A 72,089-nucleotide genomic window follows, 5' to 3' on the forward strand; every position below is an offset into this window, starting at 1 on the left:
GAGAAGTGTATTGGGTCCAATCTTTGTCCTGATCTATATTAATGATTTCCCATAGTGGGTAAAAAAAAAAGAAGAAGAAGAAGAAGAAGAAGAAGAAAAATAATACTGTTTGCCAATAACAGCAAATCATAGATAAAACACCAATACAGTTAACAAAAAGTCATGATGGTGATTATGTGTTTAAGGGACTAAACTACTGGGTCATCAGTCACTCCATTTCACGAGAGACACATGTAACAAGGTTAAAAATGAAAAAAAGTGGTGACTTAGGTGCTCCAACTATATAAGCAAGTAATATAGAGTTTTTAAAAAAGGTGTGACAGTAGTTGTAACATGATAGGTAAATTAAAACTGAGATAACCCAGGCACCATCATGCACGTGAGGGTCCAGAGGCACAAGATGAGGGAGGAAGCAAGTACCCTGCAGTCTCATGGGAGGGTACCTGCCGCAGGGGGAGGCTCTCTCTGCCGCAACCATCCCTAACACTGAAAATAGGGGAGTATTATAGAGTAAAAACAACTTTCCCTCAAGAAATTCAACACTTGTGTAATAGCTGCATCATCTGCAAGCACCTGAGGTAGTGAGGTAGGCAAGCTGAGAGTGCGTTGCAGATCGGCCAGCAGGGTGCACTCAACAAGAACACGTGCTATTGTCAGTAGACTTACTGCAGATTCCGTGAAGAGGATCCTCCCAATGCAGATGGAACTCATCGACGAGTCTCTTGTCGCTGATGTTTAGTCTGCACAACACAATGGCATCTTTCCGAGAGGCCTGGAAAGATGTATGCCACACCTTAGTGGACCCCTTAACTGCTCCTAACATGTTTTGGGTCATAGTAGCCTGCCATTCTAATTCCCCGAGCCTAAAAATATTGCATTGAAGTTGTAATTGTAAATCTGAGCCCTGTATTCTGAAGTTCCTAGTTGATATGCTGTAATGGTGTCTTTAAAGAGACAGTCAGCAAGTTCATTTCTGGGAATACCTGTGTGTCTTGGGGTCCAGATGAAGGTCACTGTGTTTCCAGAGCTGTAGAGGTCAACCAGTACGTCCCAGATATTGGCAACCACAAGATTTTTGGGATAGCACAGGGATATGCCTTTCAAGCAACTCATGGAGTCACTGCAGATCAGAAAGTTTGTCATGGCAAGCCTCAAGGCCTGAAATATGGCAACCAACTCTGCAGTTATACACTGCAGGCACTTGGCCGAGACTGCTTCTCGTATCCCCTTACGCGTGCAAAGGCATAACCAACCCTGTCAATTTCAATCTGTCCATCTAGATGTAGATGCATACCGAATTAGAACAATCGTGGAGGATCGAACAAAACGTCGGAGAAGAGTAGGATCAGCATCCTTCTTGGGGACGCAAAAGAGGTCCATCCATATCACAGGACATGGTACAGATCATGGTGGGCGTCAAGAGGGACGCTAGAAACACACAGTAAAGGAGGCTGTTGGAGGCCCTTCAATAGAATATCAAGTCAGATCCCAGCTGGTCTACCCAGTTTTGTGTGGTGCACTATCAGTCTGAACTGTTGGTTGTGGAAAAGAGTTGAGTGACATGAGTGAGTAGACATCTTACACATTGTGACTGTGTAATTAGCAAGAAGCAGCTGTTGTTTAACCTGCAGTGGGGGACACTGGCTTCCACCCAGAGGCTCTGGAAAGGGCTCATATGGAAGGACTCCATTGCCAATCACAAACAGGGTCCAGCAACATCAGTTTGGGTGGTTCTGCCAATTCATAGGCAACACATCCACCTGGCATAGTAGCTATTGCCCAGAGTCCCAGTACCTTGAAGTCGAAATGCACCTACTTCTTGGCTGACAGGAGGAGGTTACAGCTTGGGCATCGCATGCAATCCCTGCACTGTCAGGGGGCTACCACCAAGTGGGTACCTGAAAACCCAACTATGACAGCCTGGCTACTGCAGTGGATCAGGTGCAGAGGTAGATCCACTTGATTGATAGGTGCAAAGGATAACAGCACACAGTGGACAGTTAATGGTCCACAGTAAGGCGTCCTTACCCAAACAGCCCGCATTTCTGTACAATTTGGAAAGTGGGGGTCAAACCCATAATGGGGACCAGAATTTAAAAAGGCAATAAAATTGAGTGGAAAAACCATTAAAAAAAAGTGAAACGAGCAGAAATCTTCAGAAGCCAAAGCATAGTGAAAATATCAAAGTAAAAGCATGACCAAATAAACACACTCCTGAATGAGGTTTTCACTCTGCATCGAAGTGGAAGCTGATATGAAACTTCCTGGCAGATTAAAACTGTGTGCCAGACCGAGACTCAAACCATTTGCCTTCCCTACCATTATCCTCACATGCTTGTTCCATTTCATACTGCTTTGCCACATAACACTCAAATATTTAAATGATGTGACTGTGTCAAGCGGGACACTACAAACGCTGTATTCGAACACTACAGGCTTGTTTTCTCTAATCATCTGCATTAATTTACATTTTTCCACATTTAGAGTTAGCTGCCATTCACCACACCAACCAGAAATTTTACCTAAGTCATCCTGTGTCCTCCACGAGTCACTTAACTTTTGACACCTACCCGCACACCACAACATCACTGGAAAACAACCGCCGACTACTATCCACCCAGTCTGTCAGTTCATCTGTGTGTACAAAAAAGGCACAGCAGTCCAGTCTCCCTTTCGGGGGGCACTCCTGACCATATCATTGTCTCTGATAAACACTCGTCATCAAGGACAACATATTGGGTTCTATTACTTAAGAAGTCTTCAGGCCACTCACATATCTGGGAACCTATTCCATATGCCCGTACCTTCATTAAGTCTGCAGTGGGGCACTGTGTCAAATACTTTCCGGAAATATGTAAGCTGCCTGTTGCTCTTTGTCCATAGTTCACAGTATATCATGTGAGAAAAGTGCAAGCCGAGTTTCACAAGAGCAATTCTTTCTAAAGTCATACTAATATATCTAAAAACAAAGATGACGTGACTTACCAAATGAAAGTGCTGGCAGGTCGACAGACACACAAACAAACACAAACATACACACAAAATTCAAGCTTTCGCAACAAACTGTTGCCTCATCAGGAAAGAGGGAAGGAGAGGGAAAGACGAAAGGATGTGGGTTTTAAGGGAGAGGGTAAGGAGTCATTCCAATCCCGGGAGCGGAAAGACTTACCTTAGGGGGAAAAAAGGACGGGTATACACTCGCACACACACATATCCATCCACACATATACAGACACAAGCAGACATATCACATAAGCTCCTGTCTCAAGAAAATATATTATATCTGAACTGAGAATATGGTCAAGGATTCTGCAGCAAATGGAGTACCTGGTTCAGTACAACACATGAAGGTAAAAACAGTCACTGTTCAAGAAATTGAATACTGCTCCAGCCATGTAAGTAAAGTCCTTTGCCACATTTTTGATGCGTCACTTAAGCAAGGAATAGTTCCTGAGAGGCTTAAGTATGCAGTTGTAAAACTGCTGTATAAAAGGGGGATAAGACGAATACTGCTAACTATTGGCCAATATCACTACTGACAAGCTTTTCAAAGGTTTTAGAGAAACTAATGCATGCCAGGATAGTTAAGCATCTCAGTGAACACAATAGCTTCAGCAAAAGTCAGTTTGGATTTCAGAAAGGTTTGTCAACGGAAGATGCAATATTTGCATTTACTGGCAAACTCTTGGAATCTATCAACAAAAAACTGAAAGTGATTGGCATACTTTGTGACCTAACAAAAGCATTTTACTGTGTAAATCACCAAATTCTTTTACAAAAAGCTGCACATCTCGGTATAAGTGGTGCAGCAGGGAAATGGCTCGACTCATATCTGTCAAACAGGAAACAAAAAGTTGTAGTAGATAGTCAAGATGGTGTTCCAGTATCTTCAGAATGGGGTACCATCACATGTGGAGTGCCGCAGGGCTCAGTTCTGGGCCTCCTACTTTTTATTATATTTATAAATGATCTTCCTCTCTCTATGGAATATTGTAGATTCACCTTTTTCGCGGATGACACTACACTACTTATTGATAATTCAGTAGATAAACTTGAGGTAACGGCAAATAAAGTTTTAAATGAAACGGTGAACTGGTTCAACATTAATGGTCTTATTTTAAATCACTGTAAAACAAACTACATTCAGTTGTTCCATCATCTCTCGGACGTGCACTCGGGACAGCGACAATTCTTCTTGCAATATTTCGGCTAGAAACCTCCCATCCATCTTCAAGGCGAGTCGGAGATTGAGTTCATAGCGTTTGCGCATGCCTATTTATACGGAGAGTCACGTGATACAAAGCTACTCAGGATTGAAAGCGCATGCGTCAAAGATATCAAAGTCGCCACTACTGCGCTAGTCATAGATATGATGTATATAGCAAAGATAAACATATAAGCACAGAGTGCAAACAAAATAGTGCTGCTGCGAATCAACTGTGCTTGTAAACAAATAATTAATCTTTAAAAGTGGTAACATCTGTCGGAAGTGAAGATGCAGAAATTCTTTCCGAACGAAGGTGTGAAATAAGCGGTTTCCAAGCATTGTCAAGATGAAATCCTTCGTCACGGTTTAGCAGGTTGTCGGCTAGTTGTATTTCTACGCTTCCTTAACAACTGAGTCCCAGAAATATGAAGCAGTAGTTAAAATCTTAACATCTTTATAATCCATGGCATGGCCAGTAGAAATGCAATGTTCGGCAACTGCTGATTTGTTGGACTAAAGAAGACGTGTGTACCGCTGGTGTTCGACGCATCATTCCTGTAAAGTGCGCGTGGTTTGCCCTATGTAACGTTTGCCACACTCACAAGGGATTTCATAAACTCCCGCCTTTCGCAAAAGCAGATAATCCTTAACGGATCCCAACAAGGCTGCAGTCTTAGCTGGTGGGCGGGATATCACATCAACTTTATGTTTCTTCAAGATTCTAGCGATTTTAGAAGAAACATTACCCACGTATGGGAGAAAGGCTGTAGATTTCACTTCCCTTTCCACTTCCTCATCCTTTTCCTGTGATTTTTCTGCAGTTTTTATTTGCAGGGCTTTCTTAATCTGCTGTTGCGAATAGCCATTTCTCCTAAAAACTGCCTCCAGGTGTACAAGCTCATCCTGCAGGCTGTCAACATCAGACACTACATGAGCCCTGTGGACCAAAGTTTTCAGAACACTCATAATTTGCGACGGATGGTGGCAGCTAGATGCCTGCAAATACAGGTCTGTGTGTGTGGGCTTACGGTATACGCAATGACCTAATGATCCATCTTCTTTCCGGCGAACCAGCACATCCAGAAACGGTAAACAGCCATACTTCTCTCGCTCCATAGTGAACTTGATGTTTCCGTGAATGGAATTGAGATGTTCCAAAAACTCTAGTAGTTTATCCTCTCCGTGGGGCCACACTAGGAATGTGTCATCCACATATCTCCAGAAGACCGTCGATTTTAATACTGCTGAGTTTAGGGCTTTCTCTTCAAAATCCTCCATAAACAAATTAGCCACCAGGGGAGACAGAGGGCTCCCCATAGCGACACCATCAATTTGTTCGTAACATTGTTCATCAAATAAAAAATAAGTGGAGGTTAATGCATGCTTAAACAAAGCTGTTATATCATCCTCAAACTTGCTGCTAATGAGATACAAGGAGTCAGCCAGAGGTACTTTGGTGAACAATGAGACAACGTCAAAACGAACTAATAAATCTGTGCTATTGAGCTTCAGACCTTTCAACCTACTGATAAAATCCGATGAGTTGCATATATGATGTTCACATTTCCCCACAAACGGTCTCAACAGAGAGGCTAAATATTTTGCCAATAAGTACGTTGGTGCACCTATATTGCTAACTGCTCGTCGAAAAGTCAGCACTCTTAAAATCTGCTCAAGAATCACAAACTACATTCAGTTCCACAAAACATCCAAAGATGAGGAAATATTTGTAAAGATAGGTGAGCATACAATAACCAGGGTAGATTCCTCAAAATACCTAGGCTTGCATATTGATAGCAAACTGAATTGGTCAAACCACATCGTGGATTTGTGCAAAAGACTAAGTTCAGCAACACACGCATTGCGCATTGTTTCTTCTTATAGAAATATGGAAACCATGAAGCCAGCGTATTATGGTTACTTTCATGCAATTATGGAATTTGGAATTATATTTTGGGGAAATCAGCCACTGGCTAAAAAAGTACTGTGTGTACAAAAAAGAGCCATAAGGATCATGTGTGGAGTCCACCCTAGAGCCACTTGCAGGAATCTTTTTAAGAAGCTTGAAATACTTACATCCACTGCGCAATATATATTCTCGTTGATGTGCTTCATAAGGAAAGAAAAATCCATCTTTAAGCTGAATAGTGCATATCACAGTCACAATATAGAAGGAAACATGATATCCACTATGAACAGCCAAATCTAAGTATGGTGCAGAAAGGAGTCCATTTCAGTGGCTGTAAGATTTTTAATGCCCTCCCTTCAAGAATTAAGTGTTTGGTAGATGATGATCTCTTGTTTAAAAAAACCTTAAGGCAGTTCCTATTGCAAGGATCATTTTATACATTAGAAGAGTTCCTGAACTACAGTGTTTAGCATTTCTTGTATTGTAAATTGCAAATGTATGCCCAAATTTGTATTTATAATACCGAATATTTTTATTGTAAACATATATTTTGCAACATTTATTTCTTTGTAACACTTATTATTTGTAATCTTTATCTATCTCTAAAATGTATTTTTGTAGTGGGACCTAAGTTCCTGTTTACTGTTTTGTTTTGTAATCTCTATCTACCTCTAAAATGTATTTTTTTGTAAGTTACTGTTTTTGTTTTGTTTTATGTATTACCATAAATTCTGGCCAAAAGCTTGTAAAATTGACACGTTCCATATCCTGTGATAGTGTCACAGCATGGATCACCGGAACAAGAGATAAATAAATAAAAAAATAATAAATAAATAGATCCGTAATTTTATGGGACTGCCCTTTTACACTTCTTATATACTGGAGTCATCTGTGCTTTCTTCCAGTTGCTTGGGACTTTCCGTTGGGTGAGATATTTGCAATAAATGCATGATAAGTAAGGAGCCAATGCTGTAAGGTACTCTCTGTACAACTGAATTGGGATTCGATCCAGGCTGGCAACTTTTTCATTTTCAGCTCTTTCAGTTATTTCTCTATGCCAGGGATGCTTATTACTATTTTGTCCATACAGGCATCTGTTTGCAGGTCAACCGACAGTATGTTTATATGAGCCTCCTGCGCGTCCAATTTCTTAAATGCGAAATTTAGAACTTTGGCTTTCATTTTCCTATCTTCAAGTGCCACTTCAGACTGGTCTAGTGACTGGGTGGAAGCCTTAGACCCTCTTAACAATTTTAAATAGGACAAGAATTTTCTTGGGTTCTAGATCAGATCTTTTGCTATGACAGTAGTAGTAGTAGTGTGCTTCGCACATAGGTATTTTCCACAGACGCACAAATCTCTACTAACCTTTGCCTCTCGTCATTTGTGCATTCTCTTTTGGACCAAGATCTTTACTTCCTCAGCATTTTCTGAATTTCATTGTTTCCTTAATCCATTTGCTAGGAACATAGTTCTCCAGACCACAATTTACTATCTCTTCAAAATCTGCCCATAATTCCTTTACATCCATTTTACTGGAACTAAGTGATATCAATTCGCTAAGTGAGACGCTAACAACCAACTACTTATCTGCTCTTTCCAGCAGAAACACTCTCCTCCCCCTCTTGACTAATTTATTAACTTTCATAACTGTAAATGCTGCAACGATATTATGACTGTTAATCCCCGCCTCTATACCAATTTGTTTGATAATATCTGGCCTGTTTGTAGCTACAAGGTCTATGTTATTTCTATTGTGTGTGGGCTGTCAGACTATCCGATCAAGACAGGTTTCAAAAAACGTATTCAAATTTCATTTACATCACATGGATCCCCACTTGAAATCAATAGTTTATCATCATTACAACTACCTGCAGGCAGCTGCAAGCCTATAATCTTCTGACAAACACAACTGCTACTTAATGCTCAAGCCAACATATGAGCAACAATACTTTTGTATGGACATGCTGAACTTTCCACACTTCGATTTACAGTTACACATCACCTAAGTATCCCTGATACAATATATTTCTGCACACATTTGAAGAGTACATGGTATTTCCAATCCACCATGATAATTAGTGTTCGCTTAACATTTCAGTTAAACTGTGCCTGTAGTGCACGTCTTGCAGTTTGTGGGTGAGATTTCCTTTTTGTGGGGACAATAAGTCTGTCAAATAGTTTTTTCTTGGCAAATGACACCATAGCAAACAGTGATTTGTCTAGGCATTCACACTTTTTAAATAAATATATTTAATTGGGTGGTGCATTTGTTCTATATACATATATGTGTTATGTCACCATTTAATCTGTGGCACTAGGGCTTGCACTGTGCATTATGCAGGTAGTTATCCTGCAAGTAATAACTAAACTGCAATGTTCTGGATATCTCTGAAAGACAGCTAATAACATCATTTTAAATGCAGCCACATCCCCCTACTTCAATAAAGCTGTAATAGTTCATAAGCTTAGGCTTTTTTCTCTAGGCCCTTAATTTTTCAACTGATATTTCTTCTCCACAATTGGTAAATATGCCAAGTGCAAAATAGTTTTATCGCAGGTGGGCCCATTATTGCATTCCATGTATTACAGAAAGAAACAGCCAAGCCACACATGAACACCTCTGATGAAATTTTACCGACCTCCGATCTTATAAACTCAAGAAATATGGACATCACTAGGGTATTGGTCCAGTTCGATACAAGGAAGGCACAAGGGAAAACCTCTTTCATATCTTCTAGCACTAATAATGTTGCTAATTCAAAATGGTAGCTATTTAGCTCACATGTTGCAGACACACAAACGCAGCGTGTTCATATTTCTTCGAAAGTTCATCTTGGGCCTTATTCATTACGATCAACACAAAACCAGTGCTTTGCAGGCTTAAATGAGTTCTGGTAACTACTCCTTGGGCTTATAAAATAGCAAACAATGATTCTCACCTGAGATCAGTTCTTGCACATCAGTCTCTCACTAATTGCATTGTTCTGCAGTCTTCCTCATCAGCACAAATTGTTTGCAAAATGTTTGCAAGATCTTGCATCATTAGGAGATGAATTCTTTCCTGTTCAAAACAGACTGAATCTCTGATTTTCTCAACTACAGCCAGGAAAGGGATTTTGTTGGGTATGTCTGCTACTACTTACTCTTTAACTTACATCAATGTGACATAAGTCATTGTTGTGTGCACCGTGTGTTGAAACAAATGTTACCTGGCACGGGCCACCTGTGATCTGGGTAACTTTAATCTGTGCTAGGAACACTCCATTATTTTTCACGTATTTGGCACCCTTACTTAGTGAAATATGTTGATCTGAGCAATGGCAAATATAATAATGTCTCACACAACCATTAGCAACAACTTTAGAGCCACAGTTTTTAACAAAACTGTCTTTCTTGTCTTCTCAGTACCTTCTTCCCACTGTTATAAATCAGAAAATGATCACAACTACAAATTTTCTATACTAATCTGGACATCATGCATTGTCTACAATGTTTTACATAACAAATTCCTCATGATGTCTCAAAATTACAATCACACCACTTTGTCTTACCCCCACATTCTGTTGCTTGAGGTCCCACCATGATAATCACACTGATGATCCTTGAAGTTAAATTCATAATTGAACTTTTTATGACAGGCATTATATTGATAAATATAAGACTTCTGACTTTTTTGAAAAGCTGGAATTATACTCAATTTCTCAGGATGAACCTTTGATGCATGCTTGCTCAGATGTTTGTTAAATTTTTACTGCTTCCCACACGCTGAACACTTGAACTGCTTACAGTCATTCACATCAACAGAGAAATAAAAATTTAATTCTTTTAACACAAAACATGCAAAGAACAATTTCTCTTCTCGTGGCTTTGAGAGCACTTGTGATTGCGTGACCGAGGCCTGAGGTGCTGAGAATGATTCGCTGAATGTGACATCTGCTGGCAGAAGATACCAAGTGACCTAACAACATGAGCTGCCACCCCAGAAAGCTCAGGATCTGATGTACAGTCACCTTCTTCGACAATGGTCAATCCATGCATTTCCGCTGCTTGCTTTCCTCCTTTGTCTTGGGGTGACAGTGATATTCCCAGCACTCATTTAATGTGAATCACTGGCTGAAGACCTCCTCTAGATTGACCTGACACATGTGCAACATTTCTGCTACTGCCTCAGTTACGTAGCTTTTTGAATCAGTGCTAGTAGTAGCGAAACCCAGTAGTCGGTGACCTCTGCTATATTAAAAATTCAAGCTAGATGTTGAAAACTCATTTTCCACTTTTTCCACTATTGCCTCAATTGTGATATGCCAGTCTTCAAGCTGCAGAACCTCCAATTCTGCAATTCCTGTTTCTTCACAGAGACATGGTCTGGCGCTTTCTTCTTTGTCACTCACACTTGTTTTACCACAGTGGAAGTGTGTGTGTCATCTAACCTCAGTGTCATACGATGGTGCATTGTTGCTGTGCACTTCCAACCTCAGCATGGATTGTTGCAGCAGCATTGTGCTCCCTCCAAATTTGGGGAAAAGAGTACCACATGTTACCCCACTTCATCAATAGTCTGAGCCATTTTGTTTTGGTTTCTCTAACAGCATATTGTGTTACTGTGGTGTGGAGATTACAACACATGCCACAACTGCAGACATTTACCTGCAAACAAGCAAAAACATTAATCAGGCAACTTTATTTTTACAATGCGACTCCTCATTCACTCTGAACCTCAAACGTAAATTTAAGCAGGAAATCAAATTAAACTTGACAAGCTCAAAAATATAGTGTCTTTTTTCCACATTGTATACATGTGATTTTTTAAAATATATTTTCTTCATCTCAGTTCTCCGTTAAGTATTTTCCATTGGATGTACAAGAAGTTCAACAGAGTCCCACCAGGTCACAAAATAAAGTGAATACAACATGGAGCTGTTGATTGAGTGTTGTACTTCAGTAACAGACATGGATACATAGCTACTAATAAGACTTAGTATAAAAAACAAGGAAGTGACTGTATGCGAAGATTTCAATGAAGACTTCATTCAGTATAGTTACAATTGTGTGCATCAATTTACATACTGTGGACATTCCCAACAAGAATAGAAGGATATAGCACAACAGCAACTGATAATTTATTTTTAAACCTAACGTTTACGAAACACGCCCCATAATAAATTGTTTATCTGACCATTATGGTCAACAGGGAGTGATAAAGCATCCCCATCAAACCAGTTTAACAAAGAACATAAATGTAAAATTAGTAAAATTCATAAGGCAAATAATATTCAACTCTCTGATGTCACTAACAGTGAGACAGTTGATTAAACTGAAATCTTTAGCTGCTAAATCCAATGTGTAACACCACAGCAGATCTGTTAGACCTCCTTAAACAGGAACTGCATACTCCCCCACAAGACGTCATTTGCTGAATCATCTGCTAGACAGATCACAAAAATCATTAGGTCACTGTAAAACAATGTTATGAAGGTACTTCACCCAAAGTGTTAAAATCTTTTGCTGAATTGGTAGCACCTGCCTGTATTACCTACTTAACCAGTTGATAAGTCAAGGTGAATATTTTATGAAAAACTCCAGTATCTGCTAGTACAGTGTCTGTAAACTGAAGAGTGAGCACAGCTTGCAGTGGGGGAAGTGGTCGTTCCCAAAAGCATGCTCTAACTGTCATACAGGATGACTAAGACTCAATTTTCCATCTAGCAGCACAGTGTACCATGCAGTGATTATATCAACTCTGTACACGTTCCTTGCTTTATTTACTAATTTCATGTATCATATGCTTCTCCTGGCATTTCTACACACTGTGTTGACACAAGTTCAAAGGCTCGCTGCAGAAGGGCTGGATGTCTTGTGGTACATGGGTTGCTCTTCAGTTTGCAGACAGACTACCACCCCATTAATAAGCAACTTACCTCTAATTATAGACCCATCTCCTTTTGAAAAACATTTTTTAAATGTACGATCACTTTGGCTTTCATGAAGGCTTCTCTATTGAGTACGCAATATAACCCCAGATCTAGTATAATTTAACGAGAGAAATTTTCATGATGGCACTTTCCATTATGTTTCAAGGCCTTTGACTATGTAAATACAAGTTCTACTAAAGAAACTTAAATGCTATGATATCAGAGGCATTCTCCTTGCATGGATGAAATTATGGCTTAACAACAGAAAACAGAATGTCACATTAACAAATGACAGAAACACGAATACGACTAAATTTGGAACAAAGAGACATTAAACACGGTGTGCCTAGGTTCCTATACTTGGCCCAGTACTCATATTAACCACGTAAATGATTTAATTGGGATATTACAGCATTCTTCTACAGCTGCGATGTTCGCAGAAGGCACCAATTTCACGATGAAAATCCCAAATAAATCCATATCACAAAAAATCAAGAGAATAGTGAAAGAGGCTAACAAATGATTCATAGCAAGTAGTTTAATGCTTAATATTACAAAGACTCAAGTTATTCAATTCCAAACTAATCACAATGACTTACTGGGTACCAAAAGAAGAAATGACCTGACACATACTCCCCTGGCATTTTTGCACACTGTGTTGAAACCAATTTAAAGGCTCTCTGCTAATAGCTTGTCACATAATTGACTAAATAGAACCCTGACTCGTAAATGGGCCGGATCTTGAAAAGCCTGCTCCACTCCTAGACGTGGAGATAATAGAGTAAAATAAAAACAAAAAGAACTGAGAGGAATACTCAAATGAATACCATATAGGAGAAACGCCAAGTTGGTATACAATATAAGATTTTGTATCTTGTTATGTGTTTTAATGTTTTTTTAATTAATAATGAGAATGAATTTAATAAGAACTGTACAATTCACAACCAGAATACTAGAAGTAACAATAATTTTCACATGGGGTGTTACATCTGGCGCATAAGCCTATAACATTTTACCATTCAACAAATTGAAAAGCCCAAGATACTAAATAAACAAAGGTAAAGAAAACTGGTACCTCATTAAAGACGACGACGACCACAACCACCATCACCACAACCCTGCTATACTATATATTCTAATCTTACCCTTAAGATTCCTAAGTGAGTGATATGTAGGGGGCTTTAGTATATCCCTAGAGTAAATATTTTAGTGTACTTACAAAGTAGTTTTATTGTGTTTACACGTTATTTGGTATGTACCTAAATATTTCTTTCCTAGCTTAAAAATAAATTTTTGTGAACTATTATATAAGAACAAGTTATTCCTTTTTCCAGACCTTACTAGATAATAAAAATGGAATAATTTAATTTTCTGTGGTTCCTACTTCCCCGGCTCTGCACTCGAGTCCAACTGTTATTTCTGTGACAAATCGTAACTAGAAGTTGCAAGTAGCAACTAAAAAGCGCAGTTAACATTCTTTGCCTAGTGCCATCTGTTGACCGACGTTCGTACTTCTTTATAAGAACCTTGAGCCTCATGAGATTGATGTACTGTGTCTGCATATTATATGACGACATGCACATTCAGCACCAGTTATGGTTGGTCAAACACAGCTGTGTCCCTGAATGTATTACATCAATAAGACGCAATATTGCCTTTTTTTCCAGAAAATATCATTTAGAGACAAGTAACCTAAAAAGTGCATTTGATTCTGCTTTCAATATGACCGTTGTGGTTAATACTCCACATGCCTACAGGACTTGGCAATGTTAACACAGCAGAACTCAGACATCTGTATAAGTGTAATGAAATGAAAACAATATTATTGAGTCATATGAATGCCTCACTTTTGTTCTGACACAATTCAAGACCCCTGGAGAAAAATTTTACACCTGGTGTTACACATGGCAACTGCACACACAAGAACTTTTTGCAGACACTACAACCACCTACATAAGTAAGCTTTTCCTGGGTTACCTTCAAGTACTGTACTTAAACAATTCCTGATTTAACTGGAAGATCTGTAGTTCCCACTTTCATATCAACAGACTCAAAATGCATATTCTAGACCTCGGACTCTGTTACAGGTCAATGCCGCATCAATATTCTCCAACAAGTCTCTACCAATAATTAAATGGCGGAAATTTACGGGTATAGGACTGCTTAACATGTGGAAAATGAGATTTTCATTATTCACTCACTGTATTTAACATTTATCATTCCTTTAAAATAGCACAACAACATCAATTAAACACAGTTCAATCACTAATACTGCACACTTATTTCATAATTATAGCACTTTTAAACTGAAAATCCTCTAACAGACTTCTTGAATCTTCATGATTCTCTCTCAAGAGCCTTGATGTGGTTAAATACGTATAACAACCAGTAATCAGAGTCGGAACTTTGGTCAAAGAGCAAAACTTAAAATATCTACAAAGTTACAAGCAAAAGTGCTTAGCTACAGAAGTTTTTTTTCTAAATCAAAAAGGTGTGAATTTGCAACACAGATGACTGGCCAGACATTGTCAGAAGTATATTCAGGAACACATTTAATGAAAAATTCGACAAATTCATGAATATATTCAAGTTAAAATTTGAGGAAACATTTCCTAAAGTAGTACATTCTGTTGGGGGATCTAGCAGGAAGACTTGGGTAACAAAAGGTATCAGAAAATCCTCTGAAACACTCAAATATCGGAGACCTATCAAAAATTATAAGAGTGACCCAGCCTTCTTACAGTTTTTTCTCAGGTACAAGAGGACATACAGAAAACTGTTGAAGGAAGCAAAGAGAATCCAAAATGAAGAGACCATACAGAACTCAAACAATAAAAGCAGAGCCATATGGAATATAGTAAAACAAGAAATTGGTAACTCAAAATCAAAGCAGATGAACATAAAAATTAGAAATAAAGGTAGTTTAATAGATAATCCTAAGGGCCTGGCAAACTTTATAAACAACTACTAATAAAGTGCTTACCTTATTTGAACACTGCTTTCCCCCAAAACTTACCAAGGTTAGAGCAATGTCTACAAAGAAGCCATGGATTACTCGAGGAATCGGGGTATCTTGTAAAACAAAAAGAAAACTGTATCTGTCAATCCGAAACATTTCCAATGTTGATGCTATAGCACATTATGAGAAATACTGCAAAATATTAAAGACTGTAATACGGATGTCAAAGCAAATATATTACAAGGAAAAGATAGTCATATCAGATAACAAAATAAAGACAATATGGGATATAGTGAAGGAGGAGACCGGTAGAACCAGACATGAAGAGGAACAAATAGCATTAAGAGTAAATGATACATTGGTGACAGATGTGTATAGTGTTGCAGAACTTTTTAACAAACATTTTATAACTGTTACTGAAAAGATGGGGTTGTCGGGTTCGGTAGATGCTGCTATGGATTACCTTAGACCAGACATTTCAAGTAACTTCCATAATATGAATTTGACCCTCACTACCCCAACAGAAATAATGTCCATCATAAAATCTTCAAAATCAAAAACATCTAGTGGGTATGATGAAATATCAACAAAGTTAATTAAAGAATGTGATTCTGAGCTAAGTAACATATTAAGCTATCTGTGTAACCAGTCGTTTATTAGTGGAATATTTCCTGAATGGCTGAAATATGCTGAAGTTAAGCCACTGTTTAAGAAGGGAGATAAAGAAATAGCATCAAATTTCCGTCCAATTTCACTGTTGCCAGCATTCTCAAAAATTTTCGAAAAAATAATGTACAGTCGTCTTTATAACCATCTTATCTCAAATAACATACTTTCAAAGTCACAGTTTGGATTTCTAAAAGGTTCTGATATTGAGAAGGCTATCTACACTTACAGTGAAAATGTGCTTAATTCATTAGACAAAAAATTGCAGGCAACTGGTATATTTTGTGATCTGTCAAAGGCATTTGACTGTGTAAATCACAATATCCTTTTAAGTAAACTAGAATATTATAGTATAACAGGAAATGCTGCAAAATGGTTCAAATCTTATATCTCTGGCAGGAAACAAAGGGTGTTATTAGGAAAGAGACATGTATCAAGCTATCAGGCATCATCCAACTGGGAACTAATTACATGTGGGGTCCCACAAGGTTCCTTTTTGGGGTCCTTACTTTTTCTTGTGTATATCAATGACCTTTCATCAGTAACATTACCAGATGCCAAGTTTGTTTTGTTTGCCGATGATACAAACATTGCAATAAATAGCAAATCAAGTGTAGTCTTAGAAAGATCAGCCAATAAAATATTTGTGGACATTAATCACTGGTTCCTAGCCAATTCTTTGTCACTAAACTTTGAAAAAACACACTACATGCAGTTCAGAACTTGTAAGGGGTGTCCCAAGAGTATATGTCTAACATACGATGACAAGAAGATAGAAGAAGTGGACAGTGTTAAATTCTTGGGATTACAGCTTGATAATAAATTCAACTGGGAGGAGCACACCACAGAACTGCTGAAGCGTCTTAACAAATCTCTATTTGCAATGCGAATTTTGTCAGACATAGGGGATATAAAAATGAAAAAGCTGGCATACTATGCTTACTTTCATTCCACAATGTCATATGGGATTATTTTTTGGGGTAATTCATCAAGCCAAGCTAAAGTTTTCCGGGCACAAAAACGTGCAGTGAGAGTTATATGTGGTGTGAACTCAAGAACATCCTGCAGAAGCCTGTTTAGGGAACTAGGGATACTAACTACTGCTTCCCAATATATTTATTCCTTAATGAAATTTGTCATTAAAAATATATCACTTTTTCAAACCAACAGCTCAATTCATGGAATCAATACTAGAAATAAGAATAATCTTCACAAGGATTTAAAGTCACTTAGTCTTGTGCAAAAAGGTGTGCATTATTCAGGAACACACATTTTCAATAACTTGCCAGCAGCCATAAAAAGCTTAACAACCAATGAAATTCAGTTTAAGAGAAGCCTAAAGGATTTATTGGTGGCCAACTCCTTCTACTCCACTGATGAATTTCTTAGTAAAACCAACTGATTTGTATATAAGTACAACATAACTTCTGCACAATTTCAGTGCAGTAATGTGTTCATTGAAAATTTATTTGTGTGTGTGTGTGTGTGTGTGTGTTAGTATAATCTAACTTCTGCACCATTTCAGTGCAGTAATGTGTTCATTGTAAATAAGTATTACAGTAGTTGTATTACCTTATAAATACATAAAAAACTTTTTTATTTTAAATTCAATGCATTAGTATTTGTAAAATGACTCTTAGTGTTCATTAAAAAATGACGATCATTCCACTTGGGACCTGTGGAATGATACATTAGCTTATTTGTTTTAGTTGTAAATATTTGTCATGTATTGTTGTTTTTCTGACATGTTCCACATCCTGGAGGACCTCCTCACTACAGATCAATTGGAATGAAAGTAAATCTAAACTAATCCAATCTACTTTAGTAATATAGCAACAAAACTGCAAGAAAAGCTTCCTAAAACACAACACACAATGGCAAAGAACTATGTATCTCACACAATGCTACTGCTACCCACAAATGGAGAGGAAATCAGTAGCATTGTACATAAATTCAAGAGTAAATCATCCACAGGTTTAGACGAAGTTCCAATGTATATACTAAAAGACTGCATTAGCAGCATAAAAAAACCCTTAGCAGACATTATAAATGAGTCATTCTCATCAGGTTGCTTCCCTAATTATCTAAAGCACGCAAAAATTCTTCGCATACACCAAAAAGGTTGTACAGAAAATGTAGAGAATTACAGACCAGTTACATTGCTGTCGTCTTTTTCAAAAATAATGGAAACTATTATGAAAAACAGACTTATGGACTACTTAAACAAATACCAACTTCTATGCAAAGAACAGTTTGGTTTCAGGACTGGAAAGGGAACAGAAGCAGCTATAGAAAAATTTACAAGAGTAGTTCTAGAAGCCCTACATAAAGGAGAACAAGTAACAGGGATTTTTCTAGATCTCAGTAACGCATTTGATACAGTTGACCACGAAATACTACTAAGTAAACTTTAAGCACTAGGAAGAGGGTGGAGATATCTCAAATTTCAAGTAGCTCAAATTGTTTAGTGAAACATCTTTCAGATGAAGAATATTTGAACATTGGAGTACCTCAAGGGAGTGTGCTAGGCCCAGTACTATTTCTCATTTATATTAATGACTTCCCACAGTGGGTAACGCAAGATGAAACAGTGTTATTTGCTGATGACAGCAATATAATAATTACAGACAGGACACCAGAAATGTTAAATGTAAAAGCTGAAAAGGCACTTATGGCAGTTCACAACTGGTCAAATAACAACAAAGTAGCCCTTAATGTGAAAAAGACTAATAACATTAACTTCTATATAAGGAAAAAACCGAATATGACAAAATGAAATCATAGAGTGTGTAGTCAGCACAAAATTTTTGGGTATGTATGTTGATTATACAATTAAAATGGGATGAACATATTAGGATGCTTGGGAAAAAAATTAGCACAGCATGTTATGCCTTACGAATATTAGACACCGTGTGCAATAGTTCATGCCAGAGAATGACATACTTTGGACACATACATTCTATAACAAGTTACGGCATAACATTCTGTGGTGCAAATGCCCAAAATGTGAAATATGTGTTCAAACAGCAAAAACGAGCTATCAGAATAATGAGCAAGAGTCACAAAAGAGTGCACTGCAATGAGCTATTTAAAAATGGGGTAATCTGACAATCCAAGTGAATATATATCTTGCAAACTACAGTTTGTATTCACAAAAATATTGAGCAATATTTAACAAACAGGTGCATACATGATCACCAATCCAGAAACAGTAATTGCTTGTACCTAGACAGAATGAATAAAACTAAAACCCAAACCACTATGTTTTACCAAGGTGTCAAGATATACAAAAAAATTGCCAAAAGAAATAAAAAACATAAAGAAACTCTGTAAATTTAAAGCATTCCTTAAAGAATATTTATTTAAAAATAGTTTTTACTAGATTAGAGAAGTCTTGTGATTTATTTCTTTTGATTGAAGCAGGTTCTTCTGCATTATGTAATTCAATGATAAATTGTATGTGTAATATACATATACATGTATTATGAATTTATTATTTATAGCTTGTATTTCATTATCTTACGTGACAAAATAATGTACATATGTATGTATAATTCCGACATCCATACAAAGAAATTTGTTTACGGATGAATAAATATATAAATAAATAAAACTACGTCTGCAAAATCACAATGATTATTAAACATTTTTGCTGTCACTAATTACAAGCAATCTAACTGACGGAGTAGTATTACTAATATTTACTGTAATGAAAGCCACTCAATGGAGGATGTTTTACACTTGCAACAGCGATCCCATTTAAGAAATTAAGTTCATCGAAACACTTAGAAACTAACCTCTCGTCTGACAAAGACAGTCTAAAGACGCATTGGCAATTTCTCCAGATCTGTAGACAATGATATTTTGAATTATCGCTTTACTGAGTGACTGAAATGTAGTTCGGGTACCTGTGAACATACCAATCCGTTAGAATTCGTTTTCTAAACACGAACTATTACAGTACTGTATGGCTTCTTACATATTAAGTACACTATTAATATTTTCACAATTTTTGCCTTAAAACAAAAGTAAAGCCAACGGAAGAAAAAAAATGTAAAACATACTTACCAACGACAGTTTTGTTGGGGTGCAATTTTCTGTGTGAACAAGTGTAACTTTATCATACGGTTATAAGTCGCGGAAATAACAGTAGCCGAGTGCGAACCACTGCGAAGTGATACAAGGACCCGGACTCCTTCACTGCGACAAATCACAGGTAAGAAAAACAGATACTGAAAAGTAGCGATACTGAAAATTTGCAGCTTAGCACACCAGTGCTATCTGGAGTTTTTACAATCCTGTCACCCACTCTCAAATAATTTTGAATTGAATTTGTGGCTCAGCGTAAGCCGAGCACTTCGAAAAATTAGTTATAGACTCATTTAGTGTTCCCCTCCACGGAAATCTTTAGTAAAAGGCGAAAGATTTATTCGTCTTGAAGGGAAACAAGAGTAACGTGAACAGGCGCTTCTGCGGTACTTATGCCTTTCCATCGTATGCCCTTTGAACAAGAACAGATCACGTAAGCAGAATTTCTGGACATATTTCGCCTGAAATTAAGTGTTAGTTGTTGCTGACTTGGAAAATGCATTCTGATTTAGAGATATTAACACATGTAACTATCACCAAAAGCTGTTTCACGAACAAAGAACCATTACTTGGCCTGTCTGGTTGGTGACTTCCCATCCGCTATTTTCACTGCGAGGCAAGAGATGGCAGCACAGACCATGGCGCCTCTCGTACTTACTGTTGGCAGCACCGATTGCCTTCGTGAGGCTTGGTGATGAGCAGGGAAGCAGTCCTCCTCGCTTCCCTTATGTTTCAAGAAGTAATGAATCTTGTACATGTCCTTGCATTCAACCACATGCAGTAACAAACTGCAATAAATGATTATTTCGTTCTCTGTAAAGTGACCTGGACAGATCTGGAAGTGCTGTGACTAATGTTTTCACAGTATTTCACTGTCCTTCTGAAGTATACGGAAAAAATTATGACTGGTTAAATATTACATTAAAACATATTAGTTGAAATGAATGAGTTATGCTCCAGTCATACTGTGCCTTGTGTTCTTTTAATCGTCGCAGTGTGTGGCTTTTTGTGTGTGCTACTTTTAAGCAGTTTTTTATCTCCTTTTTAGTCAGCCCGTTTTTTTGTCTATTGCCTTCCACGATGTTACCCCTTTTTTATATCTATGTTCACCATATTCTCTCCTTTGCTATTTTTAAATGTTTTCTATTGTTTGTTCTATGTCTTTCGGCTGAAGAGCAGCGCATATGCTGCTGCCACCCCGCCCCGATTGGGAATTGAAATACAATAAAAAAAAAAAAAAAAAGAATGAGTCAAGAATTTCGTGGTTTATTTCAGATGCCTACTGCCAAATTAAACTGTCACTGATGCTTATACCACTGTGGAAATTAGTGCCTTGCAACTATAACAGTCTTACGATTTGGAAACGAGAGTTTTCTCTACATGTATTAATTCATGATTCAGCTCTTTAGCGAAATGTCACATGCAAATGAACTAGATTCCGAAAAACTGCATATAGGAGAGCGAGTCTGGCACATGACATTGGCAAATCGCCTGTTTTTTTTTCACAGTAACCACTGAAATTTAAGACCAACACACCTCTGCGCAGGAGTGCGACGGGCGCATCTGTGCCGATTAGTTTCTTACCTGAGGCACTTATTTACATTTCACATCACATACTGACTTCATTTTAGAATTGTTACTAAAAGCTTTCTGTAAATAACTTGTCACACATGTCAATTGTATTTATTTCTGTTCTTAAAGGATTTCGATTATGTGAAATATTGACCAGCTATTCACAATTGCATTTTTCTGTACATGTATTGTTGCAATATTATGTTAGTAAATAAATACAAAAAAAATGCGCGTAACTTGGGCGCATTATTTTTGGTAATCGGGATTGCGTTCGCGCTGTCCCGGAATAATAATAAAAAAAATAAAAAAGCCAACATATGTGAATGCTCCTATTACCTTCCGTGAAGAGTGTCAACTTTCAAGAATGAGATTTTCACTCTGCAGCGGATTGTGCGCTGATATGAAACGTCCTGGCAGATTAAAACTGTGTGCCCGACCGGGCAAAGGTCCCGAGTTCGAGTCTCGGCCGGGCACACAGTTTTAATATGCCAGGAAGTTTCAGTGTCAACTTTGTTTACGCGTTTGGTATACGATACTAGATTCAATGGTGGAAAAACAGTGCAACATTTTCAATAAGTTTCTCTTATCCAAAGCCCGGTTCACATAAAAGCAGAACTTTACACTTTTAAAAACGTTGTAACTTCGTTGTTTAACCCGTAACTGGTGAGGTGATATTTTTGTAACACAAATGGGTTATAGATACCCAATAATTTCCATGGCCCTCATACTTCAATAGTGAAGGTGAAATGAAAAGTTTCTACATACATTGCAAAAGTAACTTTTATTGACATCTCTGAACAACTTTTGGCAGCAGAAAATTATTTACAGTGAACAGAATAGACAATTTTTGAAATATATGTAAGTCCATAACAAATTTTACAACATGTCACGAAATACATATATCTGCAAATTTTTTATAAACGAATTTGAATATTACTGTATAAAGCAACAATGAACCTTTTTAAAAGCACATTATTTTTTGACAAGTTATTACACACGAATTGGCAAGCCATTACTCTACGCAATCTCGGCTTACAGGATTCGTGCAGGCTCCGCAAATCGGAACGTTGAAGCTGTTACAGATCTTTTTCGTTTATCTGTCAGAGCCTGGTGGGCACTTCTTACACCTCACTTGTTTGCACAAGTCTCGTCTGGCTTTACATGGAGCTGGTATCTTGAGAATTCTGCTGATGTTTAGCCGCAATTCACGGGGCAAATGGTCGTTTTGAAGTCGACGATTGAGATGAGGGTCTAAGAGTTCCTCGGCAAGATTTTTGATGTATTCCAATCTGGTTAGCTCTGGATTCCCTGGGAATCCACGGTAGATAACATAGGCATTCACTAGGCTAATGTTCATTAGAGTGAAAAATATGGCTAATGGCCATCGCCTTGTGCGTCTACTTGTTGAGTATACTGTGCATTTCTCATCTAAGGCGTCAACGCCACCTTTTGTGTTGTTATAAAAGGCAATGATTTCTGGATCATTTGACTGGGTATGGTGCATTGAGGATACAAGTAGGATGGCCTTGCCTTTCTTTGGTACATAAGAGAGTAGTGTTGTCTCCTTTGTGAAACCATAGAGCTTCTCCTACTTCTCTTTCCTTGGCAGGTAAAAATTCTTTCGGTATACCTTGTTTATTTTTTCGCAGTGTTCCTACGTATGTCAAGCCCCTTTTACGTAGTTCCTGTACGAGGGCAATGGACGAAAACCAATTATCTGCTGTGCTTTGCGGTTACTTCCGATAATGGGTTTGGTCAATTGCAACACTGCTTGAGTTGGCTTGGAAAATTTCTTCTCTTCATCAGTGAGAGTTCTGCCATCACTATCCTTTCAAGAGTAAATGTAGGCGTTTAGCAAGTAGTGGGTTTTTGCATCTGCCAAAGCCATTATTTGGAGTCCATATTTTATAGGTTTGCTGGGGATATACATTTTAAAGCGGCATCGACCACGAAAGCCCACCAACATTTCGTCAATGCAAGCGTACATTACAATTGAGTAACTAGCCATACAGTTTTTCATAAACTCTTGGAAAACCCATTTTATAGGAGCTGTTGCAATACATTTTTTCCTCACATCTCTGTCTGAGGCGTCATCAAAACGTATACTGAGCAGTAACACTAAGACCCTCTTCAGTGACATTGTACAACGAAATATATCACGACCAGTACCGTCGGTTGCAAACATAGCTTGAAGATCTTCATTATTAGATTTGAATATGGCTGTGAACGCGAGAATCCCCAAAAAAAGCCTTGAATTCGATCAGATCCAAGTCTTTGTAGTCAGTTCTTGTATCATCAGACAACTTTTCTCTCATGAGGGCCAATTTTTTATTGGTTTGCAGAATTATTTCATTCAGTATTCTCTCACTAAAAATAGCGTCCAAGCAGTCGGGGGTCTACAAATCTGACTAAGGGCTTTAGCAGGACCAATTACTCCCGGTAAATGTGGAACGATATTATGTTTCCTTGTGCGAACATTTGAAGCTGGAGGTTTTTTGGACCATATGAAACGGTTTCTCCCATAATACTTCTTTCGCTCGTATTGACGATTCTGCCTTTTTGAAAGGGGTTCGTTTTCATCTGATGACGATGTGTCTGTTTCAAAGGAATGTGGTGGTTGCAGTGAACTTGGTAATGATCCAGGAACTGAAGCATTGGGTATACCATGCACTTCATTCTCAGCTTCATTTACTTCTTGCTCTGATTCAGTTTCATGGGCACTCTAGAAACCTTGTTCTAGTCCGCAGCTCGTGGTCGTGCGGTAGCGGTCTCGCTTCCCACGCCCGGGTTCGATTCCCGGCGGGGTCAGGGATTTTCTCTGCCTCGTGATGACTGGGTGTTGTGTGATGTCCTTAGGTTAGTTAGGTTTAAGTAGTTCTAAGTTCTGGGGGACTGATGACCATAGATGTTAAGTCCCGTAGTGCTCAGAGCCATTTGAACCAAACCTTGTTCTATAACATTTTCAACCCCACTACATTCACTCTCAGACTCGTCCAGTATAGATCTCGCCCAGTCACCAAATCCAGGATCACTAGGCTTCAGAGACAACCTTCTTGATGGCATGTCAGCTGAAAATCGGAAAACGAGAAAATTTCGGGGTAACTAACGCGGTTATCGATAAGCAGAGTTTCTAGTAATAACGAATCAAATAAATTCACTGCTTTGATGAGAACTGCATCCAGGGTTATTAGTTATCACAAGAAACCTGCTAGATGCCATACTACCTATAAAATAGAATACGAGAATATTCCAAAAAAAAGTTCTGCAACTGGTGAGGTTGGGTTAAAAATACCCAGTAACTTTAAAAAATCGCGTATAAAATCAAACAACTCACCGCTCTGTTGAGTATCGCGCTTCAGGCCGACTTGCAACAAACTGACTTGAAGGTATAGGAACTAACAATGATGTACTCGCGACAATCTGGTAATAATGGGGTTTCAAAGATTTAGCTGGGTGTCTGACACCTAACATCACCAGTTAAGGGCTAAAGTAACCAGCAGTAAAGAAAGTTTGAGTGAATGTTGTTTTGAAAGTCATACTCGTCTCGCGCGTTGTGAAACAAACGATCGCAAAGTCAATAATGGCGACAAAATTATGTCGAGTTTGCAAGACCTCTTGTGAACTGTAGTTACCCGGCCACGGCCCGACCACTTGTACTATGCTTATACACTGAAGTGCCAAAGGAACTGGTATAGGCATGCGTATTCAAATACATAGGTATATAAACGGGCAGAATACGCCGCTGCGGTCGGCAACGCCTCTATAAAAGAAGTGTCTGGCATAGTTGTTAGACAGGTTACTGCTGCTGCAATGGCAGGTTGTCGATGTTTAAGTGAGATAGAAAGTCGTGTTGTAGTCGGCGCACGTGCAATGGGATACAGCATCTCCGAAGTAGCGATGAAGTGGAGATTTTGCCGTATGACCATTTCACGAGTGTACAGTGAATATGTGGGTCCCGATAAAACATCAAACATCTCACATCGCTCCGGCCGGAAAAAGATCCTGCAAGAACGGGACAAACGACGACTGACGAGAGTCGTTCAACGTGACTGAAGTGCAACCGTTCCGCAAATTGCTGCAGATTTCAATGCTAGACCATCAACAAGTCTCAGCGTGCTAACCGTTCAACGAAACATCATCGTATATCCTTGATGACTGCATGACACAAAAGCTTTATGCCTCGCCTTGGCCCGTCAACACTGACATTAGTCTGTTGATGACTAGAAACGTTTTGCCTGATCGGACGAGTCTCGTTTCAATTTGTATCGAGCGGATGGACGTGTACGGGCATGGAGACAACCTCTTGAGTCCAAGGACTCTGCATGTCAGCAGGGGACTGTTCAAGCTGGTGAAGGCTCTGTAATGGTCTGGGGCTTGTAAAGTTGGAGCGATATGGGACCCGTGATACGTCTAGACACGTCTCTGACAGGTGACACATATGTAAGCATCATCTCTGATCACCTGCATCCATTCATGCTCATTGTGCATTCCGACGGACTTGAGCAGTTCCAGCAGGACACTACGATACCCACACGTCCAGGATTGCTACAGAGTGGCTCCAGGAACACGCTTCTGAGTTTAAACAATTCCGCTGGCCACTTGACTCTCTCGACATGAACGTTATTGAGCATTTCTGGGATGCCTTGTAACGTGCTGTTGAGAAGAGCTCTCCACCCCCTCATACTCTTACGGATTTATGGACAGCCTTGCAGGATACAAGGTATCAGTTCCGTTCAGCACTACTTCAGACATTAGTCGAGTCTTGCCCGCGGGAGCCCTACACGATATTAGGTAGGTGTACCACTTTCTTTGGCTCTTCAGTGTATAAACTTGTAACACAACATGGACGAAAGATACTGTTAACAAAGCTCGCTTAATCCTCAGCTAACATGTCTAATATTTCTGACGTAACTAAATGCTGCGGTCTGTCACACCTCGTAAGTTTATTTCAAACAAATATGAGCCATATTTACTGGAAACAATTATAATGCCAAAAGTAGGTATTATCAACAGAAAATAATACATATTGAGAAAAAAACGGGCACTTCAGCTTCAAAGTCTGTGGCTGTCTGAGTAAAAATTCTCTTATTTTTTCGCTTCAAAGCACATTTTTCGTGCACGTTCATGACGTACTGCACGTCCACACTGTTGGACAAGGATATTTAGTCTTTTTCTTCAGTTTCAGAGGGCAAAAGTTACAGGTTTTTCTTTTTCAAAACAGTTCTCAAGAGCCTGAGGCTGGGGATGTTCTTCATCTGGTATCTGCAGTATGTGTCTGATTGAAACAGTAAGTTCCCTTGTAAGACTTCGTATCAGCAGTCGGCGTGTCATAAGGGGATATGTTGGCGCCTTTGCTAACGATTTCATGACTTCAAGGCGTGTTATGTCTGGAGTCTTATTGAAAGATTGGTATAGGCGATAATCGTTTACGTCGTTGACAATATCTACCAGTGGGGGGAAAAAAAACTGCTACAGGCCATCTTCATGTCCTGCGGCTTGCTGTATAAGCTGCACGTTTTTGATCCATATCGCCTTTTGTTACGTTATAGAAGACGTAATTTCTGGTTTACGATTCCTTTGGATCGAAACTCTCAGAATGATGCATACTGGAGACCAGGATTACAGCTTTCCCACCTTTGGAACATAAAGAGCGGTGACATCTCTTCCATGAAGCCGTAAAAGGCAGTGTTCCGCTTTCAGAAAGAAAGTTACTAGGGTTTTCTGGTTTATTCTTCTTTAGTGTGCCCACAAGTGTCATCCCCTTCTGACGAAGTTACTGAACCAGTTCTATGAATCCAAACCAATTATCTGCCGCCACATTTCTATGAGCTTCTTCTATTGGTTTGACGAGCCTCATCACAGCCTGAGTTGGTACTTTCAGTCTCTTATCTTCATTTGATGAAGTCAAACTGTCACTCCCTCTTCCACAATAGATTTATGCATTATAAAGATAATGAGCTCTAACATCAGCCTGATACATTACTTTTATGCCATATTTTGCCTGTTTCTTTAGGATGTACCTAACGAAGCAGCAACACCCTCTGCAAGGTGCCAACAATTCATCCACAGCTGCAGCTCCCAAGGTAATACATTGTTGACTGTTTTCACTAAAGATTAAAACTAACCTAACCTAAATCTTTGCATTGCTGCAGCAGGATCTTCTTTCTTTCCTCCCTATCTTCTGGCTTATCACACCTAAGATTTTTTGTCATGGTGCATCGCAAAATATCACGTCCTGTCCCGTCAGTTGCAAAGAGACAGTCTAGGGACTCGTTGCCCGATTTGAATATCGCTGAATACTTAAGAAGGCCAATGAATGCTTTTAGTTCGATCATGTCAAGGTCATGAAGATAAGTCAATCTCTCATGGTTCTCATAATCTGTTCTCATTTTTGATATTTTTGCATTTGGCCATGTGATATATTCCTGACAGAATATTTCCGGAAAACAAAAGTTCCTATATGGGTTCTGTTTCTGGATTTTCTCCCAAACTTCTAGCCAGTGGTCAAATTCCAGAGACTTGAACGATTATGTTACGGCGCCTTGTCCTTACACTGACGGAAGCTGTTCCTCCCTCCACTTTAAACACTTATTTTTTTTTGTAAAACTACGCGTAAGAGCCATCATTCCTATTATAACTCTCAGTATTTTCATCATCGCTGCCGTTATCGCTACCATCAGCATGCCTATATTCCATCTCTGGCACGTTATCTAACTCCTCCTCAGAATCTCAGGTATGGCTGCTTTCAATTTCGTACGATTCTGCCATGTCACTATTATTGTCTAGACACTCAGCAAAGTCAAGCCTGAAAACGAACCTCAAAATTAGGGTCATTTACCGTTAGAATGCTCGACGTAATGGCCTTTCTACCGTCATCTCTGTAATGAAGAAGCCTGGATATAAGTTTACTTATTACGTGATATTTGAAGCTAAAATAAAAATAGATTTAAATACACAGAAAACAAATTACCAGAGAAAAGTTACGCAACTGCTATGCCACGGTCTCGCAGACGTTCAACACAAGAGGAAACTAACAGTAGTAGAAACACAAGCTCGTCACTGCACGGCCTCCCCACTCCAACTGAAAGGTAGCAGTTGTAGCTCGAATACTTCAGCAAAGGGAAGCGATAAGAAAATGTTGCTGGTCTACGAGACTGCTGCATGTCAGTTAAGGGTTAAACATAGTTTGTTGATATCCTCGCGCACAGATAATGAAATAGTCGTAAGAACAGAATACTCTGCCTCTTGGTTATTTGTTTCAATGAAGGATACAGAGAACACTCAGTGTTTTATTCCGGGGTCCTTATTGACGTTCCTCACCAGACACTATTTAACAATTCATTTTAATGAATAAGAAAGCTTAAAACAACTCCGCCGTGTAGCGACTACTAGCCGCAATTTTGAGAATTCCACCGCCTATATATAAAGACATGGTAATTGTAAAAACGATGAACTCTCTCAACTCTGAAATTTCAACAACTTTGTTTCATTGTATTATAAAAACACCACTCGGAAAGCACTAATCCCTTCCCATGCCCCGAAAGGTATGGTGAACGATCATCGATTGCAGATGAGATCCTACGAATCCCATTCTGCATGCCTCACGCTCAGGGAAAGTGCTACCACTCATCATCGTGGTTGCGTCTACTCCAGTATTGAACTAGAGAGAGTTGAAGACATACTACAGAAATGATCCTGTGAAGTATGATCTTAGTCATGCGATCGCTTACTCAGATACTTATCTCCACGCCGGGACAGCATCGTTTTCGAGAACAATCAACACCACTGATACAAGGGTCACGTTGGAGCAAAAACAGCTCCATTAATTCATTTTACCGTGATAAATATGCGCGATCACTGCTTTTTAGCAGTATCCTTATCCTGTATTCTATATCACACGCTGAAAACGTTCTCATGGATGGAGACACAACTGCAGCGGGACATCCGTAGTTCAGCGCCTTACGGCAGATGGCTTGCGTGAGAGTGACTTCCCGAACACCCGTTACTTGTCAGTAGGACAAGGGTCAACACACACTTCGCAGGCATGTTGGTTGCTGGCAATGGCATAGTAATCTGCGTGTGCTTGGTGTGGGGGTTATGTTCCTGAAACCTCAGATTAAGGGCGGAACTAACTTTAAACTGGTTACTGGGTTATGTTTGCGCGTCGAAAAATTTTATAAAGGCTCGTTACTAAGTCATACTGGATATTATACGTGACATAATTTTCGCTACTTACATCTCGAAAATTTCAAAATCCCTATAAAAAATATATTTGCAATTTGTTTAAAGGCGTCTAACCACACTTGGCATGTACATCAATTACTTATTTTACTGCACCGAAGCTTCATCGATCGGAGATTTGTTTCGCGTCACATTATTACCGTGCTAATATTTGACTGGCTGCATTAATTGCTGTAGCCATTCCCGCTCTGTACATGTTTGGGGTGTCTTCTGCATCCAATGGGATTTCTGTTAATTTTGGGGTTATGTTGATGCTCACCAATACGAACGTGTGGTAAGCTACACTTTTATGAAACAATGAATAATCAGTTCATTTCACTGAACAAAACAACACACCTACTTTGTAATGAACAACAAACATTTGTCTTAGAAGAGCCAACTAATAATTTATATGTTCGTATCAACTTTTCAAATTAGTTAGTTTCGTCTTTCATGGATCAGTAGCACGATAGATCGTAATGATGTGTTTCGTGATGCTTGGTTACTTTGTCTACAAATTGGACAGGTGTTTCCATGTAGTATTTCTTTTATATCAGTTGCACTATTGTAGATACATTATTGTTGTTAGTTGTTTATTTCATTTATTTGACCTCATTGGAGAAACAGACCTACTACACACGATGTTGGACAATACAGTCAGCTACAAACAAGATTAAAACTGTATATTGAAAATGTATTTTTAATCTTGATTGAGTCTTACTGTATTCTCCAATATCGTGCGCAGCACGTCCGTGTTTCTGATGTGATTAAATAGATTGTACTACATAGAACTGATGCAATGTTTGCACACAATGTACAGATCAACATTTTGAAGTCTGTGGGATTGAAATTACTGCACAGGGCATATCTGTTAAGAGTACTTACAATTCACAGAGCTCTGGCATGGAAGTTTTGTATTTTTATGTTTAAGTTACGATGTCTTTTGGCTAAATTCTTTCCAAAACCAGAAATTTAATAGTTGCACGGGATTTAAGTGTTATCTTCTTAACTGATGACAGCTGTCAGACTGACATTTAATGAAATCTTACCATGTGTCTGCCATGGTTAACTTCCCCACTAAACTTACAGAAAATTGCAAAAGTCTTCTAGACAATATTTTTACAAATATATGCCAAATCATAAATAGCTTTTCTGACCATCATGGCAAACTGTTTAAGGTCAACATCAATTTTACAAAGTTTCCCACACATATAATTACTTTAGATGTATAAACACTGCCTTTTATTACTATTTGTCAAACACTGGTTGGATTAAGTGTATAAGATAACTAATGTATATTACAAATTTAATATAAAAAAAATATATATCTCTGGACTTACATTTCCAAAAAGAGTTGTGAGGAAGAACACTGAAAACCATGGATTACTGAAGGAAATAAAATTTCTTGCAGCTGACTAAGACGGAATTATAGGGAATTATATGCCTCATTAAGAACATCAAATGATCCCCTTCAAAGATCTTAATACAAACTGTCCTGTAGGGTTTTAAAACTGGTTAAAATTGAGACACTTGTATATTCAATCTGAAATTGATAACTCTAGGATTAAAATAAAATCAATTTGGAAGATCACAGAGAGGCTGTGGCAAGTGCAATAAGAATGATAATGCCATAGAGATAAGCTATAATGACAAGGTGGCAACAATTTCTAACATTTAACAATCACTTCTTAACTGCAGCAGAAAATGTGGGTTATAAGTGCATGGCTTAAGAATCTAGGTGGCCCGAAATTTACATCATTGCAAACAAAAAATGAGATTGTAATTTTGAATGCAGTTTTACTCCGGGTTTACATTTGGCTGAAATGGTTTCACTGAGAATTCCAACTTCGCAGCTAAAATACAACGTATTTTAATTTGCAACAGTCCGTCTCTGGTAGCTGAGTGGTCAGCGTGACAGAATGTCATACCTAACAGTCCGGGTTCGATTCCCAGCTGGGTGGGAGACTTTCTCCGCTCAGGGACTGGGTGTTGTGTTGTCCTTATCATCGTCATTTCATCCCCATCAACACGCAAGTCACTGATGTGGCGTCAACTCGAAAGACTTGCACCAGGCGAATGGTCTACCCAATAGGAGGCCCTAGCCTCACGGCATTTCCATTTGCAATATATGAGCAGTTGTCTTTGACGAGATAGTAGTAAATTTTGGACAAAAACATAGGTCATTATTTTATGAGCCCGTTGTTATTATCTATGTAGATGAAAATCGCTTTGAACATTTCAAACATCCCAAAAGATATGTGCCTCCTCACGTGCAAGCAAATACTTCATACAATTAAGGAGTTGTGCAACAGCTGGACACAGGTTAATACAAATTATTATATTTTATTACTCATTCCAAATCTTGGAAAATTGACATTGATGATAATATCTACAAAACATGATTGATTGTAATAGCTTGTTATTAGGACCAAATGAAAACAAAAATATTATTTACTACACTTGGCTGTTGAATTTTTGAATTACTTCATATGTAAATGAATCACATTAACAGTACTGAAGCACAATTCTGACCTTGTGGGCAAAAAAATGTTCCGATGACATAGCTTGCAATGTGCCACTTAGTATATATTGTAATGAGGTTGACATTCAAAACTTGTCCAGTATGGAAGACTGCCCCTTCAAGCAACCAATTTGTTACCAGTTATATTTTTAGTGTTAACAATATAATAATTGCCTGCAGCAACCCCTCAGGTTCTACTGAGGTTCAGGTCAAGATCCCTATAGAACCACACTACTAACAATGGCTTGCATACATTGTAGGTGTTACACGGCTGTTCTCTGAAAATAAAAGATACATTCTATTTTTAATACTTGCATTGTGTATCATAACATAGTTAATCATCATATAATTGAGCATATAGTTTCCTTTGTCTCTAGGTACTACCATCCTATTTCCTCACATTATCTACTGATGTCATTATACCAATGTAAGTAAATATAAGGCAGGAGTGGGCGGACTGCACTTACCTTGGTGCAGTTTGTTGTCTGGTCTGTTTACATAGTAGACAGATCATAGACACCTGTGTGTCTAAGAAATCCCACAATTTGTCATCCCTAACTGTTGCACCTTCACTCATCAATTTTGATGTATATAAATGATAGCAGCTCATGAACATCCAGCAAGTGTCATCTTTCCTTCTGCAATTGCTTCTTAAATCTCGGCCATCATAATCTGACCTCTTTAAATCAGTGGCCTAATCTATTCTGTACACACCAAGTTTGGCGATTTCTTACTACATGCACCATATTTTATGTATCTTGTGGAATACACCATCTGAGCCAGAACTTTTTTAATATGTTATGGTAGTTTAATTGCTGATAAGTTACAACTGTAAAATTTTCTTTAAAGTTTTTCATAAAAGAATGGTTGGTATGTTTACTTATATAATAACATCCATTGTTTTACTTCCAAAGAACAACTATTTCACATCGGAATGGAAAAGTGAAGACAATGGGCATCTAGGCTTCATAGGTGACAGGTAACGTAACTTTTTCATGTCACCTGACACACTGCATGTTAGCATATGAAAATAAATAACTGTCAATTCATGAAATAACAGATTCCTGGCACAAACAGGATATAAAACCAACCACATAGCCATGGGATATGCTAAGAACAAACAGAAGAAAATGTAACAAGCAAAAAGCTGATACTGAATCTTGACTAATTATTACAGTACCAGTCATTTTACAAAATAATCTGCTGCACATTTTTAAAAATAAGTCACATCGTCTTGAATGTCTAAAATCAACTTCATATGGTACTTCAGGAAAAAATAACAGTGAATGTGTTTACCATTTAGTACATGAAACATTGTACTCATAGATCTATAATAATCTTGACGTTATAGTCTGCATTTTACTCCAGAACAAAATGTGTGTGCCTCTATAGCAGAGTAATCATTATAGATGGCTGCCATGTGCAGTTTCCAGTTTTGATTCCCAGTATTACCAAGGATTTTTCCTTGGCAGGAGGACTAGTATATGTTGCACACAGCCTCATGATGTCAACTGAGGAGCGACTTGCATGAGATGTAGCAGCTCCCAGGTCTGGAAAGTCATTACATCGGCCAGGAGAGCAGTGTGATGACCACATACCCCTCGATTCAGCATTCACATGATGCCAAATGATTCGGCAGCCGGTCAACATCCATTGTACCTTCAGGGCCTCGAAGAATAGCTCAAGCAAATAGTATTTTATGTCCCTACACCAGCTATTTCAAGGCAGACAGACCATCTATCACTGTTGTATACTGACCGTGTATGGAGCTGAAGTTCCAGATTAATGCTGATTGTTCACTGGGATTAAATCACACTACATAATTTGATTGACATTTTGAATGACAATCATGGCGCAATACTCCTCTTGGTTTTGAAGTTATATAAATCTAATACTTAAATAAGATTTTCATTTTTCTAAAGAGAAAGATGATGAGACTTACCAAACAAAAGCGCTGGCAGGTCGATAGACACACAAACAAACACAAACATACACACAAAATTCTAGCTTTCGCAACAAACGGTTGCTTCGTCAGGAAAGAGGGAAGGAGAGGGAAAGATGTGGGTTTTAAGGGAGAGGGTAAGGAGTCATTCCAATCCCGGGAGCGGGATTGGAATGACTCCTTACCCTCTCCCTTAAAACCCACTTCCTTTCATCTTTCCCTCTCCTTCCCTCTTTCCTGACGAAGCAACCGTTTGTTGCGAAAGCTAGAATTTTGTGTGTATGTTTGTGTTTGTTTGTGTGTCTATCGACCTGCCAGCGCTTTTGTTTGGTAAGTCCCATCATCTTTCTCTTTAGATATATTTTTTCCACGTGGAATGTTTCCCCCTGTTATTTTCATTTTTCTGATATGCAAATATAACTTCTAGAAGAGATTTGCACAAATTTTTTTGATGCTTGTGTTACATATACGTAGAAATGTGAGAGACAAATTTGAAAAGATGGAACCTCTTTGAATAAATTATCAGTAAATGAAACTTACATATTACTTGAATAAACTCCACTTAATAGCTGTAATATAAACACTGCTAAATAGTTACTGTTATTATGTGAAATTTATAACTCCTTATGAATATACTAATACACTAGTATAAGAATATGCAGATCTGTAGAAAATGTTCAGGACACACTGTTGGTCACAACTAAAATAAAAGTTGAATAATTGTGGATAATAAATTGGAGCACAAATTGCGATAAATTCTCCATTTCTTTCTCATAAAATATCCCCTAAGATATGTACTATTACATGGTGCACTGACAAAAGCTATACTGAAGGGGCGAGATGCTGAGTTCACCGAGTTTCACTAGTGAATAGAACATTTTGCAATCTTTTACAGCTGCAAACGTGTACAATGCTCTAGGGAGAAACCATTTCATTTGAGCCTTGTGCAATGAACACGTCTATGAATAAGATTATAATCAGTTAGCAAAATGATTTCAGCAGTCATTAACTCCAAGTGTCACTTCTGCTTTCATAGCATAGAATGTACTAAACACAGAGTTGTCCACTTACTGACTGGTGAAATTAGATTTCTTTCAATTCTGCAATCCCCATCAACTACCGTACCAAGTCCTAGAGTGTGCATCTATTGCCTGGAGGTTTACGTCACTACTTGGTTGTGTGAATATATATATTTTTATTTTTATTTACAGCGACCATTAAAGATCATTGTACTACAGGAAAGTCTGGAAATGGTTCAAGTCAAACTGATGAAAATAGTATATAAGAAGGCAATTGACAAACTGCAGCTCATTAGCTCATGGAGAGGCAGAACATCAAACCGCTTGAATTATGTACAGTAAGCCTCATTTCAGAGCCTACTAAGAGAAAATAATGGGAGGTCTTGAGTTTTTCATGGATGGAATAAAAAATAAACACCAATATTGTAATCAACTCAAATGCAGTCTTCATATAACAGAAAAAAATACAACTTAAACAATCTGTTTACATTAATAGTTGCCGTTTTCAGGTAAATCACATCATTATAGTCACAAGGATTATTTTAAAAGGAAGATAAAATGTAAAGTAAATCAAAAAAAGACCAACACAAATTTATTTTATGTAAAAAGCTGCACTTTCTTATGAAGCTCATGTAAACTGGGGGTAGTTACATGTCACTCATCTCTGTAATAAGCAGATTTCTTCATGTTAATTTTAATATCAGGCCCAATAGAATTTAAACAGTTAACAGATGCTTCACAAGTATCACAGGAGAATAATGGAAAACATTGTTATTTAAGAACACCCAAGTGCTACACTTTTACAGTGCACTTTAAAACTAATACTAAACTGTTATTCACATGCTGCTTCAGTGTGTGCAGCAAGGTTCATTTTCTCTTGAGTCACTTCACCACAAGAATTTGCCTGTGCATCTTGAGACTCCAGCAACGGAACTTTCCAGCACTAACAGCAAGCATGTCTGAAAATAATATCTTGTTAATCTATGAACGATTCTGTCAAGTAATAGCCATCTGTCTGTTGACACTAGAAATGGCTGTCATGTGATTACAATCTATTGTTAACATTCTTGTGCCTCTTCCCTCCTCAAGTTCAAAAATATTTTTCCAAACAAGAAACTCATCAATTCCCCATTCTTTGTGTCAGTTTCCGCTGCTAACTGTAAGCTACTAACTGTAATACACACTGAATAAAAGACTTTCATTTGAGCACTCCTTTCACCTTGGCAGTCCCCCCTCCTCCCAAACAGTAGCTACTAGTTGTGAAACATCCTGTATAAAACCTTAACCCCCTATTGCATGGTGTTGTCATATGGCAACAAACCATAAATTTACGCATAATGTTAAGGAAACCACTTGTAAATGAATGGTGTTGCCGTATGGCAACACACAGTCTGGTTGCGTCAAGCTAGACGGTGTTTAGCATCGTTATGTTGGCAGAAACTGCTGATAGTCTATAGTCGTTGCTGGAGGTCCACTATACGTAAACACACACTACAGCAGTGGAAAAGGCGAATTATCTCTGCCGCTTAGATTACACCTAAAGAAATTATATTTTTAAGGCATGTAAAATGATGCTTAATGATTGCACAGATAATGTTTCGATGTCTCTGTAACTGAATGATAAATAATTACTCAGTATTTTCCATTTGTTGCTATATGGCAACACTACGATCTTGCCAATGTAAACATAACCTTTTTCAACATAGGCAGATTCAGTGCAATGCTGTTTATTACTTTTATTTTGTAAACATGGCATCAATTCCAGCTTCAGGCTTCGTATGGTGGCAGACTTTCAGCGGCAATTAGAAATATTCCTGAAGAAAGCAACGATTCAGAATTGGGCAACACCGACAGTGAAGAAGTATTTGCAGAATATTCAGAGGATGAAAGTGCTGGACGTAATATTCCTCATGGAACTGCGGCTATAGTTGTTTCTGAGACTGATGATGACATGAATGAGAACAAGAAGAGGAATAGGAACAAGAAGAGGAAGAACGTGATGAGAACAATGTGTTACATCAAAATGACATTGTAGCGGTAGAAGAAAATAGTGCTCCAAAACCAAATAAAACGCCTAAACATGCGTGTAGTTGGAAGAAATGCCAGAAAGTACTAATTACTCCAGAATGGACTGGTACACTTGACATCCCTTCTCATGTATACAGTCCGAAAGATATTTTCACATGTTTCTTGGAAGCTAAATGTTGGACATTACTGTTGAGGAGTCAAACAGACTATCCACTCAAAAAAACCTACAGAAGAGCTGAAACTTGACAGACAAGAATTAGAAATTTGGATAGGAATGGTGTTCTTTATGTCTGTGATTAGATTCCCTTCTACTAGAGATTACTGGAACCCTGAGACTCGGGAGTTCCCCATTACAGCTGATAGAATGCATACAAATGAATAGTAACATATATTTTGCTGACAATTTGAGAACTATACCCAAAGGAGAGCCAGGGTATGATCCTATATATAAAATTAGAAGCCTTATTGACCATACTGTTTCTAAGTGTAAAGTGCTAGCCAGAAAAATTCAGCTTTGATGAGCAGTTTATCCCATCATTCAATGAAACAGTACAATCCAAAGAAACCAAAGAAATGGGGCTACAAAATGTTTGTACTATCTGATGTGAATGGTTTAGTATACAACTTAGAACTGTATACTGGCAGAACTAACCAAAATGAACATCTTCCTAGGAGCCAGTGGAAATGTGCTAAGGCTAACTAGTGTTAATACCTGAGCACAGAAATTCTAAAATATTTTTTGACAACTAGTTCTGTACTTTAGATTTGCATATGAAACTGGCAGAAAGAGGAATCTACTGCCTAGGCACTGTTCGTTCCAATCGTCTGAAGAGATGTCTGTTCGACTCTGACAAGAAAATGAAGAGATCTGGAAGAGGGGCAATAGATGAAAGACAGTGTTCCATGGGAAATATGCAGTATTCTGCTGTAAAGTGGCATGACAACAGATTTGTGACATTACTCAGCAATTTTGTGTGAAGTAGAAAGATTTGACAAGAAGTTGAAGAAGTCAGTCAAAGTGGCTTGCCCCAGGGCAGTAGTGGAGTATAATGGATTCAGTTGTAGCATTGTATAGGATCCAGATATATTCCAAAAAATGGTATCACAGAATATTTTTTCATATTCTAAACCTGGTGGTAGTGAATGCTTGGTTTCTTTACACAAGAGATGCACCATCAAGTGGAATGCACTGGAAAAGCATGCTCACTTTAGCAGTGTTCAGGAAGGCCATAGGTAGAGGTTTGTTGTTCCAGGGGAAAAGTGAGGCAAGAAAGCAAGGAAGACCTAGAAGTAATTCCACTGAGAGAGCCTACACGAAGAAGAAGAAGAAGAAGAAGAAGAAGAAGAAGAAGAAAGGACCAACAGCTGCACTACCTGAAAAAGATATGCAGCTAGATGGCATAGGAAATTTGCCTTTTATGGATATCAAAGGAAGGTGCAAAGTTCCATCCTGCAATGGAACTGTGAGAGTGAAGTGTTTGAAATGCAAGGTGCAATTATGTTTCACTGTAAATAAAAACGGTTTTTTGAAATTTCACACTGAGTGATGAAATGAGGTAACGAATTGTTTAATAATATGACAAACTATTTTTTTGAAAACAGAAAAGTAACAGTTTTTCACCTAAAACTATTCATAAATGTATATAGAAGCACATTCGTGTTTCTTTTCTAAGTAATTTTATACATGGTTATAATAGAGGGAAACACCCCACGTAGGAAAAATATATCCAAAAACAAAGATGATGTGACTTACCGAATGAAAGTGCTGGCAGGTCGACAGACACACAAACAAACACAAACATACACACAAAATTCAAGCTTTCGCAACAAACTGTTGCCTCATCAGGAAAGAGGGAAGGAGAGGGAAAGACGAAAGGATGTGGGTTTTAAGGGAGAGGGTAAGGAGTCATTCCAATCCCGGGAGCGGAAAGACTTACCTTAGGGGGAAAAAAGGACGGGTATACACTCGCACACGCACACACACACACACACACACACACACACACACACACATATCCATCCACCAGGATGGATATGTGTGTGTTTGCGAGTGTATACCCGTCCTTTTTTCCCCCTAAGGTAAGTCTTTCCGCTCCCGGGATTGGAATGACTCCTTACCCTCTCCCTTAAAACCCACATCCTTTCGTCTTTCCCTCTCCTTCCCTCTTTCCTGATGAGGCAACAGTTTGTTGCGAAAGCTTGAATTTTGTGTGTATGTTTGTGTTTGTTTGTGTGTCCGTCGACCTGCCAGCACTTTCATTTGGTAAGTCACATCATCTTTGTTTTTGGATATATTTTTCCTACGTGGGGTGTTTCCCTCTATTATAACCATATCATTAATTTGAGCCCAACAATTACGTTTGTTATTGTCACTGTTGCATTTCGAAACCTTTCCTGTCGTCTTATTTTCTCTTTCTGTTTTTACCAGTAGTCTCACTTTGTATTCACCTTCCCCTTTTTACCGCAATCTACTATACAATTTTATCCCGCCTATATATACTCAATAATACGTAACCCACTTCCAAACCATAACCAAAAAAATTTATTTTCCGCTTTCAACACCACTGCTGGTGGATGGATATGTGTGTGTGTGCGAGTGTATACCCGTCCTTTTTTCCCCCTAAGGTAAGTCTTTCCGCTCCCGGGATTGGAATGACTCCTTACCCTCTCCCTTAAAACCCACATCCTTTCGTCTTTCCCTCTCCTTCCCTCTTTCCTGATGAGGCAACAGTTTGTTGCGAAAGCTTGAATTTTGTGTGTATGTTTGTGTTTGTTTGTGTGTCTGCCGACCTGCCAGCACTTTCATTTGGTAAGTCACATCATCTTTGTTTTTGGATGTATGCAGTTTATACATGTATGTAAATAAAAGTGCTGCGAGTCTTAAATAAAAGTGCTGCGAGTCTTCCGGGAAGTGTGTTGATATACGCACGGTATTGCATTTTGGCAAACAAACCTAAAATATTGAATAAATCAAAATTTCTATTTTTAACCTATTACACAGTATTTTGTGTGTCAGACCCTACCCCAAATATGTTTTTCATTGAAATTGGTTTCCTAAAAAAAAGTCATGCAAAAGAGGGTTAAGCCCGCTTGCCCCTCGTGGTGGCTTCTGTCACTTCGACTTTATACCAGTCCTGTGTACACCAGCATCTTCTAATGTTCCTGTAGCTGTGTGCATATGGGACTAGTGAACCTGGCAATGCTTCACAATTGCTAAATATGTATGAAAGTCCTCCTCCTTTACCCTCTCTTTGTCCTCCTCCTACCCCCTTCCTCTGACCTCGAGTCTTATTTACTGTTATTGCCAATGAAATCTTGAAAGGGGATTGAAGTCACTTAAGAATGAGTTGGGATCACTGGTATAGGGAATATGGGAGCCCTCTCCTGCTGCTGGATCTGTGAGGATAGTAGCTTCAATCACCATATTTAGCAAGTTTTATTCTGCTTTTACAGGTTGGATTGCAAAGTTTCAGATGATTCAGATACCTGTAGCAGCATTCTAATTGTAAGCTTATGAGTCATAAATACAACTTCCTTGTTTTCTGTTAAAATAGATTGTGAGGAAGAAATCACAACAGTACATTACATAGACCTAGCTGTGTAAACTATATACATAAGGAGAAAAATCATGTACATGGGAGAAACAGTTCATCTAATATTTAAATGTGCAGCTATACTAGTTACAACAGACTCCGAGAAAGAAAATGAAACTGTGCTTTCTTTGCACTCTTTCCCACAATTGATTTTTAACAGACAACCCATACACTGTTGTTATATCCCATACGCTGTTGTTATGCTCTCTCTCTCTCTCTCTCTCTCTCTCTCTCTCTCTCTCTCTCTCTAGTTGTCTGAATGTTTATTAGACTATCATGTGAAACTATAATAAGTAAGCTGGTCAAGAAATTTCGAAATTTTTGCTGACAACTTTTCTCTATTATATATTAAATATATACCATATAGGAATAAAAAATATGTAGCCTATGTCCATCCAAATGTTTATTACAGTATCTTATAAAAATATGAAGGAAATTGATCAAGAACTTTTCGAGATTTATAGTAGCGACGAGTTGTCCTTATATAGTAGTATAGATAAAGATTAAGGCCAGGTGAACAGAGGCAATGACTCCATGCATGCCATCATCAAAGCCCACTTGCATTATGACAAAATTTTCAGACAGTGGGTACAGCATCTGGAGGAGGGACAAAAAATGAACAGATTGGCATGGTACCATGAGGAAGGACATGAGTTTCTCTCCTGTATCATCACAGCAGACGAAACTTGGTGCCACCATTTTGAGACAGGGCAAATGGTCAAACAAATCCAAAGTTGTTCACACAAGTGCCAGTAAGACCACAATGACCTCCCCCTTTGACTGCAGGGCCCACTGCTCATCGCAAATTGTGATGGGCCATAAAGTCAAAATGCCCAGGGCTGGACAGAATCATCCTGTTGCACGATAACACCCGCCCCACTGTAACAGAGCAAAAATTTACTTGTTTGAATCCTAGCTCCTACCTATCTGCCATGCAAACAGTGCGAGGTTTATCTCAATCCCTTATCCTTCATGCAAATCATAGCGTTCAAAGTACATGGATCCACCCACTGAATGTTTATGATATGTGTGTACACGACAAGGAACCACTGACTTACACCTCCGGCAAAGCACCACGTATGCCATTCCCTATAGGAAAACCTACGTAACTTCAATGTTTACATTGTTCACACTATGCAGGATTAATAATTTTGTTCTCAAGTCAAAGGGCATTTAAAAATTTCTTTTATATGTCCCTCCTTTTGACTGGAAGTCTTGGGGACCAAGGCTCTTTACTATTGTAGGAAAATGAAACTGCTACAGCCATCCTTATGATGTTACTTATTTTGTAGCTACCAGTTTCGGCAATTCTATGCGCCATTTTCAGACCGCAGTTGATGCTGAAGGGGTTGACACGATCCCTATATATATCGCATCAGTGGCCAACATAACTGGTTACACAGACTTACCAAAACCATTTTGCAGTTGGTTTTGATGTTCTGATGACTTTACTAGACAACAAACAACATCATCTGCAAAAAACCTAAGACGGCTACGCAGATTATCTCACAAATCATTTACACAGACAAGGAACAGCAGAAGGTCTGTAACACTACCTTGGGGAACGCCAGAAATCACTTCTGTTTTACTTGGTAAATATTCATCAATTACTACGAACTGTGACCTCTAGGCCATGAAATTACGAATCCAGTCACTTAAGCACATAATATGATTACAAACATAAGCCACAATGCACAGAAAAGTACAGTGCACTTATTTCATAAAAATACGTGAGGACTAAGTAATAAGGTTAAGGAACTTCTTGTCTGTTTGCAAAATTTAGAGGGGTCTTGAATGAGAGACCTGTGTCTATCTGAGGGCCACATAACCACAGGAAATATTACACTCTAGCATCGTACTTATGTCGAAATAATATACAGCTAGGAGGCATTCTTACTTATATTAAGATAGAACACAATTTCAAAAATATTGAGACAAACATTCCTTCTGGGAAATTTTGAACTCTTTATGAGGAATATGAATTCCTTACTATCCAAACTGTCAGACAGCAGCACGAAGTTAACAGTCTGTGGTGATTTCAGTGTAGGTTTTCTGAAGGATTCTGTTAGTAAAGGCCCCCACACACACTACTGCATGCTTGACAATCACGCTTGCACAAGCCTCCAAGTGTGTCCATGCTTGCTCGTGTGTGCCTAGAGTAGGGAGGCTTGAACAAGCACACATCTGTCATTCTGACACAGACTGTGGAGAGAGCTCGTTTATTTAGATTTTGTGTCATTTCCTTCTTCGTTCTGATGTCGGACCGGGAAGTGTTGGAGGAATTTATTAGGTGCTTCAAAAGACACCCATGTTTATGCGATATTAAAAGTAAAGAATATCACGATAAAATGAAGAGAGATGCGGCATATGAGGTACAAAGAAATAGAGCTATCAGCAACTAAAGATACTGTTATCAAGAAAATTAATACATTACGAATGAATAACATACGAGAAAAAAGGAAACGTGACAGCACTTACAAATCAGGGGCTGCAGCAAATGAAGTTTACAGACCTGTTCTGTGGTACTTCGATCTTTTCAGCTTTTAAATGAACAGGAGACACCAAGATGCTCTTCGAGTAATTTACAAGGAATAGAGGTAAGTGAGATAGGTTGGTAGTGGTATTTAGTTACAGCAGCACTGTTGCAATAAAGATATATGCCTATGCTTTTGTTTGTTTATACTACAATACACATTGTTTACTTTTACATTTTTCTTTACTGCTGATGCACAAAATTATGTTGCCAAGGGGAACTTGTCCTTCATTCACAAAGTAGTTCATAAATTCCTCTCTCACATGTTTAGCATCAAGTGGAATGTTTCCTGCAGTAGATCTTTGCAGTGGTAGTATATTACAATCCTCTTTCGTTAAGCCATAAGGCGTCATGAGGGAGAAAAGATTCAAATATGTTTCCTCATTCATCCTGACATAATTACGCCAATCACATGGATATATCTTCAATTCACTCCATAAATTTGTATGACAATACGATTTTTGTTTTTTAAGCACTCTTTACTCCACATATCGCATTTCCTCTTTTGTTTTTTCCATAAAACAAGCAAAAGGCTGCAACAACAAGCGCATCATTGTCTGTGCTCGACATTTTCCAATGTAAACGAACTGATGCTTGTACGTGCGTCCTTAGGTCGTGTGGAGGCGTGAGAATTTGTGCACACTTGAGCAAGCACGCTTGCGCAAGCATGATTGTCAAGCATGCAGTAACGTGTGTGGGGGCCTTAAGAATGATCTGGAAACCTTATTCGGATCCTACAATTTGATTTCAGTAATTAACTTTCCAACACAGGTGGATAAAGATAGTCGACACTAACTGATCATGTTTTCTTTGCTGAAGCTCAAAGCAAATTTTTGGACAGTGGTGGTGGTGGTGGTGTTGTTGTCATGAACGGAATCCTGACCACAGAGGTGTGAATGTGGGCCAACTGAAGTAGTTTTCTCCCACCCTTGAATATCTTGAAAACCGCAGCATACAACTAAAATTTCTCCCAGTACAAATTTACCTACATTAAATTTCCTGCAAATGAAGGTCCTATTACTTTTTCCTTCCTCCACAGGGGACACCACCTTAACGTAGCACTGTCCGTGCAGGCGAGGAGGTTTGCGTGCTCCGGATCCGGAGGGCTATGCCGGCGGTAGCGTAGCTACCAGCAGGGTCACCCATGCAGGACAGGCCAAAGGGGAGGAGCCAGACAAAGTGTGTCCCACAACGATCTATCGCTCCCCTTTCCTATCCCAAACCTGTCCTCACGATTTCCTTTTCCTGTCATTCCCTGGTATATGTACAAAAGGGCAGAAAGACCTCTATAGGCGTGGAGAAGCCAATCTTTCTACGGGAGAAAACCCCGAATGAAAAATCCTGGTCCTCCAGGTTGGGGGTTGGCGACGGGCTACCAACCCGTCCTGGAAAAAATAATCACCGGTACTAGCATCACAGAAGAGCCTCGGATAGGACTGATCTCTGTAAAATGACCTAAGCAAGAACAAGGACTACGGAAGGAAATACAACTAGGGACCTGGAATGTCAGAAGCCTATACCAACCTGGGGCACCAAAATGTGTAGTAAGGGAGGCAGATAAGTATCAAATTGATCTATTGGCCCTACAAGAAACAAGGTGGACAGAAACCGGAGCTACAGAAATGGAAAACTATGTCATATTCCATGGAGCCTCAGAAACAAACCACTCACTAGAACTGGTTTTGCAGTGAAGAAATCACTCTGTACCACTCTCATAGATTTTAAATCAATCAACCCCAGAATCTCACTCCTAACCATAGACACGGGAAAACACAAACTCACATATATAAATTGTCATGCCCCAACCGAAGAAAGCGATGACATCAAAAAAGATATTTTCTACGAGGAATTAGAAACGGTTTTAGACAATGTACCAAGTGAACATTACAAAATTATCCTTGGAGATTTTAATGCGAAAATAGGGAAAGAAGCAGCCTTCATGGGGACCATCGGCAAGCACAGTTTACATGATGTGAGCAGTGATAATGGCACTAGGCTGGTTAGCTTTGCGACTGCAAAAGGCTTGTTTATAAGTAGTACTGATTTCAACAGGAAGAGAATATATAAAGGAACCTGGGTGTCTCCAGATGGGAAAACAGTGAACCAAATTGACCACCTAATTGTAGAGAAGAGAATAAAGAAGTGGATACAAAATGTTAGAACGGCAAGAGGTGCGGAATGTGGATCAGACCACTTCCTTGTCAGAGGAAGGATGAAAACAATATGGAGAGCCAGGAAGCACAAAAGAATGCAAAGAGTCACTCAATATGACCATGAGAGTCTGACTGAAGATAATATAAGAAGAACTTTCAAGATAGCACTAACAAACCGTTTTGAGGCTTTGAATGAAGAGGAAGGAGATACTGTGTTAGATCAGAACTGGAAGGCGATTGCAGAGACCATTAAAGAAACAGCCCAAGAAGTAATCCCAAAGCGAACTAGGGGAAAAAGAGTGTGGTTCAGTGAGGAGTGTGAGGGAGCTATCAGGGAGAGACAACGGGCCAAACTACTGTGGATACAAAGCAATATGCAAGAAGAAGAAAAATCGAAGTTTGAAGAAACACGACGGCAGACCCAAGCCACATTGAGGAAAGCAAAGAGAAAATATGTTAAAAGTATCATGGAGGAAGCTGAACAAGACTTTCATGGAAATAGGTATAAAGAACTTTATAGAAAAGTGAAAAGTTTTAAAGAAGGGACATACCATCAACACAGATTTATAAAAGATGCCAATGGAAGAATGTTAACAGAAGATAAAAAAATTGGAAGAAGATGGATGGAATACTTCAGAGAATTACTAAAATCTGATGAACAAACCGAACTACTTGAGTTTGATGAACCAGTAACAGTAGACCCAGAATGTCCTCCACCCACCATTGAAGAGATAAGGAACCAGATTAAAAACCTTAAGAATGGTAAAAGTCCAGGTGAGGATGGTATTCCTGCTGAACTTCTCAAGGCTGGAGACGAAATCCTCTGTTTCAAAATCCACAAGCTAATCGATCAAATTTGGGTGAAACATGAAATACCAGAGGAATGGAAGGTAGCTGTGATATGCCCCATATATAAAAAGAAAGACAAATCCGTATGTGACAACTACAGGGGCATAGCGCTACTCAACACCTGTTATAAGATCTTCTCCAACTGCCTATTAGAACGAATAAAACCTATAGCAACAGACATAATTGGAGAATACCAAGGAGGTTTCCAGGCAGGGCGATCAACCACGGACCAGATTTTTGTCCTAAAACAGGTCTGTGAAAAAATGTACGAATACGGACGAGAGATACATCTCCTGTTTGTAGACTTCAAGAAGGCTTACAACAGTATACGTAGACCTAGCCTGATTAGAACTATGACAGAGTTTGGTATACCAAAGAAGTTGGTCAAACTGGTAGAGGTATGCCTAAATGACACAAAACTTAAGGTTAAGGTAGGCAATCAAATGACAGAAAGCTTCCAAGTTGTAACAGGATTAAGCCAAGGAGATAGGCTATCACCTGTCCTCTTCAACCTGGCACTTGAGAAGGTAATGTGGGATTTCAACAAAGAAAACATCAAGGGCATTCAAATTGGTAATGAACACATTACATATCTGGCCTATGCAGATGACATTGCACTATTAGCATGCACACAAGAAGATCTGAAGAGAAGTATCCAGACCTTGGAGTTATTGGCAGCTAGGATCGGTCTACAAATTAGCTCTGAAAAGACAGAGTATATGACCATAGGAAGAAAGATCCAGAACTCTCAAGATTTAATTGTGAACAACACCAGGTATACCTTGGATCATTTTTTACAGAAGTAACATCAACTGAAGCAGAGATAAAAGCACGACTGCAGGCGGGAAACAGATACTATCACTCTCTAGACCCTATATTAAAATGTCGAAGTGTCTCGCAACAACTAAAGCTACGGTTGTATAAGACATTAATAATGCCAGTAGTACTTTATGGTTCTCAAACCTGGAGCACTCGAAAACAAGACCTTAAGCGACTGCTAACATTTGAAAGGAAAGTCCTCAGGAAAATATTTGGACCAGTCAGAGATCAGACTACTGGAGAATGGAGAAGACGCCATAACACTGAATTAGAAGGGCTGTACAAGGAGCCTAACATCTTGGGAGTGATGAGAAGCAAAAGACTGCAATGGGTTGGACATGTTGTTAGAATGGAGGCAACAAGATGGCCCAAAATCACAATGGACTGGATCCCGTCAGGCAGCAGACCAGTGGGAAGACTTAGAAAGAGGTGGATCGATGGCGTGAGGGAAGACCTGTTGCAGCTGGGAGTCACGGAAAACTGGAGACAGATAGCAGAAGACAGAGACGGATGGAGAGCTCTAACTGTGGTGGCGCGCAGTCCTCTGGGCCTGATCGCGTGAATGAATGAATGTATGAATTACTTTTTCCTTAGAACTAATACTTTCCACATTACAGAGGATGGAAAAAAATGCAGATTATTAAGAACAATGTATTAATAGTATAAAATTTATGTTTATTGTTAAATGAAGTGGGTTAAGAAGAAATATTAAATGTGTATATCACATCTAAAATCTACGTGCAGTAAAACCATATTAAGGGTTGAATTGTGTTCTGGGGATGTAACAGAGTAGAAAGATGGATGTGAAGGTCAGAAGTGTGAGGGAAGGCTGGCCACTGGTTTGTGGTCGTGCACCTGCTTCCTTAATAGATCTGTTAAATGAAGAGCCAGCTGGCAATTCCTCATTCCCTCCACTGCACTATGTCACAAAAAGGAACTAAACGGTATTCACAAAGTTATACCAACCCTTCCACAGCTCCCTTTATAATCACTGGTGAAGCAGCATGCAGACACACTCAGAGGAGGGGGAGGGGGAGCTGTTTATTTGCTGCAAACTGTGTTAACACTAGATTGAACACAGATATGAGTTGCTAATAATACAAATGTCAGAAAGGAATATGGACAGATTCTACATAAATCTCTGCATGCTGTGGCGTTCTTCCAGAAAGGTGACTTCCTACACCATGAGCACTGTTTGCTTTTCAATTTACAGACACCATATCCCCTGCATTTCCTGTCCATTTCTCTTATGTAAGTAGACAAAATAACTTCATTAAGCTATTCTTGAGTATTGCTTGAGTGTTTGAGACCCATGCCAGGTTGGATTAAAGGAAGAGATCAAAGCAATTAAGGGATGGGCCGCCAGATTTGTTACCAGTAGGTTAGAGCAACATGCAAGTGTTACAGAGATGCTTCAGGGACTCAAATGGAGATCACAAGAGGGAAGGCAATGTTCTTTTCTAGGAACTTCAGAATGTCAAGAGAACCAGCATCTGAAGATGCGGAATGGTTCTACTGCATGATGATGATGATGATGATGATGATGATAATTTTATTATTTACTGAGATTTTCCTCTATACAAACGTTTTTCTCCAACATACCAAATACCCGCAAATTATAACATCTGTTACATAAGATCTTAATTCATTTCCTCAGGATGTCCCTCCAGTTATTTTGATCTTATATATCTTTTTCCTCTGTGCCAAGTCTTACCATTTTTAATTGTACATTTTAGAGCCAGGAGGTCATTTGGCGTCCTCTTTTCTTCTTTCCCTCCAGTTCCCATTCCAGGATAATTTTTGGTATTCGGGCTTCCTCCATTCTTCTTACATGTTCGCACCATTGTAATGTTCTTCTATCCATTATGTCATGTATTCTTTCTCTTTCTTCCATTGTCTTCATTATTTCATCATTTTCTATTTTCTCTTTTCTAGTGCTTGCAGTTGTTTTACATATTTCAGATTAGTAGTCCAAGTCTCCACTCCATGTATAGCTATGCTCTCTAGTATCGACTTATATGTGATTATTTGGTTCGATTCATTACATTTCTGCTCCGTAAGCTTGAGTTGAGCATCCCAATGACCTTCCTTCCACTTCTAATTCTTTCATTAATTTCTACCTGGATCCCAAATAACAGAAAGTATTGACCTTCTTAATTTTCTTTCCCTCTATGCATAAGTCATCTGGATCATTAGTGAGCTATTCTCTTTTCTGATAATTAACCTTCTATCCCCATTTTCTGTACTCCAATGCTATCTGGTTACATATATAATTTGCATCCTCCCTATCTTGTTCTATAACTACATAATCAACAAATAATAATGATAATAATAATAATAAAACAAAAACACTTATAAATGTTCAGCACACAGCCACATTTGCAAATTAATGTGTGATTTGAATGTAAATGACTCATTCCACATCATTATGATTTATCGTGCAAATGATCCTTGGAAAATAAACTTAACTAACCATCTATTATAGTGGATTAAGTGGCATTTGCGATCACAGTGGCTTGGTGCTTACAGGAATTTTACATCTAGGCTAAACACAGGATAAAACAGCAAAAGGTTAATCTGGGTGGGGACATGTCAATTTTATGCAAATGGATTTCTGCTCTTTATATAAGTTCGAAAAACAGTAACTCACATTCTACAAACTGGTCGACATGTTCAGAGCAGAATCCGTACAGTATGCTCCTATTACATTCACTTGAGAAATCAAAAGTATCTCTGCAGCTACAACAGAATGGAATCGTTTCCTTTCTGCACGGCTGCAGGGTGAGTGAGATTAGTAGGTAAGTTCCAGAGTGTGGCTGCATATGTGAAATTTTATAAGCTGTTGTAAACATGAACATATTAGCCAAAACTGGCAATACATAAAGACTGTAAGCTTTCCTCTTCAGACATATTTGGAGCTTGGGTTTGGAAACCAAATTCACAACAAGCACTCTGAGATATTTTGACACTTCTGTTTAGTTGTTTTCCTATCCATAAACTCATTATCTTCAACTGCCCAAACTTATAATAATAATAAAATAAAAAAGCCTCACCGACTGGTTCTATGAAAATACTGTTAATCTGCACAGCTTACTAGCACAATGGATTAATTATGCATTGCTTTTGTTTTATTGTAATTGATTTTCAGGCCAACTTACAAACTTGCTCTACAGTTATTATTATTATTAGTAGTAGTAGTAGTGGAAATCAGTATAAGGTATGGATATTTGTAGGAAAATTAAAATTGTCAGCTGGAATACTTGTGCACAGTGTATATGCAATAGTATAAGATCTATTATACTGACAAATGCACTGAAACTGTATTGCATTTGATGCCTGTAGTACAGAACATAACAAGACATTGACTATTCACGTGGAAGGGGGCAGAACTTGGTATAAAGACAATTGGCTCTGTGTGGTGTTAGTGTGCATACATACATCTCCAGCAGATAGGAACAGACACCATTATGACAGTACATAATGTGTACATAAACCACGATTGTGACACTGGCACGTGGAAAACTGTTGTCATGTGATGTAAAAGCAAAAATCGGTGTGTACAAGAAATCATCAATTAGCCAAGAAGTTGAACTGTTCAAGTACAGTGATTTATAATTTTGTTAGATTGGATGCACAATAACAGTAATTTATAATTTCATTAGACTTGACGCACAAAATGGACAGAACGGAAAATATGGACAAAAGAAGAAAATTGCCTGAGGCATCCGAATAGTTACTTTTGCGCAAAGTAAGGGGTACAAACCGTTATTCTTCTCAACTTGTTGCTGATTTACAGTGCCAGTAACTGCGGGACATGTACAACAAATTTTGTCAAATGAAAACATCTTGCATTCTGAAAAGACTGCAGAAACATTTTCTAACACCGGAACATAAACAGGATACATTGGAGTTTGCTGAAAAGCATGTCATGGAGTAGGATGAAGTGATCTTTGGTGATGAAAGGAAGTTAAATTTAGATCGTGTGGATATGATTGAACACAGCAGCAGGTAAAAAGGAGCAGAAATTTTGTTGGTGTAAGTGTTACGATTTGGGCCGCCTTCGGCAGTAAAGGTAAATCACACACTAATTGAGTTAACACTAGAATGAACTTTAACGTGTCTACTGAGATGCTAGAGACAAAATGGATTAGAATGCATGAAAACCTAGGGGATGAAAATCTAATGTTTCAAAAAGATGATGCAGCTATGCGTGTTTCTGCTACAACAAAAAAGTGGTTTAAAGATAAAGATATCATGGTAATGCCCTGGCCTGCACATATCCTGGATTTGAACCCCATGTAAAACCTTTGGAGAATACTTGCAAGGTGTATTTAACGTAACAGAGGGCAATTTGAGGCCGTATGCAAGTTGAAAAAAGTGATACAGAAAGAGTGGGCAACAATTTCACTACAAACCTTAACAAAATCAAGGATGAAAAGAATTTCTGTAGTAATTAGGAAGAACAGATGTTGGACAAAGTTCTAACAGTGCAGTAATACAGGACATGACTTTCTACAAATTTTCACCCAGGAAATAAAAACACCTTACTTTGCTGCTTACCATTTAGCGGAGATGCTAACTCGCAGATAGGCACAACAAAAAAACCTTCCACACTTAAAGCTTTCAGCAAATGGCCTTCATCAACAATAGACACACACACACACGCACTCACGCAAATGCAACTCACACACAGAACTGCAGTCTCAAGCAACTGAAACCACACTGCAAGCGGCAGCACCAGTACATGACGGGAGTGGCAAATGGTTGGGGTTAAGGAGGAGGCTGGAGTGGGAACAGGGAGGGATAGCGTGGTAGGGATGGCGGACAGTGAAGCAATGCAGGTTAGGCGGAGGGCAGGGGGGGGGGAGATAACGGAAAAGTAGAGAAAAAGAGCGAAATAAATAAAAAGACTGGGTGTGGTGGTGGAATGACAGCTGTGTAGTGCCGGAATGGGAGCAGGGAAGGGGCTACTTCCTGCCCCCTCCCCACCTGTCCGCCTAACCTACAGCACTTCACTGTCTGCCATCCCTACCATACTATCCCTTCCTCTCCCTGCCACAGCCTCCTCCTTACCCCCCCCCCCACCCAGTCACCACTCCCATCTTGCATTGGTGCTGCCACTCGTGTGTGTGTGTGTGTGGGGGGGGGGGGGGTGGCGCGCGCGCCCACGCCTTATTGTTGACGAAGGCCATTGACCGAAAGCTTTAAGTTTGAAAGCCTTTTTGTTGTGCCTATCCGCGACTCAGCATCTCCGCTATATGGTGAGTGGCAACTTTCCTTCTCATAATGTTGTTATGAAAGAAAGTATGTAATTCCATCATGGTTGTTTATGTCTTATGTGCATATACCACTTTCATAATAAATTCAAAATTCATTAAATATATGCTTCACACATTATATATTACTTTTGTAGGAAACCAGCCTTTATACCAATTTCTACTAACTTCTTCCATTGTTATTTATGTTTTCTTGTGCTAGAGGAAATCAGTACAATGCCATCACTACAACAAAGGTGACTGAGACATACTCAAATAAAACACTGGAAATTGCCCTGGCTGCTGTCAAATGATTGGCAACTGCTGCGAATCGATGTGTTGGAAGAGCTCCCAAGAGTCACATAACTGTGGTACCAGTACCAAGCGTACCTCAAATACTAACCTTTCCTGTGGATTCTGTCTCCTCTGCAGAAAGTACAGGATCTGTCACTACTCATCCGCTTGACTGTAAGTGCACTTCAATGGCATATCTAGGCGTCCTGCATGAGTTGTACACTGACCAGCGAGGACTCTGTGTTTTATACCAATGCCCTAAACAACAATGTTGAGATGTTGTCTTTCACTGAAACTGAGCCAGTGGGACTCATTTCACCTGTTTTCGGGAAACCCGTTTTATGCAGTGTCAGGAGGAGACAAACGCAGAAGGATAGGAGTCTATTAATTGTAGGCTGTTCAATGTATGATGAATTATGGTATCCATCAGGGAAATGGCAGCAACAAATGGGAAAGGTGACCAGGTACACTCCGTGTATGCTTGGAGGCCTCATTCAACATGTTGAAGAGGCTACTCCACCAGTCACTGACAGAACAGGGTGCAACTGACTACACATTATGGCACACAATGGAACAAATGATGCCTGTCATCCAGACTCTGAGCTCATGCTTGGATTATACCTGTGACTGGCACAGGATGTTGGCAAGACCTAGCCTTGAACATACAGTTTCAACTAAGCTCGCAATTTGCAGCATTGTCCCCAGAATTGATTGTAGCCCCTTGGTTTTGAGTCGAGTGGAAGGACTAAACTAGAGACTTCAAATGTTCTATGACAAGCCAGGCTGCAACTTCCTGAACTTGCTCCACAGTCCCTCCAAATGGAGTCAGGGTGCACCTCACATCAGAGCTGCTACCCAGGTAGCTGACTGTGTTTGTGGGGTGCACACAAGACTTTTTAGATTAGGCAACTCTCCATCCAATTCAGTTTGGAACCCCACTCATGACAGAAATATATTGGATCTAATGGCAACAAATACACCTGACTTCTTTGAGAATGTCCATGTGAAACCTGGTATCATGACGCGGTTATGGCAACGGTGACTACCAAGGTACAAAAGATGACTACAACAAGTAGAAAGATATACATGTTCATTAAACTACATAAAAAATCAGTACTGTCATATTTCAGTGAGGAACTTTAAACTTTCAGCACAGGGCAGGAGCATGTAGTGGAACTAATAGTTGACGGTGCACTAGATATGTATGTACCCAGTAATACAGTTCATAATGTGAGTCCTCTCTATGTTATATGGTCACTGTAAAGAAACTTCTAAAGAAACAGAGACTACTGCACAACATCCGTGAAACAAAGCACAGGTCTATAAAACCATGACACTACATGAAATGTGTTTGGCTGTCAAGACAGCAATGTGTGAATCCTTCAGTGACTACCCTAGCAAACAAAATATTGCCAAATGATCTTTCACAAAACCCAATGAAATTGTGGTTGTATGTAAAGGCCATTAGTGGCACCAAAGTTAGTGTTCAGTTACTAGTGAATGAGACAGGAACTGAAATTGAGGGTAAGCTCCAGGGCCCAATGGAATCCCTGTCAGATTCTGTACTGAATTTGCAGGTGAATTAGTGACTCTTCCAACTGTAATCAATCACAGATCCCTCAAACAAAAAGACTGTGCCCAGTAATTGGAAGGAAAGCACAGGTCACACCTTTCTACATGAAGGGCAGTAAAAGTGCTCCACCAAACAACCATCCAATACCCTTGACACAGAGTCATTGTAGAACCTTAGAACATATTCTGAGCTTAGACATAATGAGGTACCTCAATCAATCTCACAAAGACTGGCCTCCTCCATGCCAACCAGCATGGATTCCAAAAACATGGATCATTTGAAGCCCAGCCCACAGTTTTCTTATGACATACTGTAAGTTTTGGGTCATGGAAGTCGAGTAGATGCAGTATTTCCTGATTTCCGAATAGCATTTCACTCAGTACCACGGTTATACCTATTGTTAAAAGTATGATCATATGGAGTATCAAGTGAAATTTGTGACTGGATTGAAGACTTTTTGGTAGGATGCCACAGCATGTTATCTTGGATGGAGAGTTATTGTGAGATGTAGAAGTAACTACAGTGTGGTCCAAATAAATGAGTTGGGGCCCTTGCTGCTCATGGTGTATGTTAGTGACCTTGGGGACAATATTAACAGTTACCTCAGACTTTTTGCAGATGCTACATTAAATGTAATGAAGTAAACCTAATGTCTGAAAGAAGCTGCATAAATAGTTAGTCAGATCTTGACGAGAGTACAAAGATGTTTGAAGGCTGGAAATTTCCTTTAAATGTTCAGAAATGTGAACTGTGCACTTCACAAAAAGAAAAAGCTTAGTATCCTATGACTACAATATCAATGAGTTACAGTTGGAATCGGCCAACTCGTACATACATCTCAGTGTAACACATTGTAGGGATATGAAATGAAATGATCACAAAGGCTGAGTTGTGGGTAAAGCATTGAGTGACAATTTCTAGAATACTTTTCAAGTGTGTGGGACCTGTACCAAATAGGACTAACGGAGGATAATGACCACACAGAGAAGGGCAGCATGAATGGTCAGAGGTTTGTTTGACCCACGCGAGACGTCACAAAGATGATGAAAAGGCTCTTCACAGAGATGATGAAAAAGCTGAATTGGCATACACCTGATGACAGACCTGTTTGAGTTTGCTTTACGAGCAGTGTACAGAATTTTGTCATGTCTTTCCTTCAATTGTGGCAATTCTACCAGCAGTCTTACTAAGAACCGGAAAAACCTGAACAGTCTGTTGGAGAGTTTACCTGTTACTGTTAACAGATACTTTGTTGCCTTATAAGTAGCGTGTACAGATTGACATTTATGAGACATATTTTGCGAGAAACTTGTTATTCTGTTCAGCAATGAAGGTTCAGATTTTAATGCACCAATAAAACGTAAAAACTGCAAAATCAGATTTTTAAAAAAGTCCAAATAGCTGGTTGATAGATTGGTTAGGCAGGCATTGAATCGATGCAATGTACCAAAACATTCTATCCTCAAAAATTGAGAATCTATAATAACCTGTATCTGCGGCTATTGTCAAGTAATTTCGCTTCGGTATTCGGTTTGATATTCAAGAGAAAGTGATAGTGTAAGCTACTAGTTATTTTTTCATAACTTACTACTTTGAACCGTGATGAAAACACGTCTTAAGGTCCAAGTTTCTAGTAGAAAGAAAGTCTAACTTAATGACTGAAACGCGCTTTATGCGAATGTGTCACTGGAACAAAGTGCTCAACACGCTTTCCAATATTTTCACAAGCCGAATTCGCCTCCAAATTTTAATACCTACAGTACTGGATACCTCCCGGTAGCCGCAATTCGTACCTGACACAATCTACTATAAATTCCACATTGGTAATGTCTGTAGTAACGGGGAAACATAGTCCCACACCACTGAATATTGCATTAACTACTGTTGCAGTACGGGACATAACAATATACTGTATCAGGGTGAAGATAGCGTTTACCCTAGAAGGAAATCAGGTAATTGATCATATATGAATTCCTAGTATGAATTGCAAGCACCTACATTGCCAAGACTCATTTCCAAGCATTTTATGAAATATAAAAACGACATATACTTACCCCTACCAGCAGCAGTGGCGAGGTTATTTACACACTTCAGTTTCTTCGCAGCATATGCCATGGCTGTTGCCCCACCCTACAATGCAAGTGAGGAGACAATGTAGCAGAGTCAGTTGCAATACTGCATTTGCTCATGGAAGTAAGTGATACATTATTTCAAAATTGTGTTCTTTATTTTCCAACAGAAAACTAAATTCATGAAGATAACTAAAAAGAAATATGTCCCTAAGTTCGTATCGGTACCTATTGTAATAATATAAGATAAAGCAGTAACATAGGAAATATGCTTCCACAATGCTAGATGTTGCCATTTTCTATATTAAATTCGTTGTTATGCGAGCAGAAGAAGTCAGGTCAGCATAATTTATCGTAACAGTTCTGTCAATGATATTGAAACAACAATCAGTACTAGGTTTTTATTCTAACCGAGCGAGGTTGCGCAGTGGTTTGCACACTGGACTCGCATTCGGGATTGTTAAAAGAAAAGAAAAAATTCCTTGACGTCTATATTTATGTGCTGCTCCATGACTCTGCTGTCAATATCTTTATTCTTGGCTTGTGTGTAACTTCTGTGTTTTTCTTACAATAAAATGTGTTTTTCGTATCCAGGGTGTAATTACAAAGCTAATAAAATGTTTTCTTGCCTTTAAATAATATTTTTCATCAGGTTATGGGCCCAGTACACGTGTAAAGGCAAACAACACAGTTTAATTAAAACAATATTTGAAATGAGCGTATGTCTGTAAAGAAACATGACTGCTAGCGGCGATTATAAGGTCAGCATTGATAAGCTTGAAGGACCTGACGACTGGGCCAAATGGAAATGGCATATTTCAATGGTGCTACGTTCATATGGACTAGAAGATATTATTAACGGTACACGTGAACGTGTAGAGTTGCCGCAAGATGCGACAAGTGAACAAAAAGAAGCGTATGTGGAATGGCTCAAGGACGACGCAAAGGCAGCAAGTCTTATAGCAAGTGCGCTAAGTAAAACTGTTGCAGAACTCGTCTTAACGTGCAAGAATGCTAAAGAAATCTGGGACAAATTACGCGCCCGATTTGAACGTAGCAGTACTCAGCGTTTGAATATGTTGATTGAAACATTTTTCCGTGTTAAACGTGATGAATCGGAAGATATTAGTGCACATGTGGCCAAACTGCAAAAGTTATTTGTGGACCTGAACGATGAATTAGCAAAACATGAAGAAAATACGCTATCTGAAAGAATCTTAAATGGTCGAATTTTGTCTACACTGGGAAAAGACTACGATAATTTTAAGGATCTCTGGGATACGATACCGACAGAAAAGCAAAGCTTGAATTTATTGATTGAAAAACTCTGTACTATTGAACTGCGTGAACAAGACGTTAATGGAAGTGCAGCTTTTGTCGTTTCTAAAACAAGAAAACGGCAAACAAGTAATCAGCAAGTAAAGATGACGAAGTCACAATTAAAACAGAAGTTTCCGTGTAATAAATGCAAACAATTAGGTCACTGGGCAGCAGAGTGTCCACAGAACACTCGTGACAGCAATAAAAGAAAAGAGAAGAAGCGAGACAGTGAACACGCTGCATTTACTTCATACGCTATGGGCGTGTGTACCAGTAATCACAGTGACCCAAATAAATGGTATTGCGACAGTGGCGCTACAAATCATATCACTCCCAACAAACAGTATTTTGTTTCGTATAGTGAATTGGATGTTCCTCAAGTAATTTCATTGGGAAAACAAGATGTGAAAATGTGTGCGTACGGTCAAGGAACAGTTTACATCCGAATCCGACGAAACAATAAATGGTACAATGCTAGAATGGACAATGTTTTATACGTCCCTGATGCAAGTGCTAATCTGTTCTCTGTGAGAGCCATTGCCTGCAGAGGCTACAGTACTAATTTTAGTTATAATAATGTCTGTGTTCGAAAACAAGTCAGTGGCAATATTGTTATGACAGGTTATGTGAAAAATGGACTTTATGTGTTGAACATGCGTGTTGTTAGAAATGCAAAAATGAATCGTATGAGCTTGATGACTTCATCCGAAACATTGCAAGTGTACCATGAAAGGTTTGGTCATCAGAATAAACAACATGTGAAGAATATTTTAAAAGGAATGAACATTAATGTGGAAGATGCCAAGAGTGAATTTTGTGACGGCTGTGCGGTTGGAAAGATGCATAGGCTGCCATTCAAAACACGAACAATACGCGCTACCAGTACTGGTGAATTAATCCACGCGGATGTAAATGGACCAATGAGCACGAAATCTTTTGGAGGCAAGCATTATTATGTATGTTTCAAAGACGATTTTAGTAAATTTCGTCGAATTTTCTTTTTAAGACACAAAAGTGAAGTGTGTACTGTGCTTAAGCAGTTTTTAAATGAAGCACGAACTAATGGACATGTTGTCAAACAATTTAGATGCGATGGTGGCAAAGAATTTAACAATAAGAATGTCAGTGAACTGCTTGCAGACAGGGGAATAGAGCTACTGATTCCTCCTCCTTACACTCCTGAACAAAATGGTGTGGCTGAATGGGAAAATAGGACCATTGTTGAAGCTGCCCGGTCAATGCTAAATCCGAGTAAATTACCTAAAGGGTTGTGGGCAGAGGCATGTAACACAGCAGTCTACCTAATAAATCGTACTGGAAAATCTTCAGTTGAAAATAAAACCCCTTATGAACTATGGTTTAATCGACCAGTAGGACGACTTGATCATCTCAGAATTTTTGGCACAGGCTGCTATGTTCACATTAACAAACAATTCCGTTCCAAGTTTGATGATAAGGCAGTTTTTGGACGACTTGTTGGATATGTTAATGACAAAGATGGGTTCAGAGTTTGGATTCCATCTAAAAGAAAAGTGGTGTGGAGTCACGATGTAAAATTTAAGCCAGAAATTGTTTGTGATTTACATAGTGATCATGTTGAATTTGAAGTCCCTCGGGAAGAATTTAATGATCCGAATTCATCTAAAGATGACCAATGTAAATCTCCTAGGCTGTACACTTCTGGAGGAAGCCAAACTCAAGAAAAAATTGACACTCTCGATTCTAGAGAAAGTCAAGAGTCGAGTGAATCTGAAGAAAATAAAGAATTAACAGAATTTCTAAAAGCAGAAGCTGCTGAATCTTCTAATGAAGAGAAACAGAAGAATAAAAGACAATGAAGAAAACCAACCTGGATGGAAAGTGGTGAATTTTGTATGGCAACAAAACTTGATGCACTAGGATACAAAGATCCAAACTGTTTTTCAGAAATATTGCAGTCAAACGAGAAGGAAGAATGGATGCAAGCTATTAGTGAAGAACTTCAATCACTTGAGGAAAACAATACCTGGGTGCTGGTTGACCGTCCGAAGAATGCCAAAGTATTGCAAAACCGCTGGGTTCTACGGCGAAAGGTCGCAGTCAATGGAGGTACTCGCTTTAAAGCCAGATTGGTTGCAAAAGGCTGTATTCAGAAAGCAGGAATTGATTATGACGACGCCTTTAGCCCTGTGGCACGTTATGACACCATACGAACTCTGTTGGCTGTAGCTGCTTCAAAGAAAATGCTGCTAGAACAATTCGATGTAAAGACAGCTTTTTTGAATGGAATACTTGAAGATGAAGTATATATGGAACAGCCAGAAGGTTTCGAAGATGGTACAGGCCGAGTATGTTTCTTAAAAAAAAGTCTTTATGGGTTGAAGCAAGCGCCACGTTGCTGGAACAAACGTTTTGTTGAGTTCATGAAGAAAGCTGGTTTTTCAAACAGTGATGCAGACCCATGCCTATTTTATCGTAGACAAAATGGAAATAGCCTTTATGTGGCAATCTACGTTGATGATGGCCTGATTGTCGGCAGTAACAAGAAAGAAATTGCTGTTTTTATGGATGTTTTACAACATGAATTCCAAATAACAACTGGCAGTCTTGACAATTTTCTTGGCATAAAAATAAAGCAATATGAAGATGGAGCAATAATGATAAGTCAAGAGAAATACACAAAAGAAATTCTGCAAAGATTTCGAATGGCAGAATGCAATACAATCTCAACTCCTATTGGACGTGAGGACAATAATCAAAACGAAGAAGTTTCGTCATCTGTACCCTACCGTGAAGCAATTGGTTGTCTCATGTACCTTTCAACAGTAACTCGTCCGGACATCACTTTTGCAGTCAATAAAGCTGCTCGAGCTATGGAGAAACCAACCACTGAAGACTGGAATAGAGTAAAGCGCATTTTCCGGTATTTGAAAGGGACCTTAAATTTTGGAATTGTATATAATAAAAAAGAAGAGTTAAAGATTTACGCTGATGCAGATTTCGCAGGTGATAACCGGACAAGGCGCTCAACAACTGGAATTCTTGCAAAGTACTCAGGTGGTGCAGTGTCATGGACAAGTCAGTTGCAGAAAGTAGTGGCCACATCCACAACCGAGGCGGAAATAATTGCAGCTAGTGAAGGAGCAAAAGAGTTAGTTTGGATACGTCGTCTGCTATCAGAATTAGTGGAAATGTCGGGGCAGCCTCCAGTTCTTTACATTGACAATGCTAGTGCATTGAAGTTGGCAAAAAATCCAGAATATCATCGACGTTCTAAACATATAGAGGTCCGAAATTTCTATGTTCGTGAAAGATATCTGAACGGTGAGATTTTCTTGGAACACATTGATGGACACAACCAGTTGGCAGATATTTTGACGAAACCTCTTGAACGAGTTCGATTTAATTTTCTATGTTCAGAAATTGGCATGCAAGAGACAAAGCAATAATTTCATGATTTTTTCTTTTGGAGGAAGTGTTAAAAGAAAAGAAAAAATTCCTTGACGTCTATATTTATGTGCTGCTCCATGACTCTGCTGTCAATATCTTTATTCTTGGCTTGTGTGTAACTTCTGTGTTTTTCTTACAATAAAATGTGTTTTTCGTATCCAGGGTGTAATTACAAAGCTAATAAAATGTTTTCTTGCCTTTAAATAATATTTTTCATCAGGGATGAAGACGCTTCAAACACGCGTCAGGCCGTCCAGATTTAGGTTTTCCGTGATTTCCCTAAATCGCTCAAGGTAAATGCCAGGGTGGTTCCTTTGGAAGGGCGCGATGGATTTCCTTCCTTAACCGTAGCTTGTGCCCGGCTTCTAATGACCTCTTTGTCAACGGGACTTTAAACACCTCCAAACCAGTCGCAAATACAGAATCATTCTTATCGCTATAATGTTTACACAAATGTGTTATTTTACTTAAGACCAGCTAATCCACCCACAGATTCTATTGTTTTGAACATCTTGACATTTCAGTATTGTCGCGCGATAAATATGTGTTTTTGGTGGCATATTAGTGTCTCAATAATTCATCAGAATAGACAATCTTGTTGGAAACGTGTTGTGATGTTTGATTTATTTTTCTTTCTGTCTCCTCTCCTCTCTTCACTGCGCTAAAAAGTAAGGCAAGAGTATGATAGTGTGCCAGCACGCCCCACCGCACCCCATCCCTGCACCTCTGAAAATTTCGTTGTAGCCTAGTCCGAGATTTAAATATGTTGATAGGTGATAACGAAGGAATTTGAATGTTAAATAAAGGTTGTGATAACAAATTGACTTAAGTGTAATCTAATTTCATGCATATCATGTACATAGATCATGCGTAAACAACGAAAAATTCAAGACTGGTCACGTGTAATATGTACCTTTAATCAAAAGGCAGTGTGCATCTTAACATTTACTGCCCTTCAACTGTATTTGTAATCAGTAAATGTTCCAGTGCCTCTTTTTTTTTCAGACAAAAATATGCTGCAGTAACAGCCGTTATAGTAATGAAAATAGACAAACCATCACTAATTGCAGACACGTTTCAGTCTTACCTGTATTTACAAACGTTGTTGATAAAGTACCCTGCTCTTGACTACTGACATTTTTATCTGTGCAGAACTTAATCATTCATTCATCTGTTGATCACTATTTAGAGAAATACTGGATACGTCACTGTGTATTTACAGTTAACAATTACAGCCTCTTAACGGCCTCTCACTGTTTTTTTTTTTTTTTTTTTTTTTTTTTTTTTTTTGGAGGACTGTCCACAAAGAAAACCAAACAAGGTCTCTTAAATGAAGCCTTGGAAGAGCTAAATAAGAAAAATTATTCTTTTAGCATATTCAGTGAACGTACAAAACTCTTTGACTATCTGGACTAAAAATTTTATTCTTTATCGAACTTCACATTCTTTTTGTAGTGAAATAAATGTAATGCATCTCACAATATTCCATTTTACACATGTTCTTTTTCTTTTTGCTTCGACAATGAATGGGAACTGTTGTAGGAAAGTAAATAGTAGGATGCATCACAAAAGCTGCAATGAATGGTTTCCCTGGAGGAAAGAGAGGGGGGTGTAGTGGGGAGGACTTTAGGAGATTGCTGAGGCCCTCTGCAGGAACTCCATAATACGGAGCAGGAATAGGTTAATGGAGAAGCAGGAAACGAAGATTTATAACCTTCTCTCACATTTGGTTCAAGCTAGGAGAGAGCTAGTGAGGATGAGTGAAAACATTGGTGATAGGGCAATGGGGAAATGGCAGTTGGTAGGAGGGCGAGCAGGAGGCGAATGTGGTCTGACTGTTTTGCTGTGCGTACTAGCAACAGGTTCCAGCTGCCAGAGTTGAGGGGAGAGGAGCCTAAAAATGCTGTAGGAATAGGAAATGTGCAGCAGACTCTGTCTGTGAATGGGCAGGGAAGGAAGAGAGTGCAGCTGCTAGGAAGCAGTCATGACCTACAGTTAGAGGAGTAGTTAGGGGAGCAGTATCAGGCCACCAGCATTTTCAAACTGATTTCTGGGATGAGGTGATTCGGGGTTTAGGGTAATTGTGTATGGATTTTTCAAAAGATGATCATGTGGTCGTAGTGGGGGGTAGGGAACAGCTGGGGTAGGGACAGGTCCTACAATATAGGTGGTGACCTGAGTAAGTTATCTTCTCTAGCGGTTGGCACAGTAGAACTGTTCATGGGGCACAATCAGCTCGTCTTGGCAGTGCTGTACGGCGAGTTAACGCATGCTGGAGATGGTTCCGATGACTACTCACTGGGCACACTTTGTAGTGGTGCCAGTGGGGACTTTGGGAGATGGAGCCACACTAGGCATGGTCTGGATCTCAACAGGTGTGGGAATTGGGGGTTGTTGAAGTTGATTAGAAGGAGTATAGTGAGCTGGAGAGGGGCCACACATGTTCAAATACCTGTGGTCATGAGCAGGAGAACTAGGTCTTCTTAGGATAAGCCGTGACAACAGGCTCTACTCTCAAAAGGATCTCAACCAGCTCAGACTTTCCTGCATAGTGTATGCAGAAAATAGAATGAACCACATTGGAGTCCACAAACATCGTGGAAATTTGCTCAGAATTACCTATTATTCATCAAAATGTGCAGTCCTTTAAGAAAAGAAAGTACACCAGCTTGATGTTGATTATAGTCTTTGAACAGCATGGTAGAACACATTACAGAGCACTTGTGAAGAGATGATGAATTTCAGCAAATAGTGCTACTGTCATATGAATTTGCAAGTTGCTACCGTTGGGCTACCGTAAAAGATGTGGAATCATGTGTCTGTATCAGAGATGGTGCACATTTTAAAGCTAGATAATATCTGACCACAACTACTGAAGATAAACATTTTGAACTGGCAACCTTTGAACTAATGAGGCTAGAAATCTATAAGAAGTTAGCCATTCTGTGTGTTTACCACTCACCTAGTAGTAATGTGGATACATTTGTTAACAAATTCACTGAAGTCCTCTATAGTGTCTTAACATCAAAACTAACATAATCTGTGGAGAGATGAATATTGTAGGTAGGTGTACAGATAAAATGAGTAATAACTTCCAAAACAGTTAGAGTACTTTCGGTGTGACATAAATGGTAAACACTGATACAAGGTTATCAAAAAGTTCAGGATCTGTTTTAGACCAGAGAATTTTGGACAGTGACTGAAAAAAATTGTGAAGTATTTATAGGAGATCTTGGCCTTTCAGATCATTACTGTCAGATAATAAAGCTGAAGACAGGCTTTGTAAAAGGATTTCCTCACAACATAACAGATACTTTTTCCAGGCATTGTAAATTGAACCTGGGATGAAGTGTCTGTGAAAACATTGTAGATGATAAGTTCTCTAAATTCTGCACGTTGTTTATATTAGCTTTTGAGGAAACATTTCCAAAAGTAGCCATTTCTGCTGCAGCATTGGAGGAAAGTAGATGGATAACTGTGGGTATTGGATTACTATTACAGGCATAATAATATACAGGGAAATACTGTTTGCTGAAAAAATAATACTTTAATGACAAAATAATAGATAATGCTGAAAATGAAAGCAAAGTAGTGTGGAATGGTATAAAACAAGGAACGGGAAAAGGCAGAAACAAGTTTAATAATATACAAATCAAAGATGAGGGTAGTTAGTACAAATTCCTCAGAAATTAGCAAATTTTATAAATGATTAATCCTCTTGTATTGTGGAGAAGCTGCAACCAAATCTTCCTAAAACACATGTATTGCCTGCAATGACTTACAGAGCAAGCACAATGGTGTTGTTTCCCATAACAGAGCTTGAAGTCAGGAAGACATCACAACTATTAAAAAATAAGAAGTCATCCGGCATAGATGACATGCCTTCCCTGTTCTGAAGGCATACATACATAGTGTACAAACCCATTAACATACATAATAAACGAGTCATTTAATTCAGGTATTTTTCCCAGAGTACCTGATGCATGTGTGAGTGGTGCCCTTACAGAAGAAAGGTAAAGGAGAGAGAATTGAAAACTACAGGTCAGTTTCACTACTGTCTGCATTTTCAAAAATAACTGAAACAGCCATGAAAGATAGACTAATCAGTTATTTGAATAAATACAACCTTTTCAACCAAGCACAGTTTGGTTGCCAAACAGGGAGAAGTACAATATTGGCCATTACAGAGTTCACAAAAGTGTTACTTGAAGCTCTTAACAAGGATGACTGTATTACAGGCGTATTCTTAGACTTGTCTGATGATTTTGACACTGTTGACCATAAACTACTACTAAACAAGCTAGAAGTACTGGAAATAAGTGCAATAGGCTTACATGGAAAACAGAGTGCAAAAGGTGGATAAAATTCACACATCTGCTGATGGTAATTTTTTAGTAAAACAGTTGTCAGACAAGAAACATATAAACATAGGCATTCTAATGCAGTGTATCGGGTCCAATTCTGTTCTTATTATATGTCAGTGGTTTTCCAGATAGAATAACACAAGGATAAAAAATTCTCTTTGCTGATGACAGCAACATCACAGTCCCTGAGGAAACATCAGAACTCCTGTTAAAGAAAGCAAATGAAACACTCAAGGATATTTACAACTGAACAGTATGTAATAAATTAATGCTGAATGTAAAGAAAACGAATGGTATGTACTTCAGCATACAGAGGAGAAACAACTCAGTCACATGAAACATATATGATAAATCTATAGATTGTGTAACAAACACAAAGTTTTTAGAGATGAACATTGATTGTCAGCTGACATGGAATAAATGTACAGAGATACTGGTAAAAGGAATATCATCAGCATGTTGCACTCTTAGGATTTTAGCATCAGTTTGTAACAGCCAGTGGTTGTGGTGACATACTATGCCTATATACACTCATGTCAGTACTTAGCTGTGGGATTCTTTTCCGGGGATCAAAGGCCAAAAAATGGATGCAGTTTTTCAACTGCAGAAAAGGGCCATTAGAGTAATAACTAGCAGTAGTATTGGGGCTCTTTGTAAACAGCTATTTACACAAATTGGGCTTCCTCATTTTTGGTTGCACCTTTTCCCATCTTTTTAATTTACGGTATCCGTGTACCAAATATGACTAAATTTTGAAATGGTCACCTGAAGATCCACAAAAATATTTGTGATTTTACATGGAATGTGTGGAGTATATCACTAGTATTTCACTAACAGTTATGCTCATTATCGTGGAATAAGAGCCTGTTTAGACTTACATTTACCCAGAATAAACAAACAAAGAAGATGAAACATCATTTTATATCAGGGAAAAATTATATGATAAATTTCTAAAGAAAAGGAATGTGATTACTAAAATACATCGATTTAAAAAGGCAGCAAAATGCCCTTCATAAATAATGGATACTACCATACACAATTAAAGGTTACTTAGAGGACTATGTAGAGGCTAATAATGAAAGGCGGTAACAACAGCACTCTGCCACATTACAATAAGTGATCACAACGTATGCTGTTCTGAGAAAATCATGTGTAAAGATTTAAAGAGCATGAGAGTAATGTCTTGTCATTCTTCTGATTTCAGCATCTCACTCATCATGGGGAGATATTGACTCAGTTTTGCAGGGGGACTGAGGGGAAGGCATGAAGAAATGCATGGAGCATAGTCAAATGTTTATGGGCTTGGAGTCAGTTTTACACGAGTTTCTCGAAGGGGCATACTAGTATGTTCCCGGTCCATGGGCCACAGTGGGTGTTGTCACTGTGTGCAGTGGCGAACTATGATTTCTATTATAAGTTATCTGAAGCAAATTATAATTAACCCTCGAGTGGGTGCACCTACGTATAAAGTAAACTACACAAATAAAATGGTTTTGCACTGTCCCTTTGTTGTTTCACAGTTGCAAGCCCATACCTATTCCTTCATTATTGCTTCAGCTAACACAGTGATGAATTGTGTTGTCATATGTACAATTGAGCAGCAGAAATAGAAAATAAACATTGAACTAGGCCAGAAAAAATTTGCGATCCGTGCAAAAAAATGATCCACATTACAAGCTGGCAGTACAATCCCACAATGAGGGCAGTTGTCTACAAGATGGTGAACAAATGAATAAGCAAGTGGCTGAGATCTGATGCAACTGCACTATTTAATTCTTTGAGTGAATCATTACTGTGGGTAACACCTGTCTGTAGCAAAAGAGTGATAAATGAGGCAGTGTGGCTGTTAAGAAACTAAATTCATATTTGAGGGGGGATGGGGTTTTCTCTGTCTGGCCATCCTGATTTAGGTTTTCAGTGATTTTCCTAAATCATTTCAGGCAAATGCTGGGATGATTCCTTTACTTGTCATATCCTATGTGTGTAAGTAAATTTTGACCTATTGGTTTTCAGGGTATTACATGAAAGTTGCTATATATTTGTGAGATTATACTCAGATGAATAAATACACAAATAAATAAAATTAAATAAAACTGTTCATCCTGTAAATCAGGATTTAGTAAATAGCTTGTACATACAATATAAGATGTCAGGTTTGAGGTGGTAAATACAATTAATACATACTATGATATTGAGATAATAATTCAGTGCATGTTGTATATTGGCAATATAATTTTACAAATGAATAAAAAATTAAATGTAACAACTGTGGTTAATAATGTTTGATCAGTTACACTAATTTTTATGGTGTCCCAAAAACTCAGAAACTGAATGGAAGCTGTGGTCAGGCAACCTATATAAATTTGGCAGCTGTTTCAAACAGGATGCCATGTAGTTATACAGCATAATGTCACTGTGATATACTCCTCCATGACAAAAGCTTGTAATTGCTCTATTGACATGCAGGTTATGCTTCTGCCTAGTATCGTAAGAGTGAAAATTATACCTATACTTGAAGATATTTTCTTCTTTTAAGGTCTTCTTTTTGTGAAGATTAGTGCTTCCTAGTTATGTAAACAAAGCAGACCAGTATGTTGAATCCAGGATTGTGCTAGACCAGTATGTTGTGACTTTTAAATATTACTCTGCAGGAATCTCTGTATTTAGTTTGTTTCATTATCCTTACAGTTTTTTCTGTAGTCCAAATGTTTTTTCTGCTAATTATGGAGTTCACCCAAAAGATAATTTCATACATCAGTAGTGATTGGATGTGGAAGCATACAGGGATGAGGTGGGGAGAGGGTAGAGCAGCTAGATGCTGTTGGGAGGTTAGGAGGAGGGCAGGGGGGGGGGGGCAGACGGAGGTAAAGGAGAGAAGTAAAAAGACTGTGGGTGTACTGGTGGAGTAGAGGCTGTGTAGTGCTGGAATGGGAACAGGGAATGGGATAGGTGGATAAAGGACAATGGCTAATGAAGGTTGAGGCCAGGAAGGTTGCAGCAATGTAGGATATGTTGTAGGGAGAGTTCCCACTTCCATAACTCAGAAAAGCTGGTGTTGACAGGAAGGATCCAAATGACATAGGCTGTGAAGCAGCCATTGAAATGAAGAATGTCACATTAGGCAGCGTCCTCAGCAACTGGGTGGTCCAGCTGCTTCTTGGCCACAGTTTGTCCACGACCATTCATGCAGACAGACAGCTTGTCGATTGTCATGCCCACGTAGAATGCAGAACAGTGGTAGGGGATTAACTTGTACATCACATGATTGGTTTCACAGGTAGCCCTACCTTTGATCAGACAGGTAATGCTTGTGATCAGAATGGAGTAGGTGGTTGTGGGAGAATGTATGGGACAGGTAGGTCTATTACAAGGATATGAGCTGTGAGGCTAGGGGTTGGGAACAGGGGTTGCGTTGGAATGGACAAGGATACTGTGTAGGTTTAGTGGGTGTTGAAATACCACTGTGGAAGAGGAAGGGAAGGATAGTGGACAGGACACTCCTCATTTCAGGGCATGAGGAGAGGTAGTCTATATCCTTGTGGAGAATTTGATTTAGCTGCTCCAGTCCTGGGTGGTACAGAGTCACAATAACTTGACTGAAGAAGAATCAGTATGGAGAATATGTAAAACACTGGCAAAATTACCAGTAAGAAAAAAAATTGACTCACATAACTGTATGTTAATGCCTCTGGCAGTAACGTTGTATATAGTCATTTTACCATAAATGTACCTTAAAGTTTGGTCTGGAAATGACTGGGAATCAGCTGTATAGGATTAATCATTGAAAAGAATTCAAGAAACAATTGATTATGCCATGATGCCTTCTATAATGTAGATTTGATTTGTACCTCTTTGTAACTGATGTTGCTTTGTTCCAACTCAGCAACATGTTATGAACTGTGAAGTAAATGCTTTAGATGGAAGACCCTCACACTGCTAGCATCCACTGACCTCAGCAAGGGAACAAGGGTGCAAAGTGCAACAATTGACACCTCCTGGAAACTGGAGCATTAGCTTTTTATTTATTGCAGGATTCTCATCCAGTTTTACAAATGATTGTCTGTGACTCTACTAAACCACAAGTTGAGGTTATTCTGACATTATATTGTGTGCTCGATGGGAAATGCTGTGGTCTTCTTGATCACTACATAGTTTAAATTTGTTTGTCTGTCATGTTTGCAGTAAATTATGCCAATTGTTTTGGCTCAGTGTCTTCCTACAATAAACATGAAACAGTGTCATAATAGATTGTACCCTCTCTTGGTATGCTCCAGTAAAGGCCAATTCCCACTCCTTTCACTCATTACCAGTCACCAAATTCCTGGACACTTATCTCATCTCTTCTCCCTCACCAGCACGATATAAACATGGCTGTAGCACACCTAGCTGACAACTTTTGCCAGTCCGTCCTAGAAGTTCAACCTCCATCCACTGCCCACCTCCAACCACCAGCCTAGGCTTCCCTTCATACACAATTAATCAGCACAGTAGCACACCTCAAGATCAAATTAAAACACATCTCATGAGCCACTCTTTCTACAGATTATTTGAGTGTTGAGATTCAGGCATTGAAAAGTTGTGGTAGTTGCACAGCAAGCAGCAGTGTTCATTCTAAAGTGGCATGATGGGTGTCAGTCAGTGTAGGCCTGCTGTAAATAGGATTCAACAATGTGAATTAAAATAGATTGCTACATATTACATGAAGGAGGTGCCAAGCAGCAGAAGGTATGTTTAATAGTACATTTAAAAGTATATCAGGCTGTTGGACAGAGTCCTTCTTCAGACTTTTCTATGCAGTTAGTAGTAATCTATCCTAATTCATATTGTTGTTATTTAATACCAGACATTCCACTGTTTGCACAGTGTATTGACTGTAAGTTGGTCAGTTGCCAGAGACAGTTTCGGGCAGTGGAGAAAGTGAGGTCCCCACATGCTTCCTGCAGTGCTGGCACCTTAACCGATGCTTCATGCTTCCTTGTTAGCAGAAGTCACACACGGAGATACAGGTAAACAGCAGCTTTATAGTACAACTGAGGAGACAGCAGCATTTTTCAAGTTAGCAGCTTTCTTTCTAATTTAGTTGATTAAATTTAAGTGGCATAACTGTGAACAGTGTTCAGCATTATAGTGACAGTTTACTATTGGTACACTATACAGAACAAGTTTCTATGATATACATATCTTTTGTTAATATGACTGTTCCACATCCCTGAATGTTTGAAACATTTTTGTTATGCATTCCTTACCATGAAAATATCTGTCCATTTCTCTGAGCAGACTGTGAATGTAAAATCTCAAACAGTGATGCATTGGAATATGATGTGTTTGCATGTTAATTAAATACATGAACACATAGCATTGTTATTTATGGGCAGTTTATTCACACAAAATATAATTTATATTCCAGATGATGTCAGATATTATTAACTAACATAAGTCTCAAGATATATACCGTATTTACTCGAATCTAAGCCGCACTCGAATCTAAGCACCACCTGAAATTTGAGACTCGAAATTCAAGGCGAGAGAAAAGTTTTAGGCCAAATCGAAACAAAGTTGGTCCATTGTAATATGAGACACAATTTAGGTCGAATCAATGACGATACAGCTACAGTAGTTAGGTTCGAGTCGTAAGCTTAGCAGTTAAGCTTTACCAGGTAGCCATTGCTATGCGTCAGGCGCTCCGTCCGTATTTATTCGGTTACCCTTCCTTTTTCACGTGCTTCGTCTGGTTTGAATTGATTGCTTATTTTTCTTTGATCTGATAAGTGCCGTTCTCTTTGTTTTAAGTGTTTACGTCACTCTAAGCTGAAAATGCAATACTGTACTGTGTCATGCATTGTTTGTCGCATTCTGATAATGTGTGTTTACGAGCTGGCCACGGTGGTCTAGCGGTTCTAGGTGCTCCGTCCGGAGCCGCGCGACTGCTACGGTCGCAGGTTCGAATCCTGCCTCGGGCATGAATGTGTGTGATGTCCTAAGGTTAGTTAGGTTTAAGTAGTTCTAAGTTCTATGGGACTGATGACCTCAGATGTTAAGTCCCATAGTGCTCAGAGACATTTGAACCATTTTCTTGTGTTTACAACCTGTCGCCGCTCACGGCATGGCTTGCTTTTGTGCACGCTACCGCCGCTTACAATTAAAAAACAAAAGAGAGGAATCGTCTCATTAGCGAAACAATGGCAAGAGACTGCTATTTGTTGTTACTTACACTGCTCCTTTCTTCGATAATGATCAACAAGAACCAAATAATAGACTGCGTATGATAGAAGATGTTCTGAACGAGAGTTTAGTGAAAATTTTTCTCCATTTGAAAATCTTTGCAGATGCCTCTTTAGTACATTACATTCTGCACAGAAATTAGAGTCATCTTAGATTTAAAAATCTAGTCAATTGCCGTGCTTCATTTCTGACTGTACCACTATTGAAAAAAAATGGAAATGAAGTCCCATGCTTCTTTACAGAGCATAGGGGAACGATGCGGGAAACCCGCACCGCCTTACTAGACAAGGTGGTTTGCCGTTGCCTCCTCCGACCGTAATGATCCCCATTACGCAGAGGTTTTGGCACCAGTATTTATCTTTGCGCCTGCAAAGCATGCCTGTGTAGCGCTACATATATTCGACGGCACCTACCAACATTTTTCAGAACTTCCGCTTACTTTGCACTCGATTCTAAGCCGCAGGCGGTTTTTTGGATTACAAAAACCGGAAAAAAAGTGCGCCTTAGATCCGAGTAAATACGGTATAGACTATAATAACTGTTCACCACTCTGATTCATCCATGTGCAC

The 72,089-nt window shown here is 38.9% G+C and overlaps 1 protein-coding gene, 2 long non-coding RNA genes and 2 other non-coding genes across 5 annotated transcripts in view; all 5 read right to left on the reverse strand.

Annotated features, from left to right (window-relative positions):
- Positions 1 to 2,031, reverse strand: part of LOC126252062 (uncharacterized) — a 22,502-nt gene extending 20,471 nt beyond the window's left edge. The window contains exon 1 of the long non-coding RNA XR_007545825.1: positions 667 to 2,031. This is a non-coding gene — a long non-coding RNA (uncharacterized LOC126252062). The remainder of the gene's footprint in view (positions 1 to 666) is intronic.
- A 4,931-nt stretch (positions 2,032 to 6,962) lies between these two features.
- LOC126252061 (uncharacterized) lies at positions 6,963 to 19,832 on the reverse strand. The gene is made up of 4 exons (XR_007545824.1): positions 19,725 to 19,832; positions 19,454 to 19,564; positions 15,015 to 15,103; positions 6,963 to 10,766 (listed from the first exon to the last, which is right to left on the reverse strand). It is a non-coding gene; the product is annotated as an uncharacterized LOC126252061 (long non-coding RNA).
- A 160-nt stretch (positions 19,833 to 19,992) lies between these two features.
- On the reverse strand, positions 19,993 to 20,111 carry LOC126254582 (U5 spliceosomal RNA). The gene has a single exon (XR_007546247.1). It is a non-coding gene; the product is annotated as a U5 spliceosomal RNA (small nuclear RNA).
- Positions 20,112 to 22,193: 2,082 nt separating this feature from the next.
- On the reverse strand, positions 22,194 to 22,821 carry LOC126252156 (uncharacterized). Its single transcript, XM_049953024.1, has 2 exons — positions 22,450 to 22,821; positions 22,194 to 22,220 (listed from the first exon to the last, which is right to left on the reverse strand). The coding sequence occupies exons 1-2, from the start codon at positions 22,819 to 22,821 to the stop codon at positions 22,194 to 22,196; spliced, it is 399 nt and encodes a 132-aa protein (XP_049808981.1).
- A 6,000-nt stretch (positions 22,822 to 28,821) lies between these two features.
- Positions 28,822 to 29,029, reverse strand: LOC126254363 (small nucleolar RNA U3). The gene has a single exon (XR_007546062.1). It is a non-coding gene; the product is annotated as a small nucleolar RNA U3 (small nucleolar RNA).
- Positions 29,030 to 72,089: the final 43,060 nt, after the last annotated feature.

Source organism: Schistocerca nitens, chromosome 4 (assembly GCF_023898315.1).
Source record: "Schistocerca nitens isolate TAMUIC-IGC-003100 chromosome 4, iqSchNite1.1, whole genome shotgun sequence".
NCBI classification, from domain to species: domain Eukaryota; kingdom Metazoa; phylum Arthropoda; class Insecta; order Orthoptera; family Acrididae; genus Schistocerca; species Schistocerca nitens.

Bases quoted from the DNA above. Each gene is read 5' to 3' on its own strand.
- LOC126252156 (XM_049953024.1), bottom strand. From the start codon at position 22,821: ATGCACCATACCCAGTCAAATGATCCAGAAATCATTGCCTTTTATAAC. The intron at 22,221-22,449 runs GTGAGGTGTAAG...AAAAATTTGCAG, and splicing joins GACGAGACTTGTGCAAACAA to ATATATGTATTTCGTGACAT.